Source organism: Mixophyes fleayi, chromosome 4 (assembly GCF_038048845.1).
Source record: "Mixophyes fleayi isolate aMixFle1 chromosome 4, aMixFle1.hap1, whole genome shotgun sequence".
Classification (NCBI taxonomy): domain Eukaryota; kingdom Metazoa; phylum Chordata; class Amphibia; order Anura; family Limnodynastidae; genus Mixophyes; species Mixophyes fleayi.
The window spans coordinates 22,980,400-23,052,488 of NC_134405.1; the positions used below are offsets into that span (position 1 = coordinate 22,980,400).

At 41.0% G+C, this 72,089-nt stretch overlaps 2 protein-coding genes across 2 annotated transcripts; both read right to left on the reverse strand.

The window, feature by feature from the left end:
* Positions 1-4,172: 4,172 nt before the first annotated feature.
* Positions 4,173-41,958, reverse strand: LOC142150559 (extracellular calcium-sensing receptor-like). Its single transcript, XM_075205758.1, has 6 exons — positions 41,940-41,958; positions 40,507-40,630; positions 23,328-23,619; positions 15,920-16,750; positions 7,899-8,022; positions 4,173-5,074 (listed from the first exon to the last, which is right to left on the reverse strand). Exons 1-6 carry the CDS (start codon positions 41,956-41,958, stop codon positions 4,173-4,175), a joined length of 2,292 nt encoding a protein of 763 aa, XP_075061859.1.
* A 10,268-nt stretch (positions 41,959-52,226) lies between these two features.
* On the reverse strand, positions 52,227-68,728 carry LOC142150560 (extracellular calcium-sensing receptor-like). The gene is made up of 6 exons (XM_075205759.1): positions 68,483-68,728; positions 66,411-67,241; positions 64,659-64,841; positions 59,340-59,561; positions 58,083-58,206; positions 52,227-53,128 (listed from the first exon to the last, which is right to left on the reverse strand). Exons 1-6 carry the CDS (start codon positions 68,726-68,728, stop codon positions 52,227-52,229), a joined length of 2,508 nt encoding a protein of 835 aa, XP_075061860.1.
* Positions 68,729-72,089: the final 3,361 nt, after the last annotated feature.

The following is a 72,089-nucleotide window of genomic DNA, read 5'->3' on the forward strand; positions in this document are numbered from 1 at the left end:
CTATCCAAGCCTTCATATTATTAAAGTCTCTCTTTTCATCCGCACCCATTCTTCAACAGCCAGATTGTTCTCGTCCCTTTGTCCTGGAGGTAGACGCCTCTTCTGTTGGCACAGGAGCCGTACTATCACAGCGAGGTCCTTCTGGAAAACTTCATCCCTGCGGATTCTTTTCCCGTCGCTTTTTACCTGCTGAGAGGAATTATGGGATTGGCGACAAAGAGCTCCTGGCCATCAAATTGGCTCTCTCCGAATGGAGACATTTACTAGAAGGAGCGCAATTCCCTATCACCATATATACCGACCATAAGAATTTGCTTTACTTACGCACTGCCCGATGTCTAAATCCTCCTTAGCCGATATTTTTATTAAAGAAATATTTCGCCTCCATGGCTGTCCTCAACATATTGTCTCCGATAGGGGATCACAATTCATATCAAAATTTTGGCGGTCTTTTTGCAATAAATCCGGGATCAAGCTTGACTTCTCTTCCGCATATCATCCCCAGTCCAATGGGGCTACTGAGAGAACCAACCAAGAATTAGAGAAGTTTCTAAGAATATTTATCTCTAGTAACCAAGACAACTGGGTGGACCTTCTCCCTTGGGCCGAGTTCGCCCATAACAACCATTTTCATGAGGCCATCTCTAACTCCCCCTTTTTTGTCCTGTATGGCTGCCATCCTAGACTACCCACCTTCTCTCATGTCTCATCTTCTGAAGTTCCAGCAGTGGACTCTCTGGTTCGTAACTTCTCTGATATTTGGGAACAAACCAAGACAAACTTAAAACAAGCAACTACTCGTTCCAAAAAATTCTACGATAAAAGGAGAAGAATGACTCCAAGTTTTGCAGTTGGTGACAGGGTATGGCTATCCACCCAGAACATTCGTTTAAAGGTTCCAAGTAAAAAATTTGCTCCCAAGTTTATTGGCCCATTTGCTATATCTGAGATTATTAATCCCGTAGCCTTTAGATTGAGTCTGCCTCCCTCCTTACGCATACCCAATGTCTTCCATGTCTCCTTGTTAAAACCGATGGTAACCAACAGATTCTCCACCTCATCCAGAACTCCTCCTCCTGCTGTGGATCGGGATCAAGTGGAATACGAGATTAAAACTATCCTAGATTCTCGTAAAGTTCAAGGTGCCAAACAGTTCTTGGTGGATTGGAAGGGTTACGGCCCTGAGGAGCGCTCATGGGTAAGAGCCATTGACCTACATGCTCCCCGTCTACTTAAATCCTTCCATAAAAAATTTCCTTTGAAACCCTATTAGGTGTTCGGAGTCCACCTTTATGGCAGGGGGTACTGTTACGGACTTACCTTATCCCCGCCGCTCCGTCCAGCCGCACTTCCGCATTCAGGACCATGTGACCGCACCCGGAGGCGGTCACATGACCACAACCTAGAGGCGGGGATTTTGAATCCCCTTCTGCATAAAAACCTCACTCTGACACTCGCTGAGTGTCAGAGCAACACTTACCTGTTCCTGGCTCCTGCTCTTCGTGGATTGCAGTGTCTTCCTGTTCCTGTGTCTCCTGTGTGCTGATCTCTGCCTGTTTGACTTCCCTGGCTCTCTATTCCCTGTGTACCGACCCGGCTTGCTGACCATTCTCCTATTCTTGTGACCCGTGTACCGAACCTGGCTTGTTGACTCCGAGTTGCCTTCTGATTCTGCCTGACTCCCTTCCTGTGTACCGAACCGGCTCGTTGACTCCGCTACCACCGCTTCACTCCGCTGTACTACATCTTGAGGCGAACCTGGGGACCGCGACCTGCGACTCCTGGCAGCGAAGCCCACCCCGCCTTGCGGCGGTTCTTGGTGAACACCGGGGAGATCGTTAGACTCCGCACCTCAGGTAAGCCAGCGCTAATCAAGATTAGTAATATAGTATCCAGAATCTGTTACATTCAGTTTGGCATCTCCTAACAGTATGCTCCAGTGTTTTCTGATAATATGTTCAATTTTCCGAGAGTCACGGCTGAATTTAGTAATGAAAGGCATGGACAGGGGCTCTGGCTGTTTATCCTTCTTGACAAGTAGCTGTTCCCTATCAGTAAGTTTAACCGCATCAAATGCTTCTTCTACTAGAAACAGTCTTTGAGTATGTCAGCTTGTAGTACATATTGCTCGGGTTTTGAACAATTGTGCCGCAGCCTCGTGAATTGGCCCTTGGCGATGCTGCGGATCCAGTTTTGATTGTGATTACTGGTAGAAGTTTTGTATGAATTAGAGTCAACTTCTTTGAAGAAAGTTCTAGTTTCAATCTGGCCATTTTCAACATGAATTTCAACATCTAGGAATTGGACCTTATGTGTGTTTGTGCTGGCTGTAAAGTGTAGATTTAAGTCATTTTGATTGATGTAACCTAAGACCAGGTCTAGCTCCCTTTTAGGACCTGTCCAAATGAACAATACATCATCTATGTAGCGATGCCAAAAAAGAATGTGAGGAATAAATGGAGTATTCTCCCAAATGTTGTTTTTCTTCCATGCTGATATGAACAGGTTCGCGTAACTGGGCGCAAATTTAGCGCCCATAGCAGTTCCGCAAACCTGTCTGTAGAATTGGCCCTCAGACCAAAAATAGTTATAGTGAAGTATATAAGATATGCCTTCTATAATGAAAATGATTTGTGCACAGGGTATGTCAGATTCTTCTGTAAGGATGCTTCTTACATGTATACATCCTGCCTGGTGGTCAATAATTGTATAAAGGGAGGTGACATCGCATGTGGCCAGGGTATAGCCCTCCTCCCATTTAACATCTTTGAGTAGACTTAGCACATGTCCTGTATCTCTAAGATAGCTCTTCTGTCAAATGACCAGGGCTGCAAGAATGAGTCTATATAAATGGACAGATTGGTTGTAAGTGACAGAGTGCCGGAAACTATGGGTCTGCCTGGTGGGTTTTTTAGTTTTTTGTGTAATTTAGGGAGTTGGTAAATAATGGGTATTCTAGGAAACTGGATGTACAGGTGATCGAATTCGGATTTATTGAGTATGCCTCTTTTAAAGGCTGGTTTGAGGAGACGTAATAGCTCTTCTTGGTACTGTAGAGTGGGGTCGGTGGGCAGTTGTTCGTAGGTACTAGAATCTTTAAGTTGTCTATTAAGTTCTTCCAGATACATGTCTTTATCCAGGATGGTGATCCCACCACCCTTGTCTGCTGGTTTAATAATGAGTTCACGATTTGATCTTAATTCTTAAATGGCACTTTTCTCTTCCTAGTAAGGTTGGAGTATTTGTTATTAATATTACTATTTTTAGTGGTGAGGTGGTTAATATCGTTTTCTACCAGTTTCTGGAATGTAGGGAAAAACGGACCCTTGAGATGACATGGATAGAATTTAGATCTTTCTTTTAAATTTGTGTGTTTGTATCCAGCCTCTGCAACCTCATGTTTGTCTGATGATACGTATTTGTCAGATTGAATGAAGATTTTTTTAGAGTTAGTTTACAAATAAATTTATGCAAGATAATATAAGTTTCAAACTTATTGAGTGGCTGATCAGGGGGTTTTCATCTCTTTTTCAAATTTGAACTTTGTGGTAGTTGATCCACAGTATTGTGGGAGGTGTCTGGGGGGTTTGTACGGGAGGTGTCCCAATGGACATGTAGCTGGTGGGGGAGTGCATTTCTGTGGCAGGTCTAAAAAAATGTCAAGGTTTTCTTCTGTATCTAAGGCTGCACTAATGGGGTCGTTTTTTTTCAGATGTTCAGTTTGGTCTAGTTTTTCAAGAAGGTCGATTTGTGAGTTGTGGACCTCTTTGACATAAGCGTTTTTGCCCTTTTTGAACCCTTTCCGGGCACTAATGGGGACACGTGGTTTCCTGTGGGGAAAAGGTCTCAGTGGGCTACCTAGATTACTGGGGTTTCGTGGCTTGTAAACTTTCTTGCAGGGTCTTCTTTCGGTTATTTTCTTGATAAGAAGTGATTTAAGAGATTTTCTCTTTTCAGTGTGGGATTCTCTGGTATGATTCCATTTACTGGGGGTGAACTGGCCTATGTTTCTGTGATTGAATCTTTGTGTTGTATACTGGGGAAATATATATATATATATATATATATATATATATATATAGTACGTATATTTTGCCAATTCTCTATGTTGCTATTTACTAAATATTTATTGAGCTTTACTTAAATATATATTCTGTTTATAGCTATTTATCTTAATCTTTATTTGTATTAATAAGATGTCGGCAGTTCTTATCTGGTCTGAACACTATGATGAAACATTTAGGAAGAAACATGCAGATCACCAGAGCCCAACTGGATGCCAAATTGGCAAAAATTTCCATTGCCACAGTGTATTTTCCCTGAGTACTGAGGTAAGCTGGGATAAAAGCCACCCAGACACTGAGGAAGGCCAACATGCTGAAAGTAATAAACTGAGCCTCATTAAACCTGTCAGGAAGTTTTCGAGCCAGGAAGGCTACAATGAAACTAATGGTGGCCAGAAGAAACAGATAACCTAGCATGGTCCAGAATGCAATAGGTGATCCCTCATTACACTCAACAATGATGAGTTCAGGATTAGTATTAGTGTTATATTGTTGGAATGGAGAAGCTACGGACAACCAAGTGATGGATAAGATGAATTGTAGCAGGAAACATATAATAATAATCAAGTAGGACACTTGATGAGAGGTCCATTTCCTCAGATTGCTGCCTGGTCTAGTGGCCATAAAAGCAAACACCACCATGATAGTCTTAGCCAAAATGCTTGAGACACACAAAGTGAAGGCCAGGCCAAATAATACCTGACGCAGGAGACATTTCTGGTGATAGGGATAACCTATAAATACTAAAGAACACCAAAAGCAGAAACACAGTGACATTAATAGAAGACAACTTAGAGAGTAATTATTGGCTTTCACTATAGGTGTTTGTCTATACAAGATAAAAAGCCGCAAAATAAGTGCAGGGATAATCGAGGATATTATGCTGATTGTAGCTAAAGTTCCTCCCAGTGCATCATCATAAGAAAGAAACTCCATAGATTTTGGGAGACAACTAGTTTTCTCAGGATTTGGCCACTGATCCCAAGGACACCGTATGCAGGTAATTGAATCTGGAAGAAAGAACATATATGGTACCGTTACACATTACATGTCAATAATGTGTTGAGTGATGTTGAAAGGAAACAGATGAACTGAATTTATAGATACTATAAGGTATAAAAGGTTCATTAACCAATGATTTTTTTGCTCCCATTATAAAGTTTTTGTTCCATGTACAAAAATCAAATTTATTAATTTAGTCAAACAAATTTATCTAGAGTGTGTTTAATTGAAATAATAAATCTGAACAGACTAAGATCAGACCTAGAAGTATTTTTTGTTTGAGAATCTGAGCCTAAATTAGTGCATTATTGTCAATTGACATTGACAATTTTTCATAAGAAATGCCATGAATCTCAGAGGTGTAACTACCTCTGCACATCGACCTAAACAAAATATATTTGAAACACGCCATATTGTCCCACAAATCAAATGTTGGGCCCAATTAATCTGTACAAGGCCAGAAAATGTTAAATTATACATTTCAACAATGTTTGCACATCTAGTGGTAAATGTATCAAGCTGAGAGTTTTCCGGCGGGATTGAAAAACCAATCAGATTCTAGCTATCATGTATTTAGTGCATTCTACAAAATGATAGCTTGAATCTGATTGGTTGCTATAGGCAACATCTCCACTTTTCAAACCTGCCAAAAAACTCTCAGCTTGATACATTTACCCCCTAATGTGTTCTGGTGTGCACAAATCAACATAACTCAGAGTCTCCTGCTCCTTGTCTGTACAGTATTATAGATGAGGCAGAAATACTATATTCTTTGTGCACTCCTGCTTTGTACTACACGCAATGCTATACCGTACTGCATTTATCATTTAGCATTTCACTGATTATAAAGTCTATGACTAAATCTGAGATGATAACAGTTCAGTCATTCAGCCAAGTGTGGAGTTAGTCCAATAACGGTGGTAATCATTTTCCCGATTACCACCATTCCGACATCGAGGAGTACTACACTTAAAATCCAAATGTGGGAAAAAATGTGTCCGCCAGTACATTTTCACATCATCGCGACCTGTATTTCTTTTAATTTAAAGCGGCAATGTCAGGACGCCGCAGGTTTAGTGTTTAAACACTTAACCCAACATTGCCGCTTTAAATTAAAAGTAATACAGGTCGCGGTGACGTGAAAATCTACTGACGGACCCCTGACTAGTCGGAAAAACTTGCGGTTACCATCCTGCTGCGATCGGAGATCTACAGCGTTGGTTTGGAGTTAAGTCTGCTTATATTAAAATCGTTTTTTCCCACATTTGGATTTTAAGTGTAGTACTCCTCGGTGTCAGAATTTTTCCTACCATTAAAGAGTACCCAACCTGTCAAATAATCTATTGAAAATTTTTGAAAATGTTGCTCAGCTCTACAGTATATAGAATACGTATATTGTGAGGAGTAACCAATGCTACAGGCAGAGCAACTATAGGTTGTACAAATGCCATAATATACACTCTAGATGTGAGTTAGTGGAACCAATATTAATTGACTTGGTGAATTCTATCAGTGCTGTCATGGGCAGTATGACATGATTAGCTTACATGATATCTTTATGTTTTTCAGGCTGGTAAACACACTACATTAAGGACCAGGTTAATGTATAAATAAATAAATGAATGTATATTGTATAAACGACTTACATCTCTTGTCGGTAAAATAGTCAATGTTCATGTGTACATCATAATGTAAAGTTAACAACGACTCTTTAAGATAACAATACAATCTATTTAAAATGTCCCATTCAAATGATCATTATAGAAATTTAAGAATAAAGCTTAAATCTCATGTCGTACTGACAGTTACATAAGCAATCCTCAAATGTACATAATACAGTAAATGGTTGCGGAGTTGAGGTGTGTACACAAGCCCTGATATTATTAGGTTGTATAGAAATCATGATACAAAATAGAACAATACTTGGAATGTAGTACAAGGACTCTGGACGATTTCTTTGTGTATCTAAAACAATTTTGATGAATAGATTTACACAATTTTTAAGATAGATCATCTACTGTCACCTCCAGGATTACTTTTCAGTTCCAATGAATCTCTGGACAGTGGTCGAAGTAGAAATTTAAAGATGGTGGTATGGAAATTTAGAAGTGGTAGTATGAAAAATGTAATAGGAATGTAAATTAATGGAATTTGTGAGTGGTACAATGATTTCAGCAGGAGAAGTGGTAGTAGGGCATAGCCAGTGGCGGATCCAGGGGGGGGAGATCGGGGCGATCGCCTCCCCTAGCAGGGGCTTGCTGCCAGCGGCTGCACACTATGTGCAGATCCGTTCAGCAGAGAGAGCTAGGGAGAGAGTCCTGCCCAACTGCTCTGATTGACACAATCAGAGCAACTGGGCAGGACTCTCTCCCTAACTCTCTCTGCTGAACAGATCTGCATATAGTGTGCAGCCGTCAGCAGCCTTAGGTGTCAAAAAGGGGGCGGTGCTAAATCACCGCGGGTACAATTAACTACTGGATCCACCCCTGGGCATAGCACTGTGTAAATCCCCACTTCCACTACTTCCTCTGGGTACATGAGAAAGTCCTTGACTTCAGGGCCATCTTAACAATATTAAGGGCCCCTGGGCAAAGCAGTGCATCAGGGCCCCTATAATATATATATATATATATATATATATATAGGCCCCGATGCACTGCTTTTTTAAATGTACTCGCTCAGTGACCCTTAAAGTTTTTCTTTTGCAGGATTTTATTTTTGCAGGATTATTTATTCTTATTAAGAGCCTTGCCTATGGGGCCCTTTTGCCCGTGGGGCCCCCGGGCACCTGCCCATTGTGCCCAATGGAAGAGATGGCCCTGCTTGACTTACCTGTCTGGTTAGATATTTCTCCTTGTAGACATTGGACACAATCAAAGCAGCAGACAGGTTGTCCTGTTATAGCAGCCTTCCTGAATCCTGGAGGACAGCTCTCACTGCAGACCGAGCGAGGGACCTGGGGATAATATGTCATCTTATTACATTAGTGTTAGTTTTTTTTAATAGACATTTTACTATACATGTCTTGAAGAAAAATCAATAAAAAATAGTCAACAGTGTGGATAGCTCATTAGTGCCTTCTGTTGGGTTATGGGATAACCAGGACACTCTACTTGTTTCACCCAAAGACTGTGCATTTGTATTAAATGAGAGAGGGGTGGACATATATCCTGGCATCCTTGGCCCATCAAGGCTGGCATGTGACTATGCAATAGACAGATAAAACAATACACTACATTTGCTATTAAGCATCAAACAAAATGTCATAATTATTTGCTAAACAGGATACTTAGGAAAATTACATATTAATGGGAGCATGGCCCATCCTAAAGATATGAGCTGTTTAGATAACACTTGAGATTACTGTGTGTATGTAAACAACGGGTTAATGTATATATGTATGTAAGTATGTATGTATGTATGTATGTATGTTGAGCTATGCTTCAGATGCCTGTTTTTATGTCTAGTTTGGATTGTTTATTTATAGATACCCAAGGTCACAGATTACCAGTCAACTACATTTCACAACACAAACCACAGATGCTTTGGCTAAAAACTACAATAGTTGTGGTACCTACAAGGGCAGGCACATTGCTTATAGGCAGAAATACATTGCAACAATACTTTGCGATGTGTCATCAATTGATACCAGACCCATAAGGAAACTATAGTTATAATGTATATTTCCTAGAAATCAGTTTAACACTGATGAAGAGGGAGACACCCTCCTCGTTAGAATTCTATTTTTTAAACCCAGTTTCTTTGGCTTTGAAATATGATATATACAGATCTGTGCTAACTTGGTTTTATTTGGCAGTGGTCAAGTTATTTAACATCTTGAAAGGATACCGAGGAAATGATACATGGACAGCCCATCTTCGGGGGTGAAAGGGGAGAAGCACATGTTCATTCTCACAGTCACTCACTTGCAAACAGGAATTCTAAGGGCAAACATATTTAAACTTTATCTGGAGACCTTGTGTAGATTTCATATGGGCCCAAGTGGGCAGCGGTACATTGTTTGAACATGAGGAAATAGACTGAAATATGATTAATATTATACACTGTTTATTGCTAGTGTTTTGATGGTAAAACTTTAAATGATAGGCGTTACATTGGGACAGCATGGAGAGCTGATATATAGGAGAGATCACATTTTGTTCCCATCCTCAATGTGTGGGACATCCTCTGATTATACTGTTTGTAAGAGCATAGATTATCAATACAATATGATGATGTGTTTAATGGAAAAGGCAAGGAAAATTTAGATTGAGTAAAATGATGTGACTGTGTGTAGATTGTGTTACATATGTAGAAATGTGCAGTGTTTAGATTCTGTGTATCCCTGCATTGTTTTGAGTTCAGACTGTTTTGGAGATTGCAAGTGCTGTATATTGGAACTGTATGGTTATAGCTAATGCAGTTTAGTGTAAATGTATAGCAAATGCGTGTAAATGGATGTTGTGACAGGATGGACCGCCTATGCCACCGTGTCTGTTGTTGCTGGGAATCGGCTAGGCTTACTTTGCCACCGTCCCACTTTCGGTATTCCGAATACGCCTCTCCTGCCACAGTAGGAGGAGCCTGCTGCCACCACTGGGCTCCTTTGTAACTGTCGCTAGTGTTGCTAGTGTACTCCCATGCTGGTACACTTGGGCTGGTACCCCTGACTGCTTACTATGGACCAGGGTGCTGTAGATGGATCACCATGGCACAGGATTACAGCAATATTGAAGTTGTCAAGCAGGGCCTTGAAGCTAAGAGTGATGTTTATTTCGCTCAAGTGCCCTGACAAGGACAGTTCCACTGACTAAAGGTATCAGTGGCTAGGTCAGATGGTACATCAGAATGATACATTACATGCTCAAACAGCTCACCTTTTTACATTTTGGACACAGCCTCAAAGGGTAAGCCAGCCCTCTTGAAGTCTGAGCTATTTTTAGAATCAGGATGTCATGTGTTTACGCAAACATGGATTTACATGCATTGCAAAGGCAACAATATTTACACTTATCTATGAAATTCTAGAAATGCTGTGACGTCCTGCATCTGATTTTCAGACGCAGAAGATTCTTGGGGTGAGTCTTAATTAAACCTTCCTGACTTCAACGTTGGACCTTCACACATCAAAAGATCTAATTAACATATGGGGCCTTTCTTCAGACAGTTCAGAATACACATTCCCACAGAACGTCACAAACCCCAAAAAAGCCATTCCCCTACATCACAATGCACAAAAGACTTCCACCCACAAAGGCTTATTGTATCAGATTACGAGAAAGACAGCCAAGAATTTGGAAAGACAGCTATTCTGCCAGCAGAAGACAATGGAGGGGCAGATAGATTCGGAACAAGCTCTACAGATAGTCAATTTATCTGATAAAACATTAACTAAATCACATATTAAATTATTGAGTTGAGGTTTGCCCTTTTCCCCTACCATGGAATTTGATCATTTCTCTTGGGAAAAAGATTTAGATCTCTTCACAAGAAAACTAAACCTCACCAAGTTCTTTGAAAATAATGAACCATTGCTTTCAACATGTGACATAGACTCGGATAGCCAGGACATGCTGAATGTGGAATTTTGCAATGAATATGCAGATTCTTTAAACATTCTGGAAAAACTCCTGTTGGAGGAAAGAATCACTGATTCTCAGGGTCCACAGTGGAGACCCATTTGCCAAAAAAAATCTTCTTTTTTTCATAAAGATTATATATATCCACAAATTAAATTATGGTGTCACAAGAATTAGATAAATTGAAACTCAAGCCTAGCTATAATAAATTTGACAATCTGACAAGGGATGAGAGGAATGCACTCAAAGATATATGCACATGAAAGGAAGTAATCATTAAATCCTTAGATAAGGGGGGCAATGTGCTGATCTGGCCTACAGCAATGTATAAAACGGAGATGTATAAACAACTGAAGAACACCAGTTGCAATAAACCCCTATTTCAGAATCCAATGGAAGATTTTAAATCCCTGTATGACAGGCTCATTCAGAAAGCTTTTGATGAAGGGGTGATCACTACACCAGAACTCAACTTTTTACGAGTTGATCACCCTAAGGTACAAACTATTTATCTATTACCTAAAATTCATAAAAATGCACGAACACCGCCGGGAAGACCGATACTTTCAGGGATAGGAGGCTTAACTGAGCAGGCTAGCATTTTTGTTGACACTCATTTGAGAGAATACGTTACATCTCTGCCTTCATTTGTTAGGGATACTACAGATATCTTTAAATTATTAGATGGAATCACTTTGGATGAGAACACACGGTTGATTACATGTGACGTAGAGTCTTTGTACACTAGTATCAGGCATGATGTTGGTATCAAGGCAGTAGAGTTCTTCTTACAGAGTAATAACAACCCAAGGATTAGAGCTTTTATTGTAGATCTTCTAAAATTCATTTGGAAGAGGAACTTTGTTGTCTTTGAAAACCAATTTTATTTACAGGTATGGGGCACGCCTGTGCCCCGACCTTTGCGAATCTATATTTGGGTCAATAGGAGAGGGATACTGTCTTCAACAAAGACTTATCCCAATACACGAAATTGATCAAATCCAGAAGACCATCAAAGACGTGTAGAGGAATTAAGTACCAGATTGCTACAACATGGGTACAGTAAAAGATCTATTAAGAGAGCCATTATTTCAACTAGATCAATTTATCGAGTTGATCTTATATATCCTAAAAAGAAAATTGAAACTGATAAAAAAATCAGTTTTATGGGAGATTTTCGCCAACAATGAAAACAAATTCAATCAATCATACAACGACATTGGCCCATACTTATGTCAGATGAAAAATTAGCCAAATCCTTAGGTGAGAAAGCGAAGTTTAGCTGGAGACGGGCACCCAATTTAGGTGATAAACTTGTTGGGAGTCATTTTAATCCAAGAAAACAAACAGTGACCGTAAAAGGCTCACACAAATGTGGATTATGTACAGCATGCTCAGTAATGGTTAAAACCACAGAGATTTATGACAGATATGGCCAACAGCACACTATTAACAACTTTATCAACTGCAATACCAAAGGAGTCATATATGTATTGCAATGTCCTTGTGACAAAATTTATGTAGGAATGACCAGCAGACCCTTGAAACAATGAGTCCTAGAACATATAGGACATATTAGAAATGCTGCTTTGGATAAACAATGTCTTAAACCACTTACTACTGTGCCGCGACATTACTTACAATCCCATGGAGGAAAAACTGAGGATTTACGTGTGTTTGGGGTGGAAAAAATATTGATGGGGGTAAGAGGAGGTGATATCATGAAGGTACTCCTCCAAAAAGAGAGGAGATGGATGTTCCTACTCCATTTCCTCATGCCACATGGATTAAATGAAAATAATAATTATTCCAGTTTTTTATAGATTTATTATATCACCAAATATAAATCTGGACTTTCATATGTCTTGTTGTTAACGAGATATTGATCCAGTCTATTTTACTTACCCTGTTTTTTGGCTGTCGTTGGGATGCTGTGTCGATGAATGTGGTATTTGTAGAATAAATAATACAATTATTATAGATGACCTAATTTTTAGTTATATTTATTATTTTTGATAAATAATCGGTATTATTTATTAATCATTTCTGATTATTAATTTTATCACTAAGAAGTATAATATTCACTATGCACTTTAGTTTTCACATTTTTATAATAAGCACTTTCTCTCTATCTTTCAAATAGAGACCTATAATTAGGTATAATAATTATTCAGGACATAATTATTATTTAATATATATTTTTATAATTATTATTTACTGTTTTTTGTCACTTGTTGCATACTATTTTGCAATTTACACACTCACAAACACCCTTTTGACATTAACATGTCATTGTACACCATACACATATTAAGTAAAACATTTATATATATCTGGTCAACAATATTTTCATGCCTTTCAAATACTTGCACAAGATCAACCATTTATTCTACAATATTCATTCACAACATTTTTAGGACATTTACAATTTAGGAGACGCACTTATCTGACGTGTATATTATGTATGTTCATTTCTCAAACATTATTATAATTTGAGTTATTAAACCTTTTTCTTTATATAAAGTAAAGAGAGAGAGACAGAGAGAGAGAGAGAGAGAGAGAGAGAGAGAGAGAATGGATGCTAAGAAGAGACCTGTCAGTGTGTATCTAACAAAATGCTGATGGGTAAGAATCTTACTAAGCAGAAAATTCAATGTGCTCTTTTGTTGTCCTTGATAATTTCAATTATACCCCATTCATACTGCACCAAAATCCCGGGTTTTTGCCGGGGCGAGCTCAAACGACCCGGGTCTTGGTGCAGTATGAATGGTACAAGTCAAAAATCCCGGGTCTAAAAACCCGGGTCTTCAACCCGGGATTTATCGAGGGGTAATTCCCGGGTCGGACCCGGGTTGCCTGCACTATGAATGGTGCAACCCGGGTTTTTCAACCCGGGTTGCACAGAAAACAAGCTGATTGGCTGTCTGCCTGTCTCTGGAGGATGATGTCATCAGTGGGAGCCCGTGGAAGATTCAAGAAGGAGTTTAGGAGAAATGGTGGATGGTGGAGTGCAGATCAAGCTGAAGCAGAATCGGAGTTTGTTGGAGAAAATTGCTTTTATTTCACTGAAAAAGTGTGTATTCACCACCCACTTTTGCGTCAAAAAACCAGTCACCTTTCAATGACATCACCATTTTTCAGCCAATGAAAACTGCTCTGGTGATGATGCTCACAAATTGCCAGGGCACAGACTTGTGCAGTATGAATGGGGTCAACCCGGGAAATTCCCGGGTCCGAGGTGCAGTATGAATGGTGTTTCTGAGCTGGGACGCTCCGAGCCCCTGCAAAAACCCGGCTTGAAAAACCCGGGATATTGCCGGGGCCGCAGTATGAAAGCAGTATTAGAAGATAGCTGCATACCCCTTTACCCTCTACTTACATTCAGGGCTATTCACATAGATGGTTAGCAGATAAATATATAATGAAGAATTTTTCTGCACAGATGGACAGGAGATTCATTTGATGTCTCACCTGTTGACTTCTCATAGGCCACAGCAAAAGACTTGAGTTGATGGTCAGAGCTTGGTCAGGAATTGCTGTAGGACTATAATTGCCAATCTTAATGTGCTTCACAGTCCCTTCCAGACTCAGTTGCCAGTTCACAATGCTATAGACTACTGGAGTAAATCTGACTTTCCTGATATAGTGTGTGAGCTTTGAAGAGGTGGAGAGGAAGAAAATAATTTATTGACAGTAATAGTAGTATATTTTACATTTACTTAATTTTCCACAAATGGTTCTTGTCCCACAATATGAATATAAACTAAATAGATCAAAACAAGAAGTCACAATCTTGATAAAGTGCACGGTCACATTGCCATATAAACAAAGCCAAAAGTGTTTTCACATTACTTTACTTCAAATAAATGAGGCACTCTGATTTTTAAGAACATTCTGTAGAACGAAATTAGCTCAGTCGTTACTAAGCTAAAGAAGCTAAATTTTACACAATTATGCACCACACAGACATAAATAGTACATATGCACATACAGGACATACAAGTCCAACTGAACGGTGCAAAAAGCACTTTTAGCCCAGGATCCGTCTCCATCTGCATTCATACTGAGTTGTATCTCCCTCTTGCACCTTTCTGCGCTTAGAGAGGTGGATCGGGGAAGTTGGTGGCCGAGCCTAGCAATGTATGGTATAATGAGTTGGAAGAAGCCGCAGGTCGGTCTCCAGCAGACGTATCTTTTGAGGGCGCTTTCTGCTGGTGCAACAGACGTTGCAGTATTAAAATAAGAATAAAAAAAAATTACATTTGAAAAACAATGTGCACCCCCAAAAGAAAGAAGCATAATGTTTTGTTTTTTTACGTTCATTTATTTATTCAGTAATCTGCTCTACAGGGCTGCTGTGACTGATACATTTAAGTGTACCATGCACACCAGCCCATAAGGCTGATAAAGAGGTGTGTCTGCTAGTTCACAATACCATAGCCTGCAGGTGTGAATCTGACTTTCTTAATATAGCAGGTGAGCTGTTGACAGGAATGGAAGAATACTTTAAATGTACTTAATGTTTTACAAATGGTCCTTGTTCCACAATATGGATTAAAACTAAATAGATCACAACAAGAGGTTAACATAAAGTGCACAATCACATTGCCATAGAAACAAAGCCAAAAGTGGTTTCACCTTTTTTTTTGTTTCAAGTAAATGAGTCACCGGAATGTAATTTTTAAGAATATTCTGTAGAGTGAAATTTGCTCAGTTGTTACTAAACTGAAGATGGAACATTTCATACAACTGCCAAACATAAATAGTACATATGAACAAGCAGTATTTATATGAGATTTGGGGGCCAATTAAGAAATTTATGAATTTGTGCCCGTTAAGTATCATCTGTCATCGCAATGGGAATTTACTATAAAAGTCAAGTTGATGACTCATTTATGGTCTCAAATGCGCAGTTGCCATTTGCGTTAAAAAGTGCAGGAAAGAGCAGTAAGGCTGTTGGAGATGTATCCAAAGATCCCTCTCCAGCAATGCTCTTCCCATCGGATTGAATGGCTAGAGCCATCATCAGATGACGCTAGCCATCGTGGTGAAGATCCGAAAGCTTTTCGGTACGTAATAAAATTACTCACACTGCATTCCCTATTGAATATTATGGGGACTGCTGTATTATGCGGTACTATGCCTAATGCAGGAGATATTTCCAAAAACTCCTGCATTAGGATTTTCTTAAATTATCATTTTACTTAAAAGGCAGATTCCGCATGAGTAGGCTCCTTAATCATATTGTACTCTAAAATGTAGACATTATATTACCTGCCATGATTTGAAGTTCCAAATGTCTGCACAGGTTCCATGAGAAAATGGGCCTTCACCCTCCTTGCAGCTTTTCAGGTCTTCCAAAGCTTTAGCCAAAACATTTATAGAATCATATGTATAATAAGTATATCTGAAGCTGCTGATGTAGGTGGAGCTGTTCTTGACATTATCTAAACTTTCTTCTCCTGTGCATTCTTTTACTGGGGTCTCCGAAGAACCAGTAAGGTTTTTCCCATAATTAAATTTGCAATTGAAAACTTTCTCCCAATACAAGTTCACCCAGCTCTCCCCCATAGACTCAGAGGGATGTATCTTGCTGAGGAACTGACTTAATCCTGGGACCACATAATTGTTACCAGCTAAACCAAGAGAGCCAGTTAAGACCTGAAAATAATTGTTTATTGATAATAAGGTGGACTTGGACCAACCTGCATTTCCAATAAAAATCCTCCCTATGATGTTCTGTTTCAACATTTCATTCACAACAGGAATAAAATCAGCATCAAAGCAGAATACAACAACAACCTTAGCTGTTGACTCTTTAATAACCTTGACTATCTGTGGAGCATTGCGATTTGGTTGACCTAGACGAATGTATTCAGTAAAAGCTACACATGCTCCAGCCTTGATTATCTCTTCTTTAATTGGCTGAATTCCTAGCAGACCATAATCATTGTCCACAGCTACAAGACCAATCCAGGTCCAACCAAAGCTCAAAACAAGCTGAGCCAGTCCCACAGACTGCAATTTATCACTTGGAACAGCCCTGAAGAAAGATGGAAACATTTTCTGGTTACTCAGTAGAGAAACACTTGAACTTGGACTGATCTGAAAGTAAGAACAGTGACAATAAACTTATGATGAAGAGAGAATGATACATTTATACAGAAGGTAAGTTTAAATGCTTGTCGCTTGGTAATGTCAGACATACTTTCCTCTTTTATTGGTACCACACTTCCATAATCAAGTGAGTAATTACACTCACTTATAACTATAAAATCCAAATACATACTTGAAAACATAATTTCCGGGATTTTTTTTGCAAAACTTGCTCTACATATAGATAGTTCTCCTTCATTTTCTCTAGTGCCATTTTCTCAACAAGACAATGTAATTGAAAGTCCACATTCTGAAAAATTAATAGGCCAGAATTTAGCTATGTGATGGAGTTAGATAACCATATAGAGAATCAGTCCCCTGGGAAACTTTGTCCAATCTAGGGGTAAAGGAAACTACCCAGGCTTGCAGCAGAGGTGATCCCCAAGAAGGGGTGCAATCACTCTGATGTTAGATTTTGCACTGGCCAATCATATGTCACGAGCACTGCGCTAGCCACAGTGGCTCGAGTTTATCCAGATTGCTCTGGCAGACAGGATGTCACTTCTGGCTCTTCACGTCGCAGCCTTTGCCAGGGAAAACAAGACCCCTCTCACACTGCCACTGCATCCTGGCTAGTAACATTTAGCCAATATGCGTGGCTGTAATTTAATTAACAGTCAAAGGTCATTAAATGGACAGTGCTATGAATTAATAGAGTTAGACATTTTTGAAAATAAATAGACAAAAGTGGCCTGTACCCATATACAAATCTTCAAAGACTACGCACACAATAATTTTTTTAATGGCCAGAGCATTCATCGGTAGCCAAGAGTAAGGCTTTCTTAGCTTTGTTTTACTTATATGCTCTGTACTGTAATGCTGCCTTGCTGAATCAAACCAGGGGACTTCTATATATTTATGGGAAGGGAGGGCTGAATAATTATTGCCCCGGGGTAAAGTTGACTGCCCGAGACTTGCAGAGGAGGTGGTGGTCCCCAAGACCCATGTATATAAATATGGAATGTATATAAATAATATTTATATGTTCTATTAATGTAGTGTAAGAAATATGTAAAACAAACAGTTCAGATAGGCCAATGATTGCTCTTCCACACATGTAAGTATGTATAATACTCACACTGATGCAGATTTAGTTGTCCAAAAGTTTTCTTGACAATGAAATTGAAAGTCCACATTCTGAGAAATTAAGAGAACAGAATTTAACACTGGCAAAGAATGCATATATAGATCGAGATGTGATGGCTGATGATTTACGCTATGTGATGGAGTTAAAGAACCATATAGACAGGTTCATTATTTTTGGAATTGAATGGGAGATAGCAAATGCACTGATATCAGATTTACAAAAGCCTTCATTATGAAGACAGTGGACAACTACAGATAGCGGCATTAATAAACATTTAAAAGATTATGAGCGGGCACAATGTTATATGATGCAAGTCAAGATGGCATTTGTGGATGGATCACTTATTAATAAGTTATTGCATAAATGTATTTAAAGGAAACAGCGCAGGGCGCTTATTTATATCATTGCAACTGTACTGATTTTATTATATTGTGTGGCACTTTGTATAGGAAATGCATTCATTTCTGAAGTATTGCTTTGTAACTTCTTAGGTAGAATGTCATGATTGGATTTGTATAACATTTCTAAAGAAAGTCCCTCATGTTAATTAGACCTTTTCATCTCAATGGCCAACACGGCTGTTTAGCCTGTATACAAAGCACGGGCCGCTGCTTCTCTGTCTGTGTGGCTTGCTATCCTGCATCTCAGGTCCTGTCCGAATAATGCACACAGCAGGTTTATGGAATATAGCAGATTAGTGTATTTTTTGTTAACTTTGCATTGCATTTTGGGAAACATATTGCATTGTGATACAAAAAATCACTCAGACGTGTTGGGGCTGGGGAGGATCAGGGAGCGGCGTTACCCCCTGCTGACATGTGTGTCAGAATGTGTTTAAAAAGAACACTGGTTTGTACTAAAATTGATCATTCCATCTGTACCTTTCTGGATGTCACTAGTACCTTCAACTTGTGGCTGTAATTGTGCTTATTAGGAATACTTGAGCTATTAAAGATCAATTGCTTCAAGAACCTGCTTTGACAACTACTTACCCCGCTGTAATTCCTGTGACCTGAAGATTAGATCCAAATCTAATCCGTTCTCCGGCTGTTCTCCGGTTGGGCCCAGCTTTCTCGTACCAATGCTTTGCCCTCCACCTGAAGCTCTGGCCAGTGTGATAGGCAAGGGTCGAACCAACCACAGCATCCTTGATCTACAGGAAGAAGTCAGGGGTACCAACCCAAGTGTACCAGCAATGGGGTACCCTAGCAGTGACAATTACCCTGAAGGATGCGGTTCTGGATGCCGCTAAGGAGTCCAGTGGTGGAAACAGCTTAAGCCCCTTTTACTACAGTTAGAGGTCGGATTTGATATAATGAAAAGGGGACTGTGGCAAGGCAAGCCCAGCCAGACCCCAGCAATACAACAGACATGGGGGTATAGGCGGTCCATCCTGTCACAGCATTGTTCTTGTAGTGAGATAGATCTGTGCTGTAATGCTGCTCTTCTGAATCAAACCAGGGGACACGTAAATGCTTGTAAGTAGGGCTGAAGAATCATTCCCTCGGGGAATCTTCATCCAACCCTGGGGAAATGGGGATTGAGCAAGACTTGCAGCAGAGGTGGTCCCCAAGAATGTGTGTAGGCACTCTGGCGCCAGGGCAACCAGGACGTTGCGTGCGTGCCTGTAATTCAATTATTGCTGCCTTCTGAGCGGATGTGAGGGGTGTGCTCTTGGTCGAATTTCTTCTATATTTTGTGCTACCGGTTGCTGCTCATAAGCTTTTACCACGTTAACTTCTGGAGGCATCCGAGTACCTGTGATTGTATCCAACTCTATGGGAAAGGCGGCTGCTATAGGTGATCACCTCTGTAAGGAAACGGGCATGGTGCATGGAACCAGAGTTACAACTCCTTATTGTAATCCATACCCAGACTGTACTTGTAGTTCTGTTGCTCTCAAGTACATGTGATTTAAATGTAACATCTGTAACATTGAGTGAATTAAGGTACCATTGGTCCTTCTGTTTGCTCCCTATTGTCCACTAGTGAGCACTACAGACAGCCAGGAGTCGGACCCAGCATGGGTCACCTGGGGGAAGACACCTGAGGGAGGTAAGGGAGGGGGCTGGATATGGTGAGAGGCCCACCAATCGAGACCTTTTGCACCTCCCCTGGGCAGACAGTTTCCATGGTGGAATTATGAAGTGAAAAAAGACGCTATCCAGAGAGCTGGGATGAGAGTGACTGACTTTAGCCAAGAGGTAATGGTCTGCCAGAGATTCACTGTGGAACATATTTTACTGGATTTATTTTAACTGATTTCCTCACTTCTTGGACCTGCTATTGTTAAGGGTGTCGTGTGGTATTTAATCCTGTTCTGCCGAATAAATCTTCTATTTCTTATAATACTGTGTCTGAGTGATTTTGGAACCACGCATCCTCGAAAACTCTTCTGTTAGTTCTAAAAGCTTAGGACAGTTAGTAGGAAGCCACAACATCATAAAGGATTATATTCTGGGACCAGTGGTGTAATGGCAATTTGCCTTTTCACTGTTTGATTTTGCTGTTAGTTGTAAGATGACTCGCATTTGTCAGACGTCGTCTCTGCAGTGATACTAGGTGCAGGAGACGCCCGTCTGCCTCTACTCGACAACGCGTCCCATTGCCTAGCAATGGGACACTTCCTTGCTTTCTTGTGCATGCTGTGCGTGCGCATGTGCAGAAAACGTTGTGTCCTGTTACTAGGCAACGGGGTGCTTCTCTCTCACCTATCGGCGGTCAGCGTGTCTGACCGTCGAAATCCTGCCACCCTATCAGGTTTCAACTTGTTATAATAATAGGAACCTCTGGCACCACTAGGGTGCCAGAGTATTGGTTCACTACCTTCTCCAGCACTTGTGGTTCCTGTCTCCTGCATGATTATTGGATCTGACTCAGCTTATTCCTTCTATTAGTCTCCCGGATCACGATTTAGTACCTCATTGCTGTTCAGTTCTGACTTCTGTCTTGCTCTGACTATTCTTTGGATCTTCCCCTTGTACTGTTCTGCCTGGCTAGTTCTGACCTGGATTGTTTGACTACGCTTGTCAACTCGCGTCACTATGCTGTTTCGGAGAACTGCGACCTGCGCACCCTCTTGCAACGAAGTACAAACTCCACTGCGGGGGTCCCTGGTAAATACCGTGAGTGCGTTAGACTCCGCACCTCCCTGATCAGTTGTGCTAATATCAGCAAATTCCATTTTGTGACAGCATTGCTCTCACCACTATCATTTTTCTTTAAATAAAATATGTGACCTGTTTCCAAATTTATATTAGTGTCTGTGTGGTTATTTTTTTATTCAATTACAATAATAGTAAGTCTGAACATGCAAAGGAGGTTTGGGTGCAATGAAAGGGAGATATCAAATGCAATGATGGCAAAGTTACAAAACCCTTCATTAAGACAGCTCGCTGCAGACTTTGGCCAAGAATTGGTGAAAATTGGGACAGATGTGAAGAAAATAGACTGGAAGTAACTGGATATAATTGTTAATGCTATAAATAGTAATATTGGAGCAAAAACAGCTCAAAATTACATGATTTTGCAAATTTTTCACAATTTTTAAGTAAATCCAGATCCAAAACCTTTTACGATTTTTTGGCAAACCTGTCACAAAACCAAAGCATGAACACATTTCAGAACCAAAACCACATCCAAAACCAAAACACGGGGGTCAGCGCACATCTTTACTTATAACACAAATTTATGGTAGTGTGGTTACAGGTGAATGGACAGAGGCCCAGTGCTCCCAAATTTTATACCATGGGGGCTTCTGGTCTACAACTTGCTCATTGCCATCTACCTTACAAATAAGAATACATTTAGATTAAAAAAAAGGTTTTTTTTTATCATTATCCCCTTTATATTAAGTAACAAGTAAATCCTAATATGTGCCAATATATCCAGCATGCCACTTAATGTGTGCAAATGTATTCTATGTACCCCTAATGTGTATACCTGTATGCCAAACACAGCCTTACATCTATATAAATGTTTACAATATACCAAATTTAATTTACTATGTCTTGTCTTTATTAACACATTTATCAGTTTGTTTTTAATTTGACACCCTTTAATCCCTTAAATCTGTGTGAAGTACAGCTGGAGCTAGATATAACAATGGTTAAAAAAAACTGGTTAAAGAGCTACAAGTGCTTTGAACTAGCAATTTTTCCACCCTTTAGAACACTGGGGGCTAGATTTACTAAACTGCGGGTTTGAAAAATTGGGGATGTTGCCCATAGCAACCAATCAGATTATAGCATTCATTTATATAGTACCTTCTACAAAATGAAAGCTAGCATCTGATTGGTTGCTATAGGCAACATCCCCACTTTTTCAAACCCGCAGTTTAGAAAATCTAGCCCCCGGATTCTATTTTGAAGTGGTCCATCTGGTTATTTTTGTGCCATGTTATTTGTTTGATTAGGTCACCTTAGTCTATTGACTGCACAGAAATAACCAGATAACAATATAGGCAATATAACAATAAGTTAAATGCAGCTATCTTGTTGAAATTTTATACAAAAAACCTGTAGTTTTGGGAAAAGGGCAATTACATCCAAACTTTCCTGTAGGCATTATCTGTGTGCACAGTAGTAACACATTTATAGGAGTTCGCAAACCAAGGTTTCCTCAAGCGTTTCAAAGAGGGCAGGGAGACAATAGATTATCCCCAATATCAAAGAGAACCTCCCAGATTTATTAGTAGCTGAAGATTCTAATCATTTTAATGTAATCATCTTTGTTACATTGGAGAAGAGGGGGCAATATTTTAAATGAAATTTGTTAGTAAGAAAGCAAAATACTATTATATTTGTTGTTGGTAGAGGGAATACTGCAGCTGTCAGATTGACCAAAAGGTCTGCTTATTGTTGAAGAACCTGAACACGTCATGAGCGGACTACACGGTGGTCTCAGGTCTGGTTTTAAGCTGTCTTATTTCTTGTTCTTCTATTCTATCACCTATTTATCCTATCTAAACGTTGAAGAGGAGCCTACAGGCTTTAAGGTACATTAAATTATAGTAGATCTTACATCAATTTCTATGTAGAAGAAGTGAAGAGAATGCTGCTGCATCAGGTGTGTGGAAAAGGTAGGAGGACCGAAAACATAGCCTGCAAGCTAAACCCTAGTTATTCCACCAAAATGTAATTTTTATTTCTTGATGGAATAGCCCTTTAAGAATATTATTCAAGTGGAGCAGCTGTGGATACCAATGCTGAGAATGACCATCTATCCAAAAATTATGGGGTACAGATAAAAAAAATCACATCCATAAAGAAGTCCAGAAAATGAGGACAGAAATGTGTTACCAATATAAAGTTTTATTTTTATGAGAAAACATGTCTCTATTCTAGTGATTTTATTTACTCGTTGAGTATATGGTTATTCATGATGTCTTTGCGATAGTAGTGTTCATTTGATGGTTATTAAAAATAGTAAACTTTTTACCTGTGGGTATCTGAAAATCCCCAAAACATGAGCCAAGGCGATTGAGTTTGCGGAAATTGTGGATCCAATTACTGCGCTGAAAGATGATCTAGTATTACACCGGCTGTTGGAGGTGAGTGTGGTGATCTCTGTTAGGAATCCCAAAGCTCCTTGTAGTTCATAATGAGGTATATTACATGTGTCGTACATCTGGAACCCTAATGTTACATTTGAGAAAATATAGGGATCCCTGTTGATCTCTTCAATGGTGTGTATCAGAGTTTGAAGCTGATGATAGTGGTCAATAGTGAACCTTTAGGATAGATAAAAGATGATATGAGATATTTGCTTTGTTCCTTAAATTTTACTTACATTACATTAAATAGTTTGAAAAGTATAAAATTATCATAGTACGGAAAGACAATTTAATTTTTGGGGGTAAATTTGGGGCTGGCAATGTTATTCATCTTCTCAACCTGCATGAGTGCACTTGTCCATCTTGTGTATTTCAGGGTGTAGGCCCACCTCCTGGTCCTTACAACACCCCCATAAAAAAGGGATGCACCTACAGTATGTTTAATGGATTTTTGATTCCTCGGTGTAGGGTGCACACAGTGTAATTGTCACCATAAACTCATCCTACTTTTACTTTTAGACAATCCAACTAATTATTTCAAAGCTTCCATTTTTTTTTCTTAAAATACTGCACGTCTTTCTCTTATTTATGGCTTTAATTAATCATGAGAGTGAGATGGTCCAATATCTAGAAAGTCAGGGAAGAAATTCAAGGCTGTGCTATATAGTTTGAATGCCATCAGCCAAATTGCTTCCCAAGTATATTGATAAGATGAGATTTAAGAGAATCTGAGTGTTGCAGATGTACATCCAGTGGTCAACATAGTGGTGTATATGGTGGTGTGCCAGACCGTCACTTCTCCTTCTGCCTTCATTGTAAAACTATTAAATTCCATTCAATTCCATTCCTTTACATTTTTCATACCACTTCTAAATTTCCACTTTAACCACTGTGTACATCTATATTATCATGTACTTAATCCAGCCTGCACCATTAATTTGTTGACATTACTTCATCCCCTCTTGTCATTATGTTGGAGATTTCAAAATATTGGAAAGGTTATGTCCTTGATGAAAAAAATGTAAATCTGCCAAGGATGACCTAAAAATGCAATTTCATTTTTAGAAAGACCAACTTCATTAAAAAAAGTGGAACTACAAAAATACAATATTTCAGTTTCAAAGACATTTAATTCGTGCAGAAACCGCCGCTTATTTTTTTTTTTCAGTGAGCAATGTCTGCCATTACATTCCCTTATAAAGCCTAAGCTGACTTTTAACAACAATTCAAGGATACATGAAGCCAACATGACTTTACTAATAAAATATTTCTATGATGTATTGCGCAAGGAACACGTCCATTAAGGCTTCTGGCTTAATCGCCGTAATTTCATTGCTTTTTGAAGTTTGGGAGGAAGAGTTTCAATAGCTTTCTTAAATTTGAAATTGTGTAAAAGTGTAAGGGACCTCAATCGTACATGTTAAATCGGAAGGTTTTTTTTCTATTGAATTTCAAAGCTTTTTGAAAAGTTAAAATATTTAGGATATCAAATTTACAAACATGAACACAAAAATTTGACGTCATATCAGAATCACTTGGCCCATCTAGTTTCCAGTAAATTTTTAATCCCTAATAAGCATGCGTGTTTAAAATTCTCTATTATATTAACCTCTACAAGACCTGTTGGATGTCTATCCCACCCATCCATTACTGTTTGGTACATTTTTTCTAAGATTTCCTCTAAACCTAGCACCCTCCTTTTCCAGTGCATGTCTTTTTCTCTGACATACCCCACTGCCCACCAGCTGTGTGATAGCATGCACACATGCCACCGCCAAGTGCACCAGCTTTTATTTTTCGTCACCTCCTGTGTACCAGTCTCTCTCACATGACACCCCATTCTTTGCAGCTTTACTTTCACATCTAACCTCCCTGTGCACCAGCTTTATTTTCACTTCTCATCCCCTTTGAACTAACGTTTCTTTCAAATGTCACCCTCTGTATGATCTGGTAGGCAGTGGTGGGGTACATATGTATGTATGTATGTATGTATGTATGTATGTATGTATGAATGTATGTATAATCTGGTAGGCAGTGGTGGGGTACATATGTATGTATGTATGTATGTATGTATGTATGTATATATATATGTATGTATGTATAATCTGGTAGGCAGTGGTGGGGTACATATGTATGTATGTATGCTCTAGCAGACAGTGGTGGGGTATGTATGTATGTATGCTCTGGCAGACAGTAGTGGGGTATGTATGTATGAATGTATGTATGCTCTGGCAGACAGTGGAGGGGTGTATATATATATATATATATATATATATATATATATATGCTCTGGCAGACAGAAGTGTGGTATATATGTATGCATGTATGTATGTATGTATGCTCTGTCGATCAGTGGTGGGGTATGTATGTATGTATGTATGCTCTGTTAAGCAGTGGTGGGGTATGTATACATGTATGTATGCTCTGTCAATCAGTGGTGGGGTATGTATGTATGCTCTGGTAGACAGTGGTGGGGTATGTGTGTATGTATGTTCTGGCAGACAGTGGTGGGTTGTGTATGTATGTATGTATGCAGTGGCAGACAGTGGTGGTGGGTTATGCATATATGCTCTGGCAGTCCTATTCTACTTGCCCATGTACATGACAATAATGTTACAATGCTGTTTACATATATATATATATATATATATATATATATATATATTGTGGCAAGAGCCCGCTACTGCAGAAGCACACGCGAACAAATTCTTCCTTTTTATGGTGTTTTATTGTCAGGATGGTAAATGTTTTGACACCTTATACTTGCACAGCAATCATGGAGACCCTAAACACTAGCTATACATAGTCCAGCTCTCTCCCAGGACCAGCCAGCTTACCCAGCATTGGTCTCCGTGCACAAATGATATAAACAAGCTTTTATACCTGATACTCCTCCCCCAGCCTTAGCTTGATGGACAGGTGACACACCCACCTTCTCTTTAAAAGGAAACGCCCATCACTGGCTCTGTAATTCTAACAAACCCACCCTGTCTGTTTGCTGAGAGGAAGGATTTCAAGTCATGTAAGTTAAACCAAACTTAAACTATTGCTTTTCATACATAGGTCTTTACATTCAATCTAGTTGCATTACTGGACAAATGTTTTACTCTACTTCCCTGCTTCCTTTGCATATTGCCAGCTAAATGCCTCCTTTTGTTAGATATCCCTCCCCCTAGCGTCTCCAAGTAGGGGGACGCGGACTTCGCGAGGAGCGCATATTTTCGTGACAACGCATCTGCATTTTTGTGTAGAATCCTGGGTCTATGTTCTACTGAGAACTTGAAAGGTTGCAATGCCAAGAACCAGCGGGTTACCTTGGCATTTACCTCCCAGTTGTTCTGCATCCATCTCAATGGTGCATGGTCTGTTATTAAGGTGAACTCTCTGCCTAGGAGATAATAGCGCAGAGCTTCTGTAGCCCATTTTATAGCGAGACATTCTTTCTCCACAGTGGCATATTTTTGTTCCCTTGGAAGCAACTTACGACTTAGGTACAGGACAGGATTTTCTACTCCATTCTTCTCTTGTGACAGGACTGCACCTAAGCCAACACAGAAGCATAAGTTTGGAGGAAGAACCTCCGGGTAAAATCCGGTGCTTGTAGAACTAGGTAGGAACAAAGAGCTAACCGAAGATCAAACCAGGCGGTTTCTGCAGAGTCAGACCAGGTTAATCTATCTGGATAACTTTTTTTTAACATGTCCGTTAGTGGAGAAGCTCTAGTGGCGAAGTGGCTTACAAACCGCCTGTAGTAACCGACTAAGTGTAAAAAGGTTCTTAACTGTGACTTTTTCTCTGGTCTTGCCCAATTTTTGACTGCCTCCACTTTGTCTAGCTGGGGTTTGACATGCCCTCGACCAACAACGTACCCCAAATATTTGGCTTCTCTCATGGCTATTGCACATTTCTCTGGGTTAGCTGTTAACCCTGCTGACCTTAATGAAGCTAAGACCGCCTCAACTTTGGCTAAATGTGATCCCCAGTCTGGGGTATGAATCACTATATCATCAAGGTAAGCAGCTGCATAAGTTGTGTGAGGTCGTAGCAATTTATTCATGGCCCTTTGGAAGGTGGCAGGTGCCCCATGCAATCCAAAGGGTAGGACTTTATATTGATAGAGACCATCAGGGGTGGAAAATGCAGTGTTTGGCTTGGCCGTGGAAGTCAGGGGAACTTGCCAATAACCCTTTGTTAGATCAAGGGTTGTCAAATAATTGCTACCAGCAAGATTTTCCACTAGTTCATCCACACGTGGCATTGGATAGGCATCAAACTGTGACATACTGTTTAGGCGCCTAAAGTCATTGCAGAACCTAATTGTCCCATTGGGTTTTGGGACAAGCACAATGGGACTATTCCACTCACTAGTGGACTCTTCAATCACATCTAACTGGAGCATCTTCTCGACCTCCTTTCTCCCGTCCACCCGTCTGGCTTCTGGAATACGATACGGCTTCTGCTTTACAATAACTCCTGGCGCAGTGACAATGTCGTTTTCGATTAAGGTAGTGCGCCCAGGAATGGAAGAGAAGACATCCCTGTTCCGGCGAATCATTTCTTCAGTCTGTTGTCTCTGCTGAATGGACAAAGCTGGCTCTATGGGAACTTCAGACTTTTCAATGGCAGTACTCACGACCTGTGGAGAGGTTTCCTCATCATGCCAAGGTTTAAGGAGGTTAACACGATATATTTGCTCCTCCCTTCTCCTACCTAACTGGCGGACTCTGTAATTGACAGGACCGACAGCCTCTAGAATTTCATATGGACCCTGCCAATGGGCGAAAAGTTTGCTTTCCTGGGTGGGAACCAGGACTAGGACCTTGTCCCCAGGCTTGAAAGATCGAACAACAGCACTTTTATCATAACTTTTCCTCTGTCGTTCCTGAGCCTCTTTTACATGTTGCTGCACAATGGGCCCTATCTTTCCTAACCTCTCATACATTTGCGACACAAATTGTACCAGATTTGGCTCCCTGGGACCTTGCTGCTCCCACCCTTCTTTTAACATATCCAAGATACCCCTGGGCTGTCTCCCAAACAATAGCTGAAAGGGACTAAACCCTGTTGAAGCTTGAGGTACCTCACGGATGGCAAACATCAAATAGGGAATAAGAGTGTCCCAATCTTTTTTTTCTTGAGCCACAGCTTTCCTGAGCATGTGCTTTAATGTTAAAGCGTTCCACCAAGCCATCTGTTTGTGGATGGTATACAGAGGTGTGAAGCGCACTAACCCCTAGCAACTGGCACATGTCCTTCATCAGTTTAGACATAAATAGAGTACCCTGATCTGTGAGAATTTCTTTGGGTATTCTCAAGCGTGTAAACATCAATACAAGTTCTCTAGCTATGGTGCTGGACTTTATGTTTCATAGGGGAATTGCCTCTGGATACCTGGTTGCATAGTCAAGCACCACTAGTATATATTGGTGCCCACGTGCGGATTTTTCCACTGGCCCCACAAGGTCCATGGCTATCCGTTCAAAGGGAACTTGTACTATTGGTATAGGTATGAGAGGTGCCCTGTACATGGGTTTGGGACAGGTTCTCTCACAAATGGGACAGGACCGGCAATACATTTTCACTGCCATGTGTACACTGGGCCAGTAAAACCTAAGCAGAACTCGTTCCTGTGTTTTATCCTCTCCTAGGTGTCCCCCACAGACATGTGTGTGTGCTGCTTTTAACACTAGGGGTACATGGACCTGAGGAACCATTAATTGTTCTACTTTTCCCCCCTGTACATTAGCAAATCTATACAGGAAATTATTTTTAACAATAAAATATGGTATACCTTCTGCAGGCTGGGCGGCTTTCGCTACCCCATTTACCTCAGTCACACTTTTAAAGGCATGTTCCAAAGTGGCATCATTAAGTTGGTCTCAAGCAAAGTCCTGCAGAGGAAACAAAATTGGTATTGCGGACCAGTCCGTATCCTCACTGACAGGGGGGGGTGGGCTCATCTGTGACATCACCGACCAATGCTAGTTTGGACTGTCCATGTTTCCCCGCAGGTGGATGCTTTTGTGGAACTCCTGCTGTGACTCCGAGGATGGCATTCCGGTTTGGCGGTTCCCAAAGATCGATGTCCAGATGTTGTGGATTCTTAGGCGGTTCCTTTAAGAGAGGGCTTCCGACCGTTGCATCAGTTGCCGGCATGTCCGGCCAGATCCGCTCACCGAGGGCATCATTAAACAGTGGGAAGTCTCGCCCCAAAATGAGTGGATATGGGAGTTTAGGTGCTATGGCAGCTGCCACCATAACAGTTTTGTCTTTGAGTGTGACTGGTGGTATTGTTCTTTCATACTCCTCTGTCGTGCCATGTACGCAAAGAACCTTCACCTTGGGCAACCGAGAAGTTATGGTTTCGGGTAAGGCAGAGCTGGAAAACAATGAGGTTCTTTAGTCATTTGCTGTAGCGCACAAAACCTTTCTACCACGGTGGCAAGCTCTTCATAAGTTTGTGGGCCTGATTGCAGAACCCACCTTTGCAAATCACGGTTCAGCCCCCGGATGCAGTGATCCATTGCCAGAACTTCAATAATCCGAGAAAGCGAATTCTCCTCAGGCTGCAGCCATTTCTTTAAAATTTTAGAAAGCTCAGCCACTTGCGCTGTGACCAGTTTTTCTTTATCGTAGCGCCATTGTTGATAGCGCTGGGCTCGGCCTGGCCCAGAAACTCCAATGCGAGCCAATATCTCAGACTTTAGGCACAGATAGTCAGAGGCCCGTTCCTCATCTAGATCCATATAAGCTCGCTGAGCTTCACCAGTCAGATATGGCGCCAGCCTCTCAGCCCAATCTATAGGAGGCCATTTTGCCCTTTTTGCAAAACTCTCAAAGGACACCAGATACACTTCTATTTCATCACCTGGCGACATTTTCTGGAGAACAGGACCAAGTGGTTCATTTCTGTCATGCCTCACCTGGCTTAACTCTTCTCTTAAGAGCCTTGTGTTTTCCACCTCTGCCTCGGCAACTCGTAGCATCTGAGCTTGCTGTTCTTGCTGCGCAGTGGCCACATTCACAAGGGTTCTCAGTACTTCCTCCATGTTGACGTCTGCGAGGGTTGGGTAGCGGAATCTTGCTTCCCGGAGCATGCCATTTCTGACGCCACTTGTGGCAAGAGCCCGCTACTGCAGAAGCACACGCGAACAAATTCTTCCATTTTATGGTGCTTTATTGTCAGGATGGTAAATGTTTTGACACCGTATACTTGCACAGCAATCATGGAGACCCTAAACACTAGCTATACATAGTCCAGCTCTGTCTCAGGAACAGCCAGCTTACCCAGCATTGGTCTCCGTGCACAAATGATATAAACAAGCTTTTATAACTGATACTCCTCCCCCAGCCTTAGCTTGATGGACAGGTGACACACCCACCTTCTCTTTAAAAGGATACGCCCATCACTGGCTCTGTAATTCTAACAGACCCACCCTGTCTGTTTGCTGAGAGGAAGGATTTCAAGTCATGTAAGTTAAACCAAACTTAAACTATTGCTTTTCATACATAGGTCTTTACATTCAATCTGGGTGCATTACTGCACAAATGTTTTACTCTACTTCCCTGCGTTCTCTGCATATTGCCAGCTAAATACCTCCTTTTGTTACAATATATATATAGAAGCTGAACAGACGTGGAATTTCTTATAACCTTTAGACCTTTGGCACATCCTCAAAGCCGCTCATTCTATATTAGCAGCTACTGATAAATATAACTGCTCAGCATTTAAATGTGAAACAAAGATTTTACTGACCTGTACAGTTTCAAAGAGTTATACTTACGAACTGAAGGAGTCGCTAGATGTCCTTGCTTTGTATGGAGAGTGTTCTTATATAGCGTGCTACTCTTCCCAAACTATCTAACAGATTTGTCTCCAGAGATCAGAATTGTCCATTTATGATACCTGCTTTGATACTACATTCATACCTCCATTTGAAAGGACAATGATGCCAAATAATTAGAGAATGGGCTATTTATATTGCTAATCTATTTGACTCAAGTAAATATATTTTTATTAACTTATGAAACATTAAGAAGCAATCATATTTATTTCACTATCTACAACACATAATACTATATACATTCTCATACTCGGTTTCTCAAAACTTGGTTTTCATTGCTGTGCATTAGTTTTGTGTTGTCATTATGTACAGGAGTCAGTCATTTCAACTAACACCTGGGGGTAAATGTATCAAACTGAGAGTTTTCCGGCGGGTTTGAAAAACCAATCAGATTCTAGCTATCATTTATTTAGTACATTCTACAAAATGACAGTTAGAATCTCATTGGTTGCTATAGGCAACATCTCCACTTTTCAAACCCGCCAGAAAACTCTCAGCTTGATACATTTACCCCCTGCTGTGATAAACAATGAAAAGAAACCCTCAGGGGCTTTGCATGGGGATCGAAAAAAATAATTGATGTTTCTTGACTGCATTGCAATGAAGTCAACTAGAATTTGTTGCAGAAAAATGACAAGCTCACCCCCAGCACTGAACAGTCTCATATCTAGCAGCAGCATTAATGTTTTGGGAATGCTGCCAGGGCTATCTTTTCCATTGGGCATGATGGGCAGTTGCCCGGGGGCCCCACGGGCAAGGGGGCCCCATAGGCACGGCTCTTAATGAGAATAAATAATCCTGCAAAAGGAAAAAACCTGCAAAAAAAACCTACAAGGGTCACTGAGCAAGTACATCTATCTATCTCTATCTCTATATATCTATATCTATATCTGTATCTGTATACATCTATATATCTATATCTATATCTATATCTATATCTATATCTAGGAGCACCGGTGCACTGCTTTGCCCGGGGGCCCATAATGTTGTTAATATGGCCCTGACTGCTGCAGTGGTCACTTTGATGTATGAGGTCATGTAACAGCAGTGATCAGACCCTGCTGCCCCCCTCTCCTGTCCTCTGAACTGGCTTTGCAGAGCAGTTGTCCAGTTAAAGTTTCTCAGTGAGGAGCTGCTCAGTTGCAGACCAGATTTTACTAAACAAGCATAAAGAGGGTTAGGGCTGCACACCAGAGGAGGACTGGCAAATTTTAGCCCGGGAGGCAAGACTCGACTCAGCAGCCTATTTTAATGGAAAAAAATTACAGGTGGCCCAGTGATCCAGCCCAAGGTAGCACACTATGGGGCTGGCCCGGCGGGCAGATGCCCCCCTGCCACTCAGCCCAGCCTGCCCCTGGTGCATACTTCCCATCTCAGCAGTGTGCAGCTCTCTGACTACTGGGGGAGGAGGAGAGACATACCACTGTGCTAGCCTGTTTGTGGTGTCAGCTGTGCATGAAATCCAGCCATTCACACAATGTTATACACTGCAGGCAGGATGGCATAGATAGCTGCCTCGGATTACAGCACTCTGTCTCAGCATTAGTCCTACAATACATCTACCTACACTGCATTCCAGTAAATACCTTGACTTATACTTATATACTGTGTATGGTTAAAATATTGACATTCTTATCCTACCCAGGCTATGAATATAAGGATGTTGTACAGAACTAAAGAAGAATCTCAGGTGTATTATTAACGTTTAGAACATTGTCCGGATAACCCCACTCCTATTCCCCGCAGTGATCACTGCTGCAGGACCCTCAGAGCACTTTTGACTTTCCCGCAACCCAGCTCAGTGCAGTGAATAAATTCACTGAGGGGGGGCAGGTAAAAACAGGCTCTGTAACACCGCTCTGAGAGATTATACTGTGAAATGATAACGGTGCCAGGGCTAATACTAGTATAGTGTGCCCCCCCCCTCAGTCCCAAAACACTAACCAGCCCACCTTTGGCTAGAAAATATGGCTAAATTCTCCTGATCACAAAAGGAAATTTCTTAGTGAGCGAGCCAGCCATATTTATACTCACAAGCGAAGCCACTCTGAGTACACCCAGCACACACCTCTATTTGACAGGCGCAAACTTATGAAATTCTGTGACATTCCCTGTCTTTAAAATGGGGCATATTTTACCAAATTCTAAAATAACTATAAGTTTCTCAAAATTGTCACCAATCAAAGACAGTCCTCCGCCTTAATAGCTTTCTAAAAAGACAAACTCCAAGGGGTAAATGTATCAAGCTGAGAGTTTTCTGGCGGGCTTGAAAAGGCAATCTGATTCTAGCTATCATTTATTTAGTACATTATACAAAATGACAGCTAGAATCTGATTGGTTGCTATAGGCAACATCTCCACTTTTCAAACCCGCTGGACAACTCTCAGCTTGATACATTTACCCCCAAGTCTTTAAACCTCCTGTACACTGAGTTACACTCTCCCCAAAAAACAGAAAAGCGGTGACTTTTGCAAAACTGGAAGTGGAAAAAAACTGCGAGATTTTGAACTTTAGATTATCCCTAATTTGTCATTTTTTATTCTTTTTTTTCTGAATTTGGCATGTGGCACCTGTGGACAGTTCTCCATGTGCATGCCAAATTTCAGCTTAATAACTTTTAGTTAAAACTTTTTAAAATGTAGCCCCTTAAACACCATGCCCCCCCCCCCCCCCCCCACTCTCACAGATTTAACAAGGCGAAAATATTTATTAGATTCAATCTTCATAATAAATAATAATAATAATAATAATAATAATAATAAGGACATGACTGTGTCCATATATATATATATATATATATATATATATATATATATATATATATATATGTACACACAGATATACATCAGACACTAAAAGAACATCAGTTATATCATAAGATTTACTTACATTGTACACAAGGTCTTGGGTGGTCTCACATTGAATGTCAGTTTTTGGTAGATTTTGTCAACATGAATTCCTAATAAGACTCCTATCATGATGTCTCCAGGTTGTGTTATCCCCTCCAGCACTGACAGAGGTGACAGTCTGCATCTCTGATCCAAGGAGCCGACAATTAAAATGATGTGGAAAAAGATGATATTGAAACACACAGTAGATGTACAGTTCATAGTGTTTCAATTAGCCAGTAGATAATCTGTAAACAGAAAATATGCATCACCGTTCAAGTTCTATATCTGGATGAGAATGTGTGCTGGAGGTGTAGTGGCATAGAGATGTGTAGGGATGGGGATGTGTGCTGGAGGTGTAGTGGCATAGAGATGTGTAGGGATGGGGATGTGTGCTGGAGGTGTAGTGGCATAGAGATGTGTAGGGATGGGGATGTGTGCTGGAGGTGTAGTGGTATAGAGATGTGTAGGGATGGGGATGTGTGCTGGAGGTGTAGTGGTATAGAGATGTGTAGGGATGGGGATGTGTGCTGGAGGTGTAGTGGTATAGAGATGTGTAGGGATGGGGATGTGTGCTGGAGGTGTAGTGGTATAGAGATGTGTAGGGATGGGGATGTGTGCTGGAGGTGTAGTGGTATAGAGATGTGTAGGGATGGGGATGTGTGCTGGAGGTGTAGTGGTATAGAGATGTGTAGGGATGGGGATGTGTGCTGGAGGTGTAGTGGTATAGAGATATGTAGGGATGGGGATGTGTGCTGGAGGTGTAGTGGTATAGAGATGTGTAGGGATGGGGATGTGTGCTGGAGGTGTAGTGGTAGAGAGATGTGTAGGGATGGGGATGTGTGCTGGAGGTGTAGTGGTATAGAGATGTATAGGGATGGGGATGTGTGCTGGAGGTGTAGTGGTATAGAGATGTGTAGGGATGGGGATGTGTGCTGGAGGTGTAGTGGTATAGAGATGTGTGAGGATGAGAGTGTTTGATGGAGGTGCAGTAACAGTGATGTGTCCATTGTTAAGCATAAAGTATATGAAAAAGTTTTATTTATAATAATGTGTGTACAGATGGCCATGGATGACAAATAGATAGAGATAGTGATGTGTAGGGTTGAGAGTATATAGTGGAGGTGGAATTACTGTGGTTTGTGTGGAAGAGGGTGTATGATGGTAGTGTAGGACCAGTGATGTGTATAGATGAGGATGTATGTTGGAGGTGTAGTGCCAGTGATGTGTGTATAGATGAAGTGTCTGATGTAGGTGTAATCACAATGCTGTGTGTATAGCTGCTATTTGTGATGTATGTATAGTGACAGTGATGTGTATAGAGGAGGGTATATGTTGGAGGAATAGTGATAGAGATGTGTATAGATGAGGGTGTATGCTGGAGGTGTAGTGACAGTGATGTGTGTATAGATGAGGGTGTATGATGGAGGTGTAGTGACAGAGATGTGTATAGATGAGGGTGTATGCTGGAGGTGTAGTGACAGTGATGTGTATAGATGAGGGTGTATGTTGGAGGTGTAGTGACAGTGATGTGTATAGATGAAGTGTCTGATGTAGGTGTAATCACAGTTCTGTGTATAGATGCTATTTGTGATGGATGTATAGTGACAGTGATGTGTATATATGAGGGTATGTGTTGGAGGTATAGTGACAGTGATGTGTATAGATGAAGTGTCTGATGTAGGTGTAATCACAGTGATGTGTGTATAAATGATATGTATGATGGATGTATAGTAACAGTGATGTGTATAGATGAATATAATAGGTGTCTTATACTTACATCACCTCAGGTCTCTCTATTTCTAACTCACTGCTATCACCTAGTTTTATAGAGATAACTACAATTATATGTAATGATCTGGATCAATAAATAGATTGCTGTTTGCTCAGGGTAACTTTCAATTATCATAATGAGTTAAGTTTGCATCACTCTCAGCGGTCTGGTTAGAAATGAGATCTGTGGCCGTTATAGTTTAGGGAAAAAAAATTACATAATTGTGCAGATGTCATTTCCCAGCTGTGGGTGGAACAATTATGATTACAATTTTATTATTTAAATTATTTATTATTTAATTTTATTATTACAAATAATAGATGAAAAACAAAAGACTCACAATTAATATAAAATAAATCATTTTACTACTAACATTTCTCCTATAATATTGAAAACTAAACGTGTGACCCGTCTACCAGTAAACAAGAGCATCCAGGCATCTACATAGACTATTTCAGGTCTTAATTGATTATGTTAACAGTTTACTTACCACGAGTCTAACCATTCCCCCTACCTACTGCTAGCAGACACACTTTATAACAATACCTACATACTTGTAAGCTGAGTATCCCTCTTTAAGTTATAGTCCAGCAAACAAACTGGATGCCATCACTATATACATTAAATGAACAATTAGAGATATTCACTGACACCTGCGTTTTTGTTTTGGTTTTGGTTTTGGCAAAACCACCCTTGCGTGTTTTGGTTTTGGTTTTTGTTTTGGATCTGTTTTTAATTTAAATATGCTAAAATCCCATAATTTGGCTCTTTTTTTGTTCCTACATTATTATTAACCTCAATAACACTAATTTCCAGTCATTTCCAGTCAATTTTGACCACCTCACAGGTCACAATATTATTTTCATACATGTTGGCAATTTTATGTTTTTCTACAGTAAATGTTCACCTTTATTAGAGAGGTGTTTTTTTAAAACAAATTAAAAAAAGGTAAAAGCTTTTTATTTAAATTTTTGTTTCCCCGACTTAAAACCACTATGCACTTGAACATAGGCTTTAGCAGATGATGTAGAGGGATTGGTATCATCATGACTTAGACTGGAGAGTGACAAGAACAATGTGACTGAAGAACGGAGAGCTACAAGAACATTGCTACCCCTGTTTCTGTGTAACCAACGGCACTGAGACCGGAGAGTGACAAGAACACTACCACCCCTCCTGTTTCTGTATAAGCTATGGCACCGTACAATGTTACTGTAGATTGTTAAGAACACTGCCAACCCTATTACTTGAATTTCTGTTTCAGCACTGAACACTGCCACCTCTCCTGTTTCTGGTTGAGCTATGACACAGTAGAATGTGACTGGAGAATTTTAAGATCACTGCCAGTCTTATTATTTGAATTTCATTTTCAGCACTGAACACTGCCACCTCTTCTGTTTCTGGGTGAGCTATGGCACAGTAGAGTGTCACTGGAGACTTTTAAGAACACTGACAGCCCTATTAGTTACTTTGTGCACTGATCCGACGATGCGACAATTACATTTTGCCTCGGTTTCAGTTCCGAGGGCGTGTGACAGTATCAAGCAGACCCGGCTTGGTACTCCAATCGGCTATGTTCGAGTGGGCTCCGTTTTATCGCCAATAACAACACACATAGAAGATCATTTACAAAGCGGCGGGAATTAGCTTTGGACCCACCGCACACCACGGTTTGTGAGAGTACACCTAGATCCCCACTATGGATTTGGATCATATAGGAATTTGACCTCATCTGAGTAATATCAGGAGTCTTTACAGGGAGAGGAAAGGAATTGTATGAACTGAAGTCATTCCTAATGAAATATGAAGTAGGTGCTTTGATTTGTCTCCGAGTCTATGGCAATATAGAAACTAGGTTTTGAGTGGATGGGAGCTCAGCTATTTCCCTTCACAAAAGGAGCGTTGAACTCACCTTTAAGCTATGGGCTTCTCAAAGCTAACTTTAGCAAAGGGGGATGGGGGGAAATTAATAGATGAGCACTGAACCTTATTCTCATAATACTACTGCTCTTCATGACCATAAGAATGTGTACCATTTTTAGGGTGATGTATATATAGGTTTAACTCTTTAAATGTGAGACAGAATTGTGTCAGGCACTGCCCTTGCACTTTCCCTGTGTCCTGTGGGGGGTCGCCTACCTCTTCCGCCGGATACGTCCCAATGTCTAGCAACGGGACACTCCCCTTCTCTCCCTGGCCCGGGACCTTGCATGCGTGAAGGCGCCTCGTTTTGTTGCTAGGAAACAGGACTTTCCTCAGGTTTCTATGTCGGCAGTCAGTGATGCCTGACCTCCCGATTTTCCTACTTGCCAATCAGGCCTTTCTCCTTCCTATTTATTGGAGGCTGTGGCTCCACTAAGGTGCCAGAGTATTTGGTCAAACCTAGCTCCAGCGTTCTCCGACTTCTCCATATTACCTGTTCCTGTACCCTTGTTCCATTGTGTGTTTTTTTTTACTTCTGACCCAGCTAGTCTCCAGACCTTCCCTTGGGTTGTGATTTTGCTTTATTTTGACTTCTCTGGTTTTGACTCTTGGCTATCCCTGACTATTCTTGAAAACGCCTCCTGTACATTGCATCCTGTTACCTAGTACCAGTGTGTGTTTTTTGCAACTGACCCAGCTAGTCTCCAGGCCTTCATTTGGATTGTGATTTGGCTCTATTTTGTCTTCTCTGGTTTTGACTCCTGGTGATCCCTGACAATTCTCTGGAAACTTCTCCTGTACCATGCATCCCGGCTGGTCCTGATTTGGATTGTCTGACTATTCTCGTATCACCTACCACCTCACTGATGACTGTCTTGGAGAGCTGCGACCTGCGCACCCCTTGCGGGTAAGCCCATACATCTTTGTGGATGACCCTTCACCAGGGATACGCTAGTCTCTGCTCCTCCTCGTTCATTTGCGCAAGTATCAACAAGTGCCCCCATCCGATACTCGTAAATGACAACATACTCTGGCCCCATGGATGGACAAGGTGAACTCTCTGTCCATGATATCCTGCTCCATTTAGCTCAGCATGTTGATCAGCAAGCAACCAACCAATCAATCAAGCACAGCTCTTGCAGTGCATCAAAGGAGTAGTCTCCTGGCTGGATTACCTCCAAGGATCTCTATCTACAAGTCAAGCAGCTCCAGCCGCGACTGTCTCTCCCTCGGTTTCTACTACCACTGTCAGCACTGCCTGCTCCAATGTTTTTTGTATACCAACCTCAAAAAAGTATGGTGACGAAGCTAAGAAATGCCAAAATTTTTTAAACCAGTGCAACATTCACTTTGAGCTAGCGCCACAAAAATTTGCAACTGAAAGGACCAAGGTGGCTTACATTATTTTCCTTCTCACCGGTTAGGCACTTGACTGGGGGATCTCCTCTGTGGGAATGAGAGGATGCACTTCTTTAGAGTTCCACGGTTTTCATTAAGAATTTTTGGAAGGAATTTGATTAACTGTGCCATGTTTCTTCTGCTGCTTCCAGTCTTCTGACTCTTCGCCAGGGGTCTCTCTCAGCAGGACAATGCGCATTTCAGTTCTGGACCCCGGCCTCAGAGTTTAATTTGAGTCACAAGGCATTGGTATCTACTTTCTGGTAAGGTCAATCTGACCGAATTAAGGATGATCTGGACTCACGTGATCTACCTGCTAGCATTGATTATTTGGTTTCCCTTTGCATTAAAGTGGATTTCAATAGGGAACGTATGTAAAAACAGACCTGGGCCCAATATCCCTCTCTGTGCTTGGATCATCGCTTTCAGTTCCCCGCTCCTGTTACTGAGAATACCATGCAGATTGGCAGCTCACACCTTACTCAGGAAGAACGGGATTAATGCATTAAGAATCATCTTTGTCTCTATTGCGGAGAAACCATGCACATGATTTCCACTTGCCCAAAGAGGCTAGGAAACACCTCCGCCTAGGCGATGATAGGGGGGTCATACTAGGATCCAAGTCTCATATGCCCAGTTCTCCGAAAGAGTCTGACTTCCTCATGTCAGTCACCCATTTTTCTCTGGATGATTCCCTCAAGTTAGCTGCTTTAGTGGACTCTGGATCCTCCAGGAACTTCATTTCTTTCACTCTAGCATCTAAGCTCCGTTTCCATACTCACCCTTTGCTGCAACCTCTGGCTCTGAAAGCAGTGGATGGTAATCAGGTCTTTAACGGTTCCATTACCTGTGTCAACTGTTCCGTTCGGTTGCAAGTAGGAGCTCTCCACACTGAATGGATTAAGTTCCTACTCCTTCCACAGTCTGTTACCCCACTTATCTTGGGGATACTCAGGACTCATTCTCCATAGTTTGACTGGCTTTGAGCCCAAGTCACCTCTTGGGGTTCCTTCTACAAGTATCATTGTATAACTTCTGTACATCCCTCTAGGTCCCTGTTACCTTGGTTTACTCTAACCTCTCAGATAACACTTCCTGAGCCCTATGCTGATTTTCTTGATGTTTTCAGCAAGACTGCTTCCGAGAGTTTACCCCTTCATAATCCGTGGGACTGTCCCATCAAATTAATCCCTGGCAAAAACATTCCCAAATGCAGGGTTTATCCATTGTACTTACCGGAGACCCAAACCATGATGGAATATATCTCTAAGAATCTCCAATGGGGCTTTATTCAGAAATCCTCCTCTCCTGCGGCCACAGGCTTTTTCTTTATCAAAAAGAAAGATGGTACGTTGATACCCTGCATAGAGTACCATAAACTGAACGCCAACACAATCTAGATTCGGTACCCTCTACCCCTCATTTTCTCCAAATTGGATCTCAGAGGTGCTTATAATTTAATTCAAATTTATCTGGACGACGAATGGAAGAACACGTTCAATACTTCGGAGCAGCAATATGAGTATCTTGTGATGCCCTTCGGACTCTGTAATGTCCCAACAGGCTTCCAAGAGATTGCCAATGAAGCATTCTGTACTTCTGGTATTAATCAGTGGTTGTCTACGATAATGACATTTTATTTTTTTCCTGAAATCTCTCTGCCAATCCTAGACATGTTAAGAAAAAATTCTCTCCTGACTATGTCAAAACCATCTGAATTGTAAGTTGGAGAAATGCCTTTTTTTTTGGCTTTCCCAGGTGCCTTTTTGGGATATATACTCTAGTGAACTGGTTTTCAAATGGACCCCAAGAAAGTGGAAGCAATACTCAGTTTACCTCAGTCCATTGGCATTGCCAAGTACTATCGGCAATTTATTAGAGGTTTCTCCACTCTTATTGCACCCATTACCACCCTCTCTCCTAAAGGGAAACAAGCCAAGCCCTGGCCTCCTGAAGCGGTCTCCAAACCTTTAATGCCTTAAAAAAATCCTTCTCTGTCATTCCAGTTCTCAAACAACCCGACCCAATGTGAGTTGGGGCTGTGCTGTCACAGAAGAATTCCTCAGAAACTCTGGTCCCATGTGGTTTTTTTCCCAAGAAATTTTCCCCCTGTGACACTATCTATAACATTGGAGACAAGGAACTCTTGGCTATGTAGATTGCTCTAGAAGAATGGCATTACTTTTTGGTCTGGGCACTTCATCCTGTTACTGTCTTTACAGATCACAAAAATTTAACCCTCATCAGGCTCATTGCTCTCTGTTCTTTTCAAGATTTAATTACTTTTAACCTACCGGCCTGGTACAAGCATTCTAGTGCTGATGCTCTTTCCAGTTTGGATACGTGTCCTCCTTCTGAGGTCAGGCCCATTATTAGTCCAGTGAAGGTTGTGGCCTTGACCAAGTCCCCAGTAAAAACCCCACCCACCGACCATTCCTTCATTACCCCTCACCTCCGTACCAGGGTTCAAATGTGGGCTCATGACTCTTAGTTTGCGGGACATGCCAGTATAAAAAAAACAATTGCCCTGCTGTCCCATTATTATTGGTGGCCTTCCTTAGCCTTGGACATCCACAAATATATTCAAGCCTGCAAAGTTTGTGCCCAACATAAAGTCTCCAGGCATCTTCCGTCTGGTCCTTTACTCCCTCTTCCTGTTACTGACTCACCTTGGACCAGCATCACCATGGTTACAATACCATCTGGGTTGTGGTGGACCGCTTTTACAATTGGCCTCAGAATTGTCCCTCCTATTTATTAGAAACATCTTTTGTCTACATGGTTGTCCCCTCAAATTTATCTCCGATCAGGAGGTACAATTTGTTTCTAGATTTTGGAGGTCCTTTTGTAAAAACCTTGGGATTGGCCTAAAGTTCTCTACTGGTTACCATCACTGGGACTTGGAGTCCTTCCTTCACTTCTTTTCCTCCGAACACCAATATTCTTGGAGTAACCATCTCACTTAGGCCGAGTTTTCACATAATAATCATCAACACAGGTCCACAGGAGTTTCTCTATTTTTTGGGATTTTTTGGAAGGCATCCTGTTCTACCCACCTTTACTAATTTACCTGACTCCTCTGTTTCTGCAGTTCAGGGCATGGTCCGTGGACTCAACTTGGAACCAAACTCCCGTAGACCTCTAAACAGTATAATCACTATACTGAATCTTCCTGGTCTCTACACAGGGGACAAAGTGTGGTTGTCTGTTTGTAACCTAAAGCTCCAAGTTCCTTTAAAAAAATGTGTACCACGTTTTATTGGTCCTTTTCATATCTCTCATGTTATTCATTTGTTTTTCCTATAAACTCCAGTTACCTCCCTCCACCTCCCTCCCTCCACATATCCTTATTAAATCCTCTTGTTCTCAATGAATTTTCCCAAAAACTTACCACTACCCCCTCCTACTAAAACTGTCTTGGGTGATGAATATGAGGTTAAACGCATCCTGAACTCTCGAACTCTTCGAGGCAGGACCCATTTTCTAGTTCATTGGAAAAGCTGCAGCCCTGGAGAAAGATCATGGGTCAATGAGAAGGATTTCCATGTACCTTACCTTTTGTCCAGCTTTCTCAGGAAACATACTTCCAACTCCCTTCCAACAGGGAGAGGAGTGGGACTTACTGTCAGGCGCCGTCCCTGCACTTCCCCTGCCTGGCTCTTCCGCCAGGCGTGTTCCATGCTAGGCATAGGTTTCTATGTCTAGCAATTAGGCCTTTCTCCTCCCTATTTATCGGAGGCTCTGGCACCACTAGGGTGCCAGAGTAGTATGTCAAACCTAGCTCCTGCATTCTCCTGACTCCTCCATATTACCTGTTCCTGTTTCTTTGTTCCAGTGTATGATTTTTTTGGCTTCTGACCCGGCCAGTCTACATGCCTTCCCTTAGATTGTGATTTCACTTTATTTTGACTTCTCTGGTTTTGATTCTTGGCTATCCCTGACCATTCTTTGGAAACTCCTCCTATACATGGTATCCCGGCTGGATCTTATGCGGATTGTCTGACTATTCTCACTTCACCTACCACTTCGCTGGTGACTGTCTTGGAGAACCACGACCTGTGCACCTCTTGCAGCCAAGTTATACACCATTGCTCTAGATAGAGGTACAAATCAAGAAGCAAAAAGCTAAATTAAAATTACTTTTACCATGATTCACTTTTACCAATCAAACTGGAGCCCTAAAATCAAGACAACCACTCAGGGTGCCGCTGATAACTCTAACATGCATATTAATATATATTGGTAGAGCAGATATTTTATTACAGTGTCTTGTGCACAATAGTTGGATTTAGAAAAGGAATTGTATAATTGTGTGTCTTCTGACAGATTTATGACTTGTTAATCTGTGCAAATCTAGGTATATTTAAGTTAATATTAAAATGATGTATGCATGTGTAGTGCAGTCACTGCAATAGACTTGAGTAATCTCTATAGACCAGAGGTTGCCAAACTTTGGGGAGCAGAAATGTAGATGGGAGGGCGTGCAAAGCAGTGGTTTGTTCAGTCTGTAAAAAAGAAGCCCTTGCTGTACAAGTGCAACTCTGCTCTCCCTTACACCTGTGATTCATTGTTCAAAACTTTTAATTCATAAAATGATATTTGATTAAATCTATCATTTTAATTGTAATGAAGTGTAGACATGAATTGCCCCATGGATTTAAACCTCCTTCATCTATTTCTGTAACAGGGGGTGATTCAATTACAAGTGCGTGGAATGAAGATTAGTGCAAGAAAATGCTATTTAGAGGAACTACAGTAATTATTGTGTGTTAAAACTTGCTTAAATCACTTATGTTCATCTTGCCCTTCATTTCATACAGTAAAAGAACATCCAGGTCAGTTAGATTGTAACTGAATTTTACCCACAGCGTTCTTTTGTCTGACTCGTCATAACATAAACACCAGAAAAGCATCACAGGAATTATATTTATTAACATAAGCCTCACATTTAATTGATAAGAGACTCCCTTCTATATTTCTGCAGTCTCCTTATACGAGCGGACTAACCATTTTTTCCTACTTTGGAAAAGCAGAAATTTTCCAATGCTTTGGTAAATTACATTTTAAGTGCACAATATGATGATTTTCTATTTCTGATGCAGCTTGTTGCCTATTGGAGGTGTCCATCTTTATCTCCAGCACTCTCTTTATACTGTATCTGAAGGTCAGACACAGACACATTTATTGCAGATTTTCCATTTGCCCACCAGCATATACATCTGTGTGTGAATGACTAGTCAGATTTTTTCTTACAGGATGTCTTCCACTTTTGCAATTTGTTAGGAGAATTTCTGTAGCCATTTCTACTTTGTTTGGGGAATCAATAGCAGCAGAGTGCCAGCGAGCCCCCTCCCTAATCAAGGTGCAGACTTAATACCCCTATGCGCGCGCGCCGGCTGTTAGACAGCTGGCCGGTCTCTGCGGCAGGGCAAACTGAGCATTCCGGTTGTTGCCTAGGCAACCGGGACATAGAAGGCGGAAGTGACTTCCCGTCATCATGGTGACGGCCGGGACGCCAGAGGCACCAGGAAGCGAGCCGCGGCGGCCCGCAATGGAGCCGCGGCTCGTAACACCTACAAAGTGTTATGCTCTCTCTGAAAGCCCTCTTGTTTTCTAAAGCCTTCACAATAATCACCTGATTTAATCATCTCTGCACCCTTCCCACTAAGCACAGATCCCATGTTGACCTTAACACTCCACCCTGAGTCACACATCCTTCTCAGCTGTACGCAATTCCCAAAAGATTATATGTTCTCAGGAGTAGGGCTAGGTACACACTATAGAAAAAAATCTCCTGATGTGACATCTTTAGCGATTTTACCAATGAGTGAAAAAGAAAAAATTCTAATCGGCATGTCAATTCATGTGTACACATTGTACACGTTTTACAAGATTTACGTTCAGATCTGTGCTCTTCATCTGTAATATCCATCGGCTGAAAAGATAGTGACTCTGCACACTCCATAGAGATCTATGGACACTGCTGGTCTTGATTGCATGTACAGTACACTGCAGAAATGGAACGACATTCCATCATTCAACGACATTTTTAGTCTGGTTTAAAATCAAACAATAGCGATACCATGTGCTTTGGAGCAATAATCGTTCATCGTTGGAGTATACACACTAATGCGATATCGGGCCAAACAGTCGTTTATTGTGTGATTGGCCCAATAATCATGTTAAAAACCTGTAGTGTGTACCCAACCTAGGAACTCGCCACCGTTATTTCACATCTGCAATCTGCATGTCTCTATTTTTATGTATACTCTTTCGCCAATGTTCATCTTGTACAACTAGTACTACTAATACTAATAATATTCATATAAATCATAATAATAATAATAATCATAATAATAATAATAATAATAATAATTGCAGTCAATGCTCCAATCTGGCTTAGAGATATGTGTAAAATAAATACTGTATTTTGATATACCTGTAGTTTTGCTAGAATTATTTAAGGTTATTTGAGGCTATTGTTAAAAAAATTAAGTCTGGTTCATTCACATTGCAGGGATGCAGCAAATAAATATTTACATGACAATATCTGGAATTTACTGTTCTATGAGAACTACTTTATTTTTATTTTGTATATATATTTACAATTAAGTAAATTTGAGTAGACAGCAAAAAATAAATGATTATATTAAACGGTTTTTATTTCAATAATATTACATCTTAATCATCTTAATTTCTAGGATATGCATATAGGATAAAATGTTGCATTGAACATTTCTTACATCAATTACATTATACAAAATAAAAAACTTTGATATACTGTATGCATTTTTGGATTGGTTTTCATGAATCAATATAAAACCTGTTCTGCCCAATGATGCTCCACAGGTTAAACACTTCGGAATATATTCATCACCGTGGGTAGCATGGTGGCTAAGTGGTTAGCACTTCTGCCTTACAGCACTGGGGTCATGAGTTCAATTCCCGACCATGGCCTCATCTGTGAGGAGTTTGTATGTTCTCCCCGTGTTTGCGTGGGTTTCCTCCGGGTGCTCTGGTTTCCTCCCACACTCCAAAAACATATTGGTAGTTCTCTGTACAGCACTGTGGAATCAGTGGCGCTATATAACTAAATGGTGATAATGATGATCATCATCTCTTGAATTAATATATTTTTTTAACATACGTGTTTCAGACTGACTGTGTCTAGCAGACAAATTTATTTTTCTTCCAGAGAGATGTTGAAAAGGAGATAAGGATTTATAGGAAGATAGCTAAGATACGTGTCTATCATATATTTGTTACTTAAAGAAAAAAATCTTCTACATGGGATTACGGCTTTAATTGGAATGGTATATTGTACTTAATGGTTACGAAAATAGAATGTATATAGAAGCAAAAAAATAAAGTTGTTAAAAGGACTTTTCCAGGGCCACTGACAAGTTTATTTTTTGTCTATGGAATATGATTTTAGTTTAAAAAATGAATGAGTTACGTAAAAATAAGTGACAACAACTGTATATGTCTATATGAAGACCTGAGTCTCGTCTCTGATAACCAACTCTCGCTCACGCATATAAGACTTCTACCCACTAATCAAAATCCCTATCACAACCCTCTCAGATTCTACTAGTACCTTCCAATCTTTACACAGTCTTGGAAATCCCATCTCTTTATTAGGGCTTACCCATGGCTGGCCTTTGCTTTTCCCTTTCGTACACTCTTACAACTGTCCCAATATCTCAATCTGAGCCATAATCCCTCCATTTGTCACAGCTGTTCCTTTTCCAATTAGATTGTAAGCTCTTAATGTACTGGGTCCACCCTAGACTTTGTTTTGATCTAACTGGATTAATTTTGTCTTCCATGATCCAGTTGTATGTAAGTTGTGTTTTCCCCACTGTCTGGCTCTGTGGTACAAAGTAATACCTATAATGATAATATTTATATCATACATAAACAGATGCAGCCTTTGGGACCATCCACTATTTGTAAAACAGGTCTCAAGTCTGATGAACATGACCAGTAGGCAACCTCCAGCATGTTATACCTAATACTGTGTCACAGTACTGTTGAGCACATACTTTTTATCCCCATGTCCCTCTAGAGTGTCTGCCCTAGCATACAATATGATTGTGTGTTCAGTATGTGTGTTTTAATTCCCATAGCATGTCTGTACTCACCCCAATACTGTGCTTGAAAAGTAGCTTTAAGATTGGTAATATATGTGTCATATTATCTATTACACTGTAGGTGATGTATTTGTGCTAGTCTGAGGGCTTCCTATTGTTTAGTTATGCCAACAGAGTAGATCAATGTGTATTCTAGGTCTGCAGAAACAATACATTAATAATTATATTTTCAGGTAGACCAGACTATTTTTGACTAGATCATTTATAAATATCTTCTGGAATAAATTTATTTAAAGGAAATAGCGCAAGACGCTTATTTATATAATTGCACATGCAATTATTTTTCATATTGGTAAGGGAAATCTTTCATTTCTGAGACCAGGGGGAGAAAATTAGTTTTTATGTGTTTTGACCTTTCTAGAAGAAATGCTTTATTTCTGATGCGTATATCTGATACAAAAAGCCTTTGTTTAGAAAGCCTTTTGTATATCTTCGTGTAAAGAAATGCCTTGTTTGGGGTTTGCAACTTTTCTTAGGGAATTCTTTTCTTTGAGGAAATGTGTATTCTGCAACTGTTGGAAGAATGGACTCATGCTAATCTCATGCTAATTAGACCTTTTGATGTGTGAGGGTCTAGCACCTGAAGCCATAGGAAGATGTAATTAGACTTGCTGTCAGATGTCCACTGTGTCCAAATTTAGATGCAGGATATCACAGCAAGGTTTTAAGAAATCACAGATAAGAGTTAATATTGTTAGCGTTGCAATGCATGTAAATGTATGTTTTGGTAAACAGGTTACATCCAGGTTCTAAAAATAGCCTGTAAGGCTGTGTCAAAAACAGTATAAAAAGGGAGCCCTTGTAAATTGAAATGTATCATTCCGATGTTCCATCTGACCTGACCACTGATACCTTTAATCAGTGGAACTGTCCTCGTCAGGACACTTAAACATTAAAGATCACTCTTCTTCAAGACCCTGCTTGAGAACTTCTTCAATATTGCTGTAATTCTGTGGCCTACAGATTAGACCCTAAATCTAATCCATCCTCCGGCTGTATCTGAGGTTTGGACCCAGCTCTCCAGTACCACCGCTCTGCCGCTACCCAGCAGTTGGCCAGTGTGATAGGCCAGAGGGATCCATCCATAGCATCCTGATCCATAGTAAGCGGTCAGAGGTACCAGCCCAAGTGTATCAGCACAGCGACAGCTACCCAGAAGGAACGTGGCTCTGGGCGCTGTGAAAGAGCCCAGTGGTGGCAGCAGGCTCCTTCTACTGCGGCAGGAGGGGCATATTCGGAATAACGAAAGAGGACGGTGGCAAAGAAAGCCCAGCCGGTTCCCAGCAACAACAGACAGGGTGGCATAGGCGGTCCATCCTGTCACACTATTGTTTAACAGAAGCTGTCTTTGTTTACCTGAACAGGAGATCTAGCTAGGGGTAGTGTCCACTCCTCTGTTAAAATCTTGTCAGGCAAGTGTTACGTTTAAAACACAATGGAGTGAATAGTCACCAATACATTATGCTGTAACCATTTATTAAGATTGTATATATTTGGCCCTGCTATTTACATTGCTACTTAACCACATGTTACAGGCTAAAAATGAGAAATTGTAATATTGTGCTTTTAGCTACATCTGTAGGCAAACAAGATAATGTTTAGTAGTGTATTCACAAGCCAGACTTGGTGGCTTTCTGTGTTCTTAATTAGGAAACGTGTATTCTATTCCTATGCCTGAAAATACTAAGACCCAGCAGACAGTCAGCACACCCCTACAGCCTGAGGCTATTCTGTGGGTATAAAAAAGAGCAGTGGAGTGTCAGGGGGGTTGATGGACTAAAGATCAGGCTTGTGTAGGAGGTAATGGTTCCTGCAGCTGACGGAGGACGGAGATCGAGAGAAGGACTACGAGGACCCTTGTTCCTCTTCCTTTGAATAAATTACCCCAGGTCTTGTGAATCTGTGTGCTCGCCATAAGCGAGGTGACAGTGAAGCCGGACCGGTGCCCTGCTGGCAGTCACTGGGGCTTTGTATTCCCAGGAAAGCGTAAGCCTATAGTCGGATTTCCAAAGATGGCCATAATAGGACCGGTATTGTATTGTATGTACTACTCTCATGTCCATTGTGCATACCTGTAATTGTTACTCCTGTACATATGTTGGTTTTGTGCCTGTTGTTACTGTTCTATTAATAAAAGCTACCATCGTTTAAGTTGGATATCTGCCTGGGTGTAAATATTTACCCACACGCAGGGGAACACGGTAGGCTGTTCAGCCTTGGTAGACACCATTCCCTCACATACTGTAAACCAGTCATCCGTCTGGTAAGCTATAAGGTTATAACTATACATAGAAAGGATCCAAGAAACCAAATTGACACATGTTGGTCTCTAATGATTCTAAACATATATCCGTTCCAGTGTTTAGAATAGTGCACTCCAGAATAAACGTCTTTTTCAAATACTTTTGTATATAGTTTCTAAAATGTCCAGAGTAGAGAGGTCCAATAATACTTCAACAAAGTGTCTCCGGATGTTAGTATAGAAGAAAAAGAAAAATGCAGTATCAGTCATTCTTTGCATTATATAATCTTTGTTTTATTAATTGTTTTATGTGTAATAAATTCATTTTTTAAGGATATTATGCTTTTTGTCTTTTATGATTTATGACATTGAGCATGAGAGTTTCAAACAGTTTGTAGAATAAATGTAACATTAGCTGAAGACACTGTGCTTGATTATATGACTCTATGTTCATAGAGTAAGTGTATTTAAAGGGATTTTTATTCTGTCATTACCCACGTGGTGTACTAAGAGTATATCCCTAAGTTCCAATCACTGTACCCATATTACCCATGTACGTATATTATAGAGGTCTCTGGTGGATAATCCTGTGTGGAATTATCACTTTCCATCTTGTTAGGAGCCGCGGCAGCCGCGGGCTCTGCCGAGACTCACTTCCGGTCCCGGCGAGCGTCCTGATCGTCATGGAGACAGCCAGGACATCATTTTCTGTTACTCAGGCCCGGCCGTTGTCAAGCAATGGCCGGACGCCGAGTGTAAGAAGCGCTGCGCCTCGGCAAGTGCTGAAGCCGGGCGCATGCGCTAATTGTCTGCCTGTGGGCTAATTAATATGGCCTTATCTGTTTGGCCCCTCACTTTGTCAATCATCACAGGGATAAGCCCTGATTGGCCCATGTTACTATATAAGGCAGGGAGGGCTTAGCCTCCCTGCCGGTTATTGCATTCAGTTTGCCTGTCAGCTAGCCTGCTCCTGTATTGTGCTGGTGACAACCTGTGGATTGATTTCTTGTGTATGACCCCTGCCTGGACTTTGACTCTGCCTGTTTGCCTGTGACCCTTGACCTTTCAGCCTGTAACTTGGATCTCGCTACCGTGCCGGTGACCCCGACCTTTGATGTGTTTTCCGACTATTCCTGCTTGCAAGTTACCTCTGACCTCGGCTAGTTTACTGGATTCGCTGTCTGCCATTACTCCTCATTCCTGGGTTCTCCGCAGCTGCTACCCATCTCATGACTCTCCGTTAGTGTGCAGCCAAGTCTGTCCCCACCACTAGGGGCTACAGTGAACACCAGACTTTTGGAGCAGACTCCGGGTTTTGGGGTATTGGCTGCTGGAGTTCCTAACACATCTATTGTACCTACTACTGCATTTTTCTTTTTCTTCTTTACTATAATCCAGAGCCACTTTGTTGAAGTATTTGTTGAACCTCTCTATGAACATTTTAGGAACTATATACAAAACTATACTAGAAATCATCTATGATTATTTTCAACGCAAACCTTTCTTTTTCACTGAGATACAATAAAGAAAAAAACATCATTACTAAACATTCTTGGGATAAACGCAACATATCCAGAGACTAAGTCAAAAATTAAATATTTTATACACAGTAAAATATGATATACTAGCTGAAGAACTCGACGTTGACATGTTTAAATATTCAAGCTATTAAGTTAACAATGACTTGGATGTATATATCAACATTTTAAAAATTATTAGCAGCTTAGAAGCTCTTCCACTACACACATTAGATTACCTCACATTGGTATCTTCCCAATGGCTGCAGGGGTTTCCGAATGCATAACCGGACAGACAATGAAACCAAATCCATCCAGTGGAAGGGCCAGAACAGGCTACACGGGTCAAAGTTCTGGCCAGCGCACACCAACGGAAAATCCCACAGGGACCTTAACCCCCTAATACGTCTTTTGGGATCCAAAGTTCTGCTGAGTGTACACCAACGGGAGGTACATACGGGACGCTGACCACCTTAAAAACTGGCCCGGATCCAACTGGACCACCACTCGCTCGGTGCAAAGGCATCTGAATGCATAACCGGACAGGCAAACAAACCAAATCTATCAAGTGGAAGACCCAGAACAGGCTCCCCAGGTCAAATTTCTTGTCTGTGTACACACACAAGAGATCTGACTGGGACTTTAACCCCCTAATACATCTTCTGGGATCCAATGTTACCAGTCTATGAAGTTTTTGTCCAATCCATCCAGTGGAAAACACAGACCTGGCTCCCTGGGTCAAAGTTCTGCTGAACGGGAGGGCCAATCGAAACCCTAACCCCCTTAAAACATGCCCAGGATCCAAGTGGACCACCTGGCATTGGTTTCATCCGAATCGGTGCTCTGGTCTCAAAGATATTTGCCTATATACACACAACAAACAAACTTCTTCATATATATATATATATATATATATATATATATATATATATACACACATACATAGATAGGTAGATAGATTGATAAATCTTCTATATATATTTCACCAATTGTATCTGTTGTTATTTATTAAATATGAATTCAGCTTTTTTTCAGTTGTAGATTTTAATCTTTATTTTTAGTTATGAGTTGTCTGCAATTCTTATTTGGCCTGAACAATATAATGAAACATTTGGGGAGAAACATGCAGATCACCAAAGCCCAACTGGATGCCAAGATGGCAAATATTTCCATTGCCACAGTGTATTTTCCCTGAGCACTGAGGGAGGCTGGGATAAAAGCCACCCAGACACTGAGGAAGGCCAACATGCTGAAAGAAATAAACTGGGCCTCATTAAACCTGTCAGGAAGATTTCGAGCCAGAAATGCTACAATGAAACTAATGGTGGCCAGAAGAAACAGATAACCTAGCATGGTCCAGAATGCAATAGGTGATCCCTCATTACACTCAACAATGATGAGTTCAGGTTTAGTATTAGTGTTATAATGTGGGAATGGAGAAGCTACAGACAACCAAGTGATGCATAAAAAGAATTGTAGAAGGAAACAGGTAAAAACAATCATGTAGGACACTTGGGGTGAGGTCCATTTCCTCAGATTGCTGCCTGGTCTAGTGGCCATAAAAGCAAACACCACCATGATAGTCTTAGCCAAAATGCTTGAGACACATAAAGTGAAGGCCAGGCCAAATAATACCTGACGTAGGAGACATTTATGCTGGTGGGGGTAACCTATAAATACTACGGAGCACAGGAAGCAGAGACACAGTGACATCAATAGAAGACAACTTAGAGAGTAGTTATTGGCTCTCACTATAGGTGTTTGTCTGTACAAGATGAAAAGCTTCAAAATAAGAGCTGGAATAAGTGAGGATATTATGCTGATTGCAGCTAAAGTTCCTCCCAATGCATCATCATAGGACAGAAACTCCATGGATTTTGGGAGACATCTAGATTTCTCAGGATTTGACCACTGATCCCAAGGACACCTTATGCAGGTAATTGAATCTGGAAGATAGAACATATATGGTACCATTACTAATCTACATGGCATTACTGTGTTGAGTGATGTTGAAAGGAAACAATTGAACTGAGTTTATAATATTAACTTCCTGCACTACTGAAACTATAATGTATAAAAGGTTCATTACACAATGTTTTTTTGTTCCTTTGCAGAGTTTTTGTTCCATGTGCAAATTTAAACTGATTCATTTAGTCAAACAAATGTATCTAGAGTGTGTTTAATTGAAATAATAAATCTGAACAGACTAAGAGCAAGACCTGATTAAACCTGAACAAGGCCAGACAATGTTAAATCATAAATTTCATCAATGTTTGCAGATCTAGGGGTAAATGTATCAAGCTGCGATTTTGCAACTCCAGCGATTTTCTCGGGAGAGTTGAAACTCGCCAATGTATGAAGCTGAGATTTCATACAAAATCGCCAGAGTTGTGCTTCTGTCAAAATCGCTACTTGCTAAATCGCCAGAGATCAAACTCACCACTGTTTGCCACTGCAGCTATACAAGTCTCCAATGTATGAAGCTGCGAGTTAGCAAACTCAGGTTTGCTTCTAAACACGCCAGATACAACACGCTGCTTGATAGCAGCGTGTTGTACAAACACATCACTGTTACACTGCCCTGGCAGTGTTAAAAAGTGAAAGAACAGATAAAAGTAAAAAAAAAAAAAAAGCGTGGGGTCCCCCCACTATTCATGCTTAACCCTAGTGCTGCCTGACTAGTGCTGGTCCCGTGAAAATCGGGGAAAAAATTTGCGTGGAGTTCCTCCGATTTTCACTTTACCAGCACTAGGCAAACCAGCCAGGGTTGGCGGCACTATAGCAGGGGGACGCGTGGCAGGGGTCCCCCTGCCGTAATGACTAACCAACCCTAGACTGTTCAGCGCTGGGCTGGATTCCCTAGGGAGTGGGGTCCGCCGAACAAAACGAGCGGGCCCCCCCTCCCCCTAGAAAGAACCAGCCCAGTGCTGATAGCACTAGGTCTCTTCCTACTACCCCTGGGCTGTGGGTAGTAGGGTAATACGGCGGTAAATAGTGGAAAAAAATTAACTGACACCAATTTTGTTTGTGGAACTACAAGTCCCAGCCAGCCAGGTTGCCCTAAAAACTGTGGCCATGCTGGTGCTTGTATAACTACAAGCACCAGCATACCCACGGCAGCCAGGGCATGTTGGCACTTGGAGAACCACAAGTGCCAACATGCCCTGACATTCCTGGCTTGCTGGGCCCTGTAGTTCCACAAAGAAAAAAGTTAACAAAACAACAACACCCTCATACAAACCACACATATTTATTAAAAATAAAAACCCCACAATAAAGACACTAACCACCCTCTTTTTAACCACAACTATTTAATAAAAATAAATAAACCCAAATACTTAGCAATGATGTCTTCTTTCTTAAACCAATGTTCCTGGCTTGCCCCAGTCCCTTATTATTTGTACATCCATCTTGAGGGCTTGCCCCAGTCCCAGCCATTTGTACCTCCAAAATCGATTCTTTGCCAACTGGAACACTTCGCCCAGAAGGGGCACATATTTGTAATATCCCGAATCTTTAGTCTTGAATGAAGCTAAAAAACGAACAAACCAGGAGCCGCTGCAAACACCTCCTACCTAGTAGGAGGTCCGTTCCGCAATGCTCTTATGCTGTTTGCGTAAGAGCTAAGTACTGTAATATGGTATTAATACAGTACTTTGCTCTTACGCAAACAGCGTAAGAGCATTGCGGAAGGGACCTCCTACTAGGTAGGAGGTGTTTGCGGCGGCTCCTGTTTTTTTTTTTTTTTTGAGCTTCAATCAAGACTAAAGATTCGGGATATTACAAATATGGGCCCCTTCTGGGCGAAGTGTTCCAGTTTGGCAAGATTCTTTTATGGAGGTATAAAATGGCTGGGACTGGGGCAAGCCGGCAACATGGAAGTATAAATATTAAGGGACTGGGGCAAGCCAGGACACTTTGGAAGAAGAAAGAAGACATCATTGGTAAGTATTTGGGTTTTATTATTTTTAATAAATAGATGTGGTAAAAAAGAGGGTGGTTAGTGTCTTTATTGTGGGTTTTTTATTTTTAATAAATATGTGTGGTTTGTATGAGGGAGTTGTTGTTTTGTTAACTTTTTTTTTTGTGGAACTACAGCGCCCAGCCAGCCAGGGATGTCAGGGCATGTTGGCACTTGTGGTTCTCCAAGTGCCAACATGCCCTGGCTGCCGTGGGTATGCTGGTGCTTGTAGTTATACAAGCAACAGCATGCCCACAGTTTTTAGGGCAACCTGGCTGGCTGGGACTTGTAGTTCCACAAACAAAATTGGTGTCAGTTTTTTTTTTTTAACCATTTACCGCCGTATTACCCTACTACCCACAGCCCAGGGGTAGTAGGAAGAGACCTAGTGCTATCAGCACTGGGCTAGTTCTTTCTAGGGGGGGGGGCACTCGTTTTTTTCAGCGGACCCCACTCCCTAGGGAATCCAGCCCAGCACTGAACAGTCTAGGGTTGGTTAGTCATTATGGCAGGGGGATCCCTGCCGCGCGTCCCCCTGCTATAGTGCCGCCAACCCTGGCTGGTTTGCCTAGTGCTGGTAAAGTGAAAATCGGGGGGACCCCACGTAAAATTTTCCCCAATTTTCACGGGACCAGCACTAGTCAGGCAGCACTAGGGTTAAGCTGGAATAGAGGGGGGACCCCACGCTTTTTTTTTTTTTCACTTTGATCTGTTCTTTACAGTTTTTATAGCTGCCGGAGCTCCGGCAGCTGTATGACAGGGGCAGTGTAACAGTGATGTGTTTACAACTCACTGTTACAACACAGGAGAGTTTGCCAAACGCAGGAGAGTTAGCTAAACTCGGGAGTGTTTACATTGCTCAAAATCGCCAGAGATGACCAGCGATTTTGAACATGAGTGTCAAAATCGTAGCTTAATACATTTCCAAATTTTGCCGCGATTTCAACACGCTGGTAAACTCGCAGTTTGATACATTCACCCCTTAATGTGTTGTTTTGTGCACAAATCAAAGGCACTGAGAGTCTCTTGCTGCTTGTGTGTACAGTATAATAGTTAGACAAAGCTATGGTGAGATTGTGCACTGATCAAGTTTTGCAGTGGAGGAGGCTGTTCTACAGCAGCAATACCATCTTCTTCATCTGCTATTGCTTTATATCACACGGAATGCTGTACTGTACTACATTTATCATTTTTCATTTCACTGATTTTATAGTCTATGACTAAATCTGAGATGATAACAGATCAATCATTCAGCCAAATGTGGAGTGAGGCAAATAATCCATTGAACAGTTTCGAAAGTGTTGCTTATCTCTATAGTATATAGTATATGTATATTGTGAGGAGTAACTATAGGTTATAGAAATGCCACAATATACACTCTAGCAGGGGCGGATCTAGAAAACTACTGTACCCGGGGCGATTTAGGGGGGGCGATTTAGGCCCCGCCCCCTTCTAACAGTTTAGGCTGCCGACGGCTGCACAATATGTGCAGGTCCGTCCAGCCGTGACAGGCAGGGACAGTGTGCTGCCCGGCTGCTCTGATTGTGTTTTTAACACAATCAGAGCAGCCGGGCAGAACACTGTCCCTGCCTGTCACGGCTGGACGGACCTGCACATACTGTGCAGCCATCGGCAGCAAGTGTCTGCTAGGGGGGGCGATCGCCACTGCACTCTAGGGGGTAAATGTATCATACTCCGGTTTCTTCAACTCGCGGGAGTTCGGAGAGATGACAGCTAAATTTTAAAGCGGCGCTGCCTTGTAAAGGCAAGTTTCCCTTTACAAGGCAGCACCACTTTAAATTTTAGCTGTCATCTCGCCGAACTCCCGTGAGTTGAAGAAACCGGAGTATGATACATTTACCCCTAGATGTGAGTTAGTGGAACCGATATTAATTGACTTGGTGAATTTTATCAGTGCTGTCCAGGGGCGGATCCAGACTTTTGCTATACCCCGGGCGATTTTAGGGGGGGGGGGGGGATTTAGGCCCCGTCCCCTTTCTAATTTCTAAGGCTGCCGGCGGCTGCACAGTATGTGCAGGTCCGCTCGGCAGTGACAGTGTGCTGCCCCGCTGCTCTGATTGTGTTTAAAACACAATCAGAGCAGCCGGGCAGCACACTGTCACTGCTGAACGGACCTGCACAGTGTGCAGCCGCCGGCAGCAAGCCCCTGCTAGGGGGGGGCGATCAGGGCACCCGGATCCGCCACTGGTGCTGTCATGGGCAGTATGACATGATTTCCTTAGATGATATCTTTTTTGTTTTTCAATCTAGTAAGAACTCTACATTAAGGACAAAGTTAATGTATAAATAAATAGATGAATGTATATTGTACAAACGACCTACATGTCTTCTCAGTAAAATAGTCAATGTTCATGTGTACATCATAATGTAAGGATAACACCAGACTCATTACAATAACAAAACAATCTATTTAAAATGTCATTATTTGAATGATCATCATAGTAATTTAAGGATAAAGCTTATACCACATGCTGTACTCACAGTTACATAAGAAATCCTCAAATGTACAGAGTACAAATGGTAATCAGTTGCGGGTTTTGGGGTCTACACAAGCCCTGATATTATTAGGTTGTATGGAAATCATGATAAAAAATACAACATTTCTTGGAATGTAGTACAAGGACTCTGGAAGGGATCTTTGTGTATCTAAAAAATTTTGATGAATACATTTACATAATTTTTAACATAGATAATCTACTGTCACCTCCAGGATTACTTTTCAGTTCCAATGAATCTCTGGACAATTGTCGAAGTGGAAATTTGAGGTGGTGGTATGAACAATGTAATGGGAATGTAAGTGAATGGAATTTGTTAGTGGTACAATGATTTCAGCAGGAGAAGTGTCGGTATGGCATAGCACTATGTAAACCCCCACTTCAACCACTTCATCTGGGTACATGAGAAAGTCCTTGACTTGCCTGTCTGGTTAGATATTTCTCCTTGTAGACATTGGACACAATCAAAGCAGCAGACAGGTTGTCCTGTTCTAGCAGCTTTCCTGAATCCTGGAGGACAACTCTCACTGCAGACCGAGCGAGGGACCTGGGGATAATATGTAATCTTATTATATTAATTAGGTTCTTTTTAATAGACATTAGGGGGTAAATGTATCAAGCTGAGAGTTTTCTGGCGGGTTTGAAAAGTGGAGATGTTGCCTATAGCAACCAATCAGATTCTAGCTATCATTTTGTAGAATGTACTAAATAAATGATAGCTAGAATCTGATTGGTTTTTCAAACCCGCCGGAAAACTCTCAGCTTGATACATTTACCCCTTGGTCTTGAAGACAAAAACAACACAAATAGTCAACAGTGTGGATAGCTCGTTAGTGTCATATGTTGGGTCATGGGATTATTGTTAACTTTACTATAAATAACAGTAACACTATAAACATTCTAGTTACAGTCTAGTTTTGTTATGCACTAGTTTAACACAACAACATTTTATATAATAATAATTTTTGAGGGTTATATGGGGTCTATTTATTTTGTTGTGCATTTTATGACCATCCACCATGCTCTACTCGTATCACCCAAGGACTGTGCATTTGTATTAAATGAGACAGTAGTGGACATATATCCTGGCAGACAGGACCCGATGGATTGAACTGTCTTATCACGCATGGTATGTGACTATGCAAATGGACAGATACAACAATACACTATATTTACTATCAAGCATCAAACAAAATGTCATCATTATTTGCTAAACAGGATACTTAGAAAAATTACATATTAGTGAGAGCATGTTGCTTCCCAAAGATTGTAAGTGTTTAAGATAACACTTGAGATTACTGTGTGTGTAAACAAGGGGTTAACGTTTATTGGGCTATGCTTTAGATGCCTGTTTTTGTAGATAGCTTGGATTGTTTACTTATAGATACCTGAGGTCACAGATTAATAGTGATCTATATTTCATTGCACAAACCACAAATGTTTTCGCTAAAAATTACAATAGTTGTGGTACCTACAAGGGCAAGAATATTACTAATAGGTAAAAATACATTGTAACAATACTTTGACATGTATCATTAATTGATAACGGACCCATAAGGAAACTATAGTGACAATGAATCTTTCCAAGAAATCAGTATAACATAATAATGTTTTCCATATGTCAGGAGTAAAAGTAACAGCAACAGCGGTATGCCCTTCATCTTCCCGGGCATGCCATACTTTTGTTTGTTCAGGCAAGTCTTTTCTCACGGCTTGCCCATCTGTAATATTATCGGTGCTTTCAAGCTGTTGCCTGACATCTATGAGAAAGGCAGCGCTGGCAACTGTCTGGGTCCCCAGGTAATATCTTCCGGGCATTCTCGTGGCCTTATCTGTGAGAAGTTTGTTTGCTCTCCCCCTGTTGTCTTGGGTTTCCTCTGGGTCCTTCGGTTTCCTCCCACACTCCAAAGAAAAACAGACTGGAAGTTTAGAATTCAGAAGGTTAATTGGCTGCTATTAAGTTGACCTTAGTCTCTTTCAGACTGTGTGTGTGTGTGTGTGTGTGTGTGTGTGTGTGTGTGTGTGTGTGTGTGTGTGTGTGTGTGTGTGTGTGTATTTCAGGGAATTTAGAGTGCAAGATCCACTGGGACAGGGACTGATATGAGTGAGTTCTCTGTACAGCGCTGCAAAATTAGTGCTGCTATATAGATTGCTGCTGATGATGATGATGATGATTCTGTGCATGTGTAGACTTCTGGACTCCTCTGAAAGCCCTCTGACAAGCATCACCTGGCCGGTATTATAAAGAAGACTCCTCTTCACTACAGCAATTGCAAGGTAATTCGGTATTCCAGTTCCTTTCTCCTACTCCCTGTTAACCTGCTTGCTTCTGATCTCCTGTGTACTGACCTTCCCTGACTATCTGACTGCACTTATTAGATTAACACTTGCAAAATTGCTTATTATATGCTGCATCTCTGTGTACTGATCTGGCCTTATTGTGGACTACGCTTATTGGATTAACCCTTGGAACCTAGCTTATTATATATTGCCTCACTGTGTACTGACCCTGTCTGATTGTAGATTATGTTTGCCAGATAAATCCTTGGTACTCTGCTTGATCAAGCATTGGGAGACATCTAGTTCTAGGTAATGGCTGAGCCTAGAACCTGCACTTGGAGCCTACCAAGTGTTGGGATTGAACCATCAAAAATCAGGTAACTAATCTTTTGCTACCATCTAACTGTATATTTGTGCAGAAACTCAAACCCTATTTATTGGAATGAATATAAAATCTCTGCTGTGTTCTAGAAAAAAAGTCAATAAAAAGGCATAAAAACAGTTGGAAAAAAAATTGTGACCAGAAGATATGACGATGTTATTACAAGCATGGACATATTGGAATACAAATATGGGTGTCATTGTGACCCGAACATAAGCAGATGTAATTCAAGCATGGACATTTTGAAAAACAAATATTTTTGGACATGGTTGACAAACAATTTTAGATTAAAAGCTGCTGACAAAAGAAGAAGACATCTTATTGGTGAGCATATTGGGTTTTATTATTTTTAATAATAAATAGGTTGTGTTTATTGTTTTTTTAATTTTATTAATTTTTTTGTGGTGTTAAACAGGGTGTGGTGTTTTTTTTAACATTTTGCTTTGTGGAACTACAGGTCGCAGCCAGCCATGGCTGTCAGGCCATGTTGGCACTTGTGGTTCTCCAAGTGCCAGCATGACCTGGCTGCCTTTTAGTTATACAAGCATCAGCACACCCAGACTGTTTAGGGCAGCCCGGCCTGGCTGGGAATTGTAGTTCCACAAACAAAAATGGATTAAGTTTGTTTTTTTATCAATTTATTTGTCGTTATTAACCTACACCCACCGCCCAGGGGTGTAGGAAGAGCCCTAGTGCTTTCAGAATTGGGCTGGATATTCTTAGAGGGGCGCCTGCACGTTTTTTTTGTGGACCTCACTCCCTAGGAAATCCAGCCCAGTTCAACCTGGGTTTGGCACGTCATTGTGGTAGGGGGACCCCTGCCACGTGCCCCTGCTATAATACCAACCACCCTGGCTGGTTTGCCTAGAGTTGGTTGCATGGAAATCGGGGGGACACCACGCAAATTTTTCCCAGATTTTTGCTCAACTAGCAGTAGGCTGGCAGCACTATGGTTAATAGTGCTCGGGCGGGGGGACCCCACACATTTTTTTTCAACATTTATCTATTTTACACTATTGACAGCCGCTGGGAACTCCGGCTGTATAGGCAGGGCAGTGTAACAGTAATATATTTACTGATCTCGCAGCTAGGAAGCAGCATGTTGTTTATGGCAATTTTAACCTAAAAACGGGAGAGTTAGCTAAACACGGGCATGTTCGAAATCCAAGCATATCGCGAGAAATGACCAGCGATTTTAAAGATCAGCTTGATGAATTTCGTGACTTGGGGACTAAATTTGCGGGTTATCATCTGCAATTTGCTGCAATTTTTAATCCCTGAAAAAATCAGAGTTTGATACATTTACCCCCTAGTCTTAAAACACCCTGTGCACTAAGTTACACTCTCCCAAAAATACTGAAATACGGAGACTTTTTGCAAAACAGGAAAAAAACCTTTTTGGAAAAAAACCTCAGTATGTGTTTCTCTAATTTCATGTGTTAGTCACTTAGTCATTGACGGAGTTTTGCACTCTTCCCAGTTACATTATAAAGCATGTCTTCTTCTGATACAATAAAGGTAGTTTCCTTTGCAAGAGTGCAATGCTGCAGTACAAATCATACTTGCCAACTCTCCCGGAATGTCCGGGAGACTCCCGAAATTCGGATCGGTCTCACGGACTCCCGGGAGAGGTGGCAAATCTCCCGCATCCTGCCACCACTAAATGACGCGAATCGCAGTGAATCGCGTCATTTTGGCCCCGCCCCCCGCGAAAAAACAGCATTTCCGTCGTGGGGACGGGGCCAAAATGATGTGTTTGGCCACGCCCCGCCCCCTCCCACCGTCCAGTCACACCACTCTCCCGGAAAGAGCTTCGAGAAAGTATGTAAGTATGGTGCAAATTATATTTTGCAATGTCATCTGTCTAGTTTTGCAGAAATGTACCCATTTTTAATGGAAATGCGCTTAATTTTGTCGCTACTTCTGAGAGTCTAACACAAACACTACATGCATTTGTACCACCGCCTACACTGGTACTCTGGCCAACAAATTTAAGCACATTTCCATAAAAAATGGGTGCATTTCTGCAAAACTAGAGACATGACATCCCAAAACATAATTTGCTCTGCAGTATTGCACTTTTGCAATGCTGCAGAAATGCACCCATTATTATGGAAATGCGCATACATTTTTTGTCCAAGGTACCACTGTAGGCGGTGTTACAAATGCATGTAGTGCTTGTGTTACACTCTCAGAAATAACGACACTATCAGACAGGGTTAGCGCAGGCTTCTCTCCAGGGTATGGAGTCTCACAAACCTCCTGGCCTTCACCAAGAATTTCCGCAAGGTGGTTTGGACTGTGCCACTGGAGGTTTGCAGGTTGCAGTGCCTGAATTAGCCCCATGATGTAGTTGGAATAGCAATGGGAGGCTGTGATAGGCAACTTGGTCAACAATCTGAAGATGGTACACTATCTGGCACTGCAGTACAGAAGGGAAATCTGAGGTAGCCCGAGGTCTGATACACTAACAGGCTGTACAGTACAAAAGGAGGTATCTGGAACCAGAGTCAGGGAAATAGGCAAAGGTCAAACGTAGAAGATCAGATAAAAGGACACAGCACCAGGGGTAATCCAGAAACGTTGGTCAGGCAGCCAGGGTCATACGCAGGAGGTCTAGCAGTCGCACAAGGCACAAAATACACTGAGAATAAGGTAAGGGTACTGTGAGCGGGAAAACTGTCAGACGCCCTACAGGAACTGTTGCTCTGGCTCAGGCCGGGTCAGAGCAACAAATCAAAGCTGAACTAAATAGCAAGGGGGTTTTAAAGTCCCCACCTAGTGGTTACTTGACCACAGTGCAGGAGAGCCGCTTGCCCGGAAGCCAGACAGCGTGAGTGGCAGCGGGACGGGAGCATGGAGCAGGTAAGTCCTTACAGTGGGGTGAGCACAGTTGGGGTGTGTGGGGTGGTCATTTTTACGTGCGAATTAGGCAACTAAGTGTACGTAGTTTTGCATAGAAGTGGGAAAGTGAGATTATATGTTGTGAGATCTGATTATTTAATTGAGTTGGCGGGAGTGGAGAAGATATTTAGAGAGGTGTTCCCCATTTTACAGGTCGTTAACAACCTTTCACTCCATGCACTTGAATTCTCCAGCTGACTAGAGGAATTCCAGCCTTAACACTATACTTTTAATGTGACTGTTTTATTCATAAAGTCACCGCACAATTATTGTATTTCAATATATTAGTAAGAATAAATGTATTCTTGGGTTGTATATTTCTATATGTTATTTCATATCACTACGCTGTCATCAATGTTAGTGCGTGATTTTTTACATTTTATTTATTCTTCATATTTAATTATATATTTGGTACGTATTTATTAGCCTTTGTTTATATGCTGACTTTTGAATTGGGTCCTAATATTTAGGTCAATAACTCTGTGCCTCCCAGTTGCCTTCTCATTTATTAATTGAATTTTATTGATTTATTTATTACTATGAACAATTACCAACAATTACAAATACTACACTTTCATCTATAGAAATGTATTTCACTATTATATTAATTCGCTATAAGGAGTGATTGTTAATTAATTAACCAAAATGCAGCTGTGCCTACTTCATTCAACAAGTCACAACACAATTAAATGGAACTAATATATTACAATGAGATCATTATCAGCTGCCTGATGGCTGAGGTTGTATTCCCTCCTTTATGTAGCGTCTAGTGCAGTTATGGCTAACCTGTGACACTCCAGGTGTTGTGAAACTACAAGCCCCAGCATGCTTTGCCGGTAGATAACTAGCTGATAACTGGCAAAGCATGCTGGGGCTTGTAGTTTCACAACACCTGGAGTGTCACAGGTTAGCCAACACTGGTCTAGTGCATTATTTTCTCATATGAAGGAATACATTCCTGATTTATGAACAAATTGGGAAGTATCTGAACAGACTGAAACCAATGCAATGAGAACTGTCACTTATATGAAACATAGTAGAGGATATTTGATATAGAAGTTTGATTTTTAACAAATTTTTTGGAATGGTAATTTCGCAGAAAATTACTGAAATATATTGGTCTTCCACAGATTAGACATATATAGATTATTCATGATATAAAATTTATGTTATATGTGCATATTCATTTCTCAGACATTTACATATTACAATTTCAGTTGTACAAACTTTCTCTTTCTATAAATTAATGGACTTGGAAATGTGTATACCTATATATATATATATATATATATATATATATATATATATATATATATACATACAGATGAAGAGAGAGACATGAGAACCCTGCATGGATGCTGAGAAAAGCCCTGGCAGTGTGTGTGTGTAATGAAGAATATTTCTGCACAAATGGACTGGAATTTCATTCTCACCTGTTGACTTCCCATAGACCACAGTAACAGACTTGAGTCGATGGTCAGAGCTTGATCTGGAATTGCTGTAGGACTATAATTGCCGATTTGAATTTGCTTCACAGTCCCTTCTGGACTCAGCTGCCAGTTCACAATACCATAGCCTGCAGGTGTGAATCTGACTTTCCTTATATAATTTGTGAGCTGTGTAGAGGAGAAGAAGAAAATCATTTGTTGACAGGAATAGAAGGATACTTTAAATTTACCTAATGTTCCACAAATGGTCCTTGTTCCACAATAGGGATTAAAAGCAAAAGATCAAAACAAGAAGTTAACATAAAGTTCACAATGACATTGCCATAGAAATAGAATCAAAGCCAAAAGTGGTTTCACATTTTTGCTGTTTCAAGTAAATGAGTCACCAGGATGTTATTTGTAAGGACATTCTGAATCGTGAAATTTGCTCAGTTGTTACTAAACTGAAGATGCAACATTTCATACAACTGCGCAACATAAATAGTACATATGAACAAATAATATTTATATGAGACTTATACCCCGTTCACACTGCCACAAAAACCTGGGTTATTGCCGGGGTGAGTCCCTGCAACCCGGGACAAGGCTGAGTGTGAACGGGTCACCTGCATCTACCCGGGTTGGATGACCGTGGCATTAGACCCAGGCCTTTTGCAGGGTTATTCCCAGGTGCGACCCAGGTGTATGCCAGTCTCATTGACAACTATTGAAAGTTAAAAAGAAAAAAAAAAAAATCAACATCACTAGAGGAGCCAATCAAAGCTTGTGTTACCAGGGAGACCCAGACGACCCGGACATTTTCCGGGGTGGGAGGCTCAGTCACCTAGCAATATCCCAGGTTCATATACCCAGGATATTGCTGGGGAGGCAATGTGAATGCAGTATTAGGGGCCTATTTAAGAATTTTTGGATATTTGCTTTCGGATATTTGCTTTCGGATATTTGCTTGCCATCGCAATGGGAATTTACTATTATTATTATTATTATTATTATCATTTTTTTATATAGCGCCACTAATTCCGCAGCGCTGTACAGAGAACTCACTCACATCAGTCCCTGCCCCATTGGGGCTTACAGTCTAAATTTCCTTACACACACACACACGGACAGATAGACAGACACACAGTCTAGGGTCAATTTGTTAGCAGCCAATTAACCAACCAGTATGTTTTTGGAGTGTGGGAGGAAACCGGAGCACCCGGAGGCAACCCACGCAAGCATGGGGAGAAAATACAAACTCCTCTCAGATAAGGCCATGGTCGGGAATTTAACTCATGACCCCAGTGCTGTAAGACAGAAGTACTATCCACTTAGCCACCATGCTGCCCTATAAAAGTCTCGAATGCGCAGTTGTCATTTGCGTTAAACAGTGCAGGGGAGAGAGTAAGGCTGTTGAAAATGTATCCAAGGATTCCTCTCCTGCAATGCTCTCTTCATAGGATTGAATGGCCAGCGCCATCTTCAGATGTCATTAGCCATCAGGGTCAAGTTCTGAACAGCTAAGCTTTTCGGCAGCTTTTCGGTACTTAATAAAATTACTCACATTCCCTTTGAATATTATGAGAATAGCTGTATTATGCGGTACTATGCCTAATGCAGGAGATATTTCCAACATTTTCTGCATTAGGATTTTTTTTAAATTATCATTTTACTTAAAAGGCAGTTTCCACATGGTTTAGGGCTTTATGAGTAGGCTTCTTAATCATATTCTACTCTAAAATGTAGACATTATTGTACCTGCCATGGTTTGAAATTCCAAATATCTGCACAGGTTCCGTGAGAAAATGGCCCGTCACCCTCCTTGCAGCTTTTCAGGTCTTCCAAAGCTTTAGCCAAAACATTTATAGAATCATATGTATAATAAGAAAATTTGAAGCTGCTGATGTAGGTGGGACTGTTCTTGACATTATCTAAACTTTCTTCTCCTGTGCATTCTTTTACTGGCGTCTCCAAAGAACCAGTAAGATTTTTCCCATAAAGAAATTTGCATTTGAAAACTTTCTCCCAATACAGATTCACCCAGTTCTCCCCCATAGACTCAGAAGGATGTATCTTGCTGAGGAACTGACTTAATCCTGGGACCACATAATTGCTACCAGCTAAGCCAAGAACGCTAGATAAGACATGAAAATAAATTCTTGTTGATAATAAGACGGATCTGGACCAACCTGCATTTCCAATAAAAATCCTCCCTGTGATGTTCTGTTTCAACATTTCATTCACAACTGGAACAAAATCAGCTTCAACAGAGAATACAATAACCACCTTAACTGTTGACTCCTTAATAACCTTGACTATATGTGGAGCATTGTGATTTGGTTGACCCAGACGTATATATTCTATAAAAGCTACACATGCCCCAGCCTTGATTAGCTCTTCTTTGATTGGCTGAATTCCCAAAAGACCATAATCATTGTCTGTAGCGATGAGACCAATCCAAGTCCAACCAAAGCTCAAAACAAGCTGAGCCAGTCCCATAGACTGCATTTTATCACTTGGAACAGCCCTGAAGAAAGATGGAAACATTTTCTGGTTACTCAGTAGAGAAACACTTGAAATTGGACTGATCTGAAAGTAAGAACATTAACAATAAACTTATGATGTGAACACTTTTATCCTAATATGTAAACTATATATATATATATATATATATATATATATATATATATATATATATACACATGCACAGATAGATATATAGAATGATCCATTTACACAGAAGGTATGCTTCAATGATTGTCACTTGGTATTGTCAGACATACTATCCACTTTTATTGGTACCACACTTCCATAATGAGCAAATACGCTCACTTATATCTAGAGATAAGCAGTTCAGATTTTGTAAAATCCAACAGGATCTGAGTAAAAATAAATCGTGGCTCCGTTTCCTACACCAATTACAGATCTCAAAGCCTAATTTCCGAGAAATTTTCTTTGCAAACCCTGAGATTAGTACTAGTGTATACTTAGACTGAGTTAAATATCATTCTGAACTAAGTAGTATATTTATTTAGTGGAGGAAAACAGTGTGCTTTTGCTGTATGTCTATTAGACGCAGAATAAAAAAATAGATTTATTTCTTCTAAAATGTAAAGTTTTTCTGGTGAAAGTAATCTTGTGTGGTGCAGTGACATCTGAAGTAATTTATAAAAAAAAGCTGCTCACCCTAAAAAAACACTATATATTCTAATCTTTTTTTTTTCAACACTTGTCAATTTTCAAAGTTATTCAGTGTCATCTATATTTAAAAAAAGGTGTTTGCGTGTTAGATTCAGCTGCACACCGCAAAATAATGCTATGTATTCTAATCTTTTCTATTTCCTAATACTTGTCAGTTTGCAAAGCGTCTTTCATTGACATCCATATTTTAAAAAGGTGTTTGTGTGTGGGGGTTATTCAGGGCATTTTCGACATTTAACGACCGTATGCCACCAACTGAAGCAAGCCCATTAGATAAAGTAATGTCACAACTTACCTGCTCCAAATTTTGGATTCTCGATTTTCCAGAGGCTCCCTACAGTTTTTAGTGGACTGGAAGGGCTACAGTCCTGAGGAACGTTCCTGGATTAAAGCCACTGATGTTCATGCTCCTCGGCTCCTCAAGCAATTTCATAAGAAAATTCCTGATAAACCTTTTATTGTGTCCAGTGTCCACCCTTAAGGGAAGAGGTACTGTCACAAACTTACCTGCTTCACACTCCTGTGTTGCTGATTTTCTCTCCCTCCGTGTAGATCTCAGCATTTCCTGGTTCCGGCGGTCACGTGACCTGGCTGGGAGACGACATAGCCTTTCTGCAGAGTATATAAACCTCACTCTGAGACTGCAGCAGTGTCACAGCAACAAATGTCTCAGCTTGTCTGACCCCCGTTCCATCTTCAGTTCCTTTGCTCTTGCTCCCCGAGTTGCTATCCTGTTCATTGACCGCTTGTGTACCAGACTGTGGCTCCCTCCTGACACTCCATCTGCCTCCTGATTCTGCTACCACATTGCCTCCTGTGTAATAGACTCCAGCAACGTTCTTACTATCCATCTGCCGCCTGTCTCTGTTCTTCATTTTCCGCCTGTGTATCAGACCCCGGCTTGTTCTGACACTCCACCTGCCACCAGAACCTATTATTATCCATGTGTGTACTTATTCAGACTCAGTGTGTCTGATTGCCACCAGTTACTTCCTCCCTATCCTACTGTGTTCAGTATTGTGTGTTGCACCTTGAGGCAGGTCAGAGGACAGCGACCTGTGGGTTGTTGGCAGCTAAGTCCATCTCACCTTGTGGGGGTTTTTGGTTAAAACCGAGGAATATGTTATACTCCGTACCCTTGGTTGGCCAGCGCCAATGTAGGTTAACACAAGGAATCCTACCTCTGAAATCATTACAGTTTGCTCTGACCATAATATTGATTCCGCAGATAATCCCTCTCCCAGGGATCTACTACAACACCTGGTAGGCAGGATTGAGAAACTAGAGTCCAATCAAATTTTTATAGGGTTTCTTTACCCTCTAGAGTACTTTGGTGGCTTCCGAGCAATCTTCTGCTTCCACTGTACCTGCACTTTCTGCTGTGGCTACTTCTTATTTGTGTATAACCAATCCACCAAAGTTTGATGTGAGCCTATATTATGCAGATGATTTTTAAACCAATGTGCAATTCAATTCGAGTTGCTCCCAGGCAATTTCCGTATTGAAAAATCTAAAGTTACATAAATTATTTCTCTCCTTTCTGGGCAGGCTCTCCCCTGGGCCTCCTTCCTCTATGAAATGAATGATCCCCTACTTCATAATTGTACCAACTTCCTGGCTACCTTAAAGAAACTTTTCAATGAACTTGGCAGGGCCTCCAATGCTACTGCAGGAAATCTATGGTTACGTCAAGGCCACTTACCATTAGGACAGTACGCCATTCAAATTCGTACAATGGCCTCTGAGCTTTGCTGGAAAAATAAAGCCTTTATAGCCACTTTCTGAAAAGGGCTATCTGAGAGAATCAAGGGCGAGTTAGTTTCATGTGAATTACCCTCAGCTCCAGTCAAACTAATTTCTTAATGCAGCAAGGTGGACCTTCGTTTCAAAGAACGCACGCAACACTCACATTGGGTAACTCCTCACCTTGCTCCTTTTGAAGAACCTATTCAAATGGGTCGGTCTAGTCTCTTGGGAGAAGAAAGGGAAAAAATGTTGTTTTTTTTGGAGTGTGGGAAGAAACCATAGCACCCGGAGGAAACCCATGCAAACACAGGGAGAACATACAAACTCCACACAGATAAAGCCATGGTCGGGAATCGAACTCATGACCCCTGTGCTGTGAGGCAGAAGTGTTAACCACTAGGCCACTGTGTTGCATACCCAGCATGAAATTAGCTCCTCGGTTTATTGGCTCCTACAAGATAACTGAGATTATTAATCCAGTGGTTGTCAGATTACAATTACCATCCTCTTTACGAATACCAAATGCTTTTCATGTTTCTCTCTTAAAACTCTCCAGTATGGGTTCAGGATCAGCAGGAGTACGAGGATTCTCAATTCCAGAGGTTACCTACAGTTTTTAGTGGACTGGAAGGGTTACAGTCCTGAGGAACGTTCCTGGATCAAAGCCACAGATGTTCATGCTTCCCGGCTCCTCAAGCAATTCCATAAAAAAAATCCTGATAAATCTTTTTGGGTTTCCAGTGTCCAACCTTAAGGGAGGGGTTATTGTCACAAATTTACCTGCTCCACACTTCTGTATTGCTGTAGAACTCAGCACTTCCTGGTTCGGGCGGTCACATGACTTGGCTGGGAGGCGGCATAGTCTTTCTGCAGAGTATGTAAACCTCACTCTGTGACTGTAGCAGGGTCAGAGTAACAAGTATATTATTAACCATTCGGGTACGGATTCAGACTCAGTTTCTCTGATTGCTGCTAGTTGCTTCTTCCCTAACCTACTGTTCGGTATTGAGTGTTCCACCTAGTGGCCGGTCAGGGGACAGTGACTTGCGGGTTCTTGGCAGTTAAGTCCATCCCACCTTGCAGCGGTTGTAGTTCAAAAAAGGGGAATCTGTTAAACTCTGCACCCTTAGTTGGCCAGAGCCAATCAAAGTTAACACAAGTACTCCTACCTCTGAAATCGTTACTATTGATCAACAACAAAAAATTAGTGTAAAGTGCAAAAGATAAAAATGTTGAAATGCTACGCACACACTAAATTTGGAACATTACACAGCATGCATCATGGCGAAGGAAGAGGCAGTAAGAATCAGATGACATTAGATGGACAAAGGCATCAGTAGATATTTAGACAAGTATATACCCAACTGTAAAGTGCTACCTAATTTGCTGCTGCGATGTAAATAAATGATGATGATGGTGGCAAGGTGTCCTGCATCAATAATAAAACACTTCAAAACTACACACACAATACATTGCCAGAGCATTCATTGGTAGCCAAGAGTAAAGCTTTCCTTACCTTGTTTTACTTATATGCTCTGTACTGTAATGCTCCCCTGCTGAATCAAACCAGGGGACTCCTATATATTTATGGGATGGGAGGGCTGAATAATCATTGCTCCAGGAGAATCTTTGTCCAACCCCAGGGTAAAAGGGACTGCCCGAGTCTTCCAGTGGAGGTTCTCCCCAAGACCCAAGTATATAAATATGGAATGTATATAAATAGTATTTATATGTTCTATTTGTGTAGTGTAAGTAATATGTAAAACAGACAGTTCAGATAGGCCAATAGTTGCCCTTCCCACACATGTATGTATAATACTCACATTGATGTAGATTTGGTTGCCCAAAACATGTGTTGACAAACAAATACACATTCTGAGAAATTAAGAGGACAGAATTTAGCACTGGTAAAGAATACATGTACAGATGGAGATGTGATGGCTCATGATTTACTCTATGTGATGGAGTTAAAGGACCATTCAGACTGGTTCATTATTTTTGGAATTGAATGGGAGAAAGCAAATGCACCGATGTCAGATTTACAAAATCCTTTATTATGACGGCAGTGGACAACTACGGACAGCGACATTAATAGACATTTAAAAACTGATGAGAGAGCACAATGTTAAATGGTGCAAGTCAAGAGGGCATTGTCCTTGGAGTGAAATAGATCTGTGCCATAATACTGCCCTTCTGAATAAAACCAGGGGACTAGTAAATATTTGTGGGTAGGGCTGAAGAATCATTCCCCCGTGTGAAGCTTCGTCCAATCCTGGGGAAAAGGGGACTGCGCGAGACTTGCAGCAGAGGTGGTCCCCAAGAATGGGTGTAGGCACTGGGCAACCGGGACACCTCTCACACTGCTGCTGCATCCCGGAGAGAAATAATCAGCTGTGGTTTGTGGCTGTAATACAATTATTGCTGCCTTCTGAGCGGATGTGAAGGGTGTGCTCTTGACCCCATTTCTCCTATATCTGTGCTATCGGTTGC

What these genes read in the sequence shown, in the direction of transcription:
- LOC142150559 (XM_075205758.1), bottom strand. An exon ending in CATCATGGTTTGGGTCTCCG is followed by an intron (nt 23,620 to 40,506) that starts GTAAGTACAATG and finishes TCTATCCTAAAG; the next exon opens with GTTCACTATTGACCACTATC. An exon ending in AGAAATATCTAACCAGACAG is followed by an intron (nt 5,075 to 7,898) that starts GTAAGTCAAGCA and finishes TCTTTCTTCCAG; the next exon opens with ATTCAATTACCTGCATACGG.
- LOC142150560 (XM_075205759.1), bottom strand. Translation starts at nt 68,728, where the DNA reads ATGAAGAACAGAGACAGGCGGCAGATGGATAGTAAGAACGTTGCTGGA. An exon ending in TGCTGCAGTCTCAGAGTGAG is followed by an intron (nt 67,242 to 68,482) that starts GTTTATATACTC and finishes TCTTACTTTCAG; the next exon opens with ATCAGTCCAATTTCAAGTGT. An exon ending in GGTCTATGGGAAGTCAACAG is followed by an intron (nt 59,562 to 64,658) that starts GTGAGAATGAAA and finishes TTTTCTTTGGAG; the next exon opens with TGTGGGAGGAAACCGAAGGA.